Genomic DNA, 72,089 nt, shown 5'->3' on the forward strand with positions numbered 1-72,089 from the left:
TTTTCACCTAACCAAGAGAAAATCCCCTCAAAATCAATTATAAACTATTGTTTGTGCCACTATACCGACTTTATCCGCTCTAGCGGGGTTGCTATAGCACCCTGACCTGCTATGACATCCTTAATTTTTTCTGCTCAGATAGTCTTCACTAAACTGGTCATTATACTTTATTTAGAAATTTGATTAATGAAAAATTGGTAGAATTCAAATTAAGACTCAGAGATATTTAATTTGGTGGGTACTAGGCTCGTAACTCGTTATATTCTAGAAGTAATACTATCTTAAAATTGACCCTATTTTAAACTTATCCCAAAACTAAATAGGTAAGGATACTTTCAACTTAAATTTGTGCTAGGAGTATTGTATGGCCTTAGTATATATCAAATGCACTCCTATACTAAAGAATTGATCCTAACATATGATATATGAGATTTATATGCCTTTACCATAGATATTTGTGATAACATCAAAATCGATCGTTACAACACTATTTTGTATTAAAACTGCAAAATATTCTACTTGAGAAGCAAATGTTTAATATGTTATTTGTCAATCTTGATCCTGATTAATAGCAGCTGAATTGTATGGAGTAGAGAATGATACTCTCCCTTTTTTCCTAAACTTATTTGATGGATACCCAATGAGCTTATAATAGTTTTCCATGGTATGATTTTTAATGACCCGAATTTTGATTAAATATGTAAAATATGTGTTTCAACATTATTTGACCATTTTACCCCTCTTCATTATGTATTATGGTATTTTTGAAGTGTGGTGATGATATGTATGGTTCCTGGTGCATTCAATGTGATTTATGTGATTTATGGTTTTCAGTGGCTTTGAGATCCTTATAGTTGACTTTAGTCAACATCTTTTTATCTGTATGATAGATGATAGAATATACTGTGCTAGTAGATCTAGAACGTCTATTTTAGGTTAGTAAGATGGTTGGTGCCATTTTTTGGCTTTTAAATCTCATTGTTACCCTCAATTTGGAAAGTTATGATTTTGGGTGTTGGGGTCAACTCTATGAACATAATGTTTTTTCTAAAACCTAATATATCTACTGAGTCTAGAGCATCAAAATTGATAGGTTAGAATAGTTCGTTTGCATTCACAGGATTCTTGATGAATTTTGAAGGGCCCATAAAGACTTGGATGGATCAAGTCCCAGCTGGTGCACCATTTAGTTGGTGTTCCCACGATTGTGATGCTCCTAGCGTGATCATGATTTGGTCTTGTCTACATATGTATCAATCACAACACTTGTCCACAATCGTGATACCCTTGTTATGCCAGGTACCATTATTGCGGCAACTAGTCCAAGATCACGATTCCTGGGTATATACATACCCGATTTTTGCTATTTTCACCATTTTTGAGTCTCAGAGCCTAGGGTTTCATATTTTTGAGTATTTCTTCCACTTTTAATCTTGGGTAAGCTCTATAACACCTATTCTAATTATTTTCTTTAATTTTTTCATTTATTTCTTGTTTTAAACTTGGATTAAATAATGGAATTTGGAAATTTTGGCCTATAAGGCCTAAAATTGTATTTCTCCAATTTAAACCCCAATTTCAAACCTTGTTAACTTGGATGAGTTTCTAACCTTATAATTATCAGTTTTTCTTCAAAATAACTTTGATTCTTGGTATTAAAATGTATTTTGAGGATTTTACTTGAAAATCTTTAAAAATAGTTTTTCTTCAAGTTCAACCTCATTTTTAACTTATTTTTGCTTGGGTTTTCTTCAAAATATGTGGAACATATTTTTAAAACAAAGTTACAATTTTGTCTTTTTTTTCAAAATCTCATTTTGAGGGTCCGTTCTGACCCCAACTCAAAATTAGGTAATATGGGTATCGTTGGCTTTATTTTGACATGTAAATTCTATATTTTCATATTTTAGTTGATTTTGAGTCCATTCGTGAGTAGTAAGGCATTGGGATTAAAGTATTGCAGACCAGTTTTTGACCTTCGAAGTAAGTTATGGCTTAACTTCTTTCAGACTGGGCTGGGTAGTTAATGTTGATACAAAATCATGTTATGGGTGTGGGAACTAATTTATATCCATGTGGGGGCCTATATGTAATGTTATGTGGTGGTTTTGGAACATTATGTGCTATGTGCTACTGTGTGGGGTCTTATATGATATTGATAGCCTTGTATATATGATGATAATTGTATCTTTTTTTTTGAAAAAGTATGTTATGGCACCAATTATGTGTTGTGATATATTCATACTCTATTGGCATATGAATCATGTTGGATTTCATGGATGGATGAAAATAATAAGTGGACATTTAGATCACGTGATGGTATATTAGTTGGTTGTGGAAATACTTATTATAGTTGGTTGTAAAAATACTAATTTTGGTTGGTTGTGAGGATTATATTCTCATATTTATTTGTGAAATAACAGTACCATCATGGAAATACTTTGAAACACTAGAGACACTTTTTTCTAACAAAAACATAGCATCTTATAAAACCCTCCCCAAGGGATGTGATTGGAAAGAGAGATGGTTACATGTGGATTTTATACAAGTTTATGAACCTCTCATGGGTCCTACATCTTGTAACTTTGCTCCATAGGTGAATATGAAGACTGTGCAATAGTCTAAAAGGCTGTGCGATGGTCTTGAAGGTTTTACGACAACCTCCTGTATCACATTATCGTCATCATCATCATTATTATTATTTTTATTGTAATTACTTTATTATTCTTTAAATGTGATTGTATATTCTGTTTGACTAGTTACCTATCCATTATTCTATTTTCCCTTACTCGTACTTGATATTCCCGTATATGTTATCTCTTTTCCTTGCTTATATATGGTATAAATATATACTTGTATTCTTTTTTGGTGTTTTGCTGTGTTATATATGGATATTATAGAACTGTTAGTGTAAGCGGTATGGGCTACCATTGTGGGACATTTTCTGACTGCAGGTGACGTGCCCTTAATATGTATTTTGTATGTTTTATTTTCTACTTTGCTTGATCGGCCTATGGTAATTACTATGTACAAGTGACCATACTCACTCCTACTATACCCTTTTGGTATAGATTCAGGTTTGGGTATGTCTTACGGTGTTTGGTTTCGAGTGTCATTTAGAGCTTTACATGTTAGTAGTTGATTTTAGGCGTCTGGAGTCTATTTCTATCTTTTCTTATTAGACTATATCTTTATTGTATTTTAGAGATAGAGTTATATCGTGCTTTAGATGTCTTTTTTTTTACTTCGAGTTGTACTAATTATGTTGTTACACTATAACACCAGTTCTTGGGCTTTGGTATTATTAAGTATGTCTCTTTGTACTAATTATGTTCTTACACTGTAACACCAGGTTTTGTGGTTTGGTATTAATGAGTATGTTTCTTTCCATATTTGTTATAACTGTATAGTTTGGCTTCATTTTAGAAGCCTTGACCGGGGATTATTTTTTGTCTTTTCCCCCTTGTTTATCGGCTTAGATGATAGAATTACTTGTTATGGTTTGCTGGGACAACTGACATCATGACACTTAGATTTTTGGTCATGACAAATTAGTATTAGAGCATCCAAGTTCATTGGTCTTAATGCTGTAAGAAGGGGATGTCTAATAGAGTCTCGCGGATCGTTACATAGACGTTTGTACCTACCTTTGAGAGGCTATAGGATCTCTATAGGAAATTTCCCTCATTTTATTTCTTATCATGTGAATTTCCTTCTTACCTTATGTTTTAAGTCAAATTTCACTCTTTTCTATACAAATGGTAATGACTAGATCTCATGAGGATAGAGATACATAGTCTTCATTTATGGAGAGAGCCCAGTCTAGAGGGTAAGTTACAAGTCGTGGATAGACTCGAGATAGTGAACAGGCACGTGGATCTACCCCGCGTAGAAATGGTGCTAGGGTTCTTTCCCCTAAGCGTCGTATTGAGCATGTTGGAGGTATGCGTTCTACTTTTGTTCCACTGAGTTCTTCCACCCCGGTGTTGAAGGGTTTTTTGTTCACCCATTTGGAGCATGCTCCATTGAGCACGCTTGGTGTTTCTCCAGTCTCGAGCGTGGATCCTCTAGTTGCACATGCTTCTACTATTGGTACTTCTCAAACCCTGAGTGTTACTCCTCCTTCAGCACCGATATTTAAGTATGGTATTTCGAGATCAGGAGTTCAACCTTCATCTATATTACCTTCTCAGGTGGAATCTCAGCCCGCTAGATTTACCGTGCCTCCTCTTGCTGTGAGTACAATTATGTCTTTTGAGGATCAGAATAGTTTTAAGAGATTTACTTATTTAGGTCCTCCTAGATTCAGTGGTGCAGTGGGAGAAGATGGCTATGAGTTCTTGATTGATAATTGAGAGGAGTTGCTTTTATATTATTTGCTTGAGTCGAATGGGGTGGCTTATACTACTTATTAGTTGAGAGATGCTTCTAGAGATTGGTGGATATCACTTGTTAGTTTCAGACCTCTTGATTCTCTGAGATGACTTGGTATCAAATTATGGAAGCTTTTTTTAAGAGATTAGTGCCTTACAATGAGGGATTGGATAAGGGATGAGTTTAATCTCCTGGAGCAGGGCTCTATGACTATTTTAGAGTATGAGGCACACTTTTATGACTTGTCCAGATATTCTTATGCAAGTATTTCCATCAATTCTAAGAAGATTTGAAAGTTCTTGAAGGGTTTGGATATTTCTCTTCAGTTGTCTACATCTTAGATGATTGTATATGAAGCGTTCTTTCGGAGTATAGTGGATCACATTAAGATGGCTGAGAGTATTCTGCGAGCATCTTAGATAGGTGCCAAGAAGGTGCGCTAATTTGGTGAGTTTAGAGGCCAGGCTTCATAAGGAAGATATTTCATAGGTTCTCGTAGGTATCATGGTAACCAATTCAAGCGGCCTTCTATAGTTGGGTAGTGGATCTTCTAATCCAATAGTTCAGGATGGCCGTTTAGGACCAGTGGTGCCGTTTCTTATTGAGTTGGGCCATAGAGGTTGCTTTATGTGTGATGAGATTGTCCATTTTGCCAAGGACTGTCCCAATCGTGTTATTAGAGCTACTTCCATTTCAGATTTGAGAGGTAGTGGTTCTACTAGAGGTGCAAGAGGAAGAGGTAGTAGAGCTCATGGTGGTGATGCTGGGGCTACTCAGCCAGTTAGTGTTCAGGGATAGTACTATACTATACCCGCCAAACCATAGGTAGAGGCTTCTGATGCTGTGATCATAGGTATCATCCCCATCTGTTTCAGATCTGCATCTGTGTTATTTGATCTAGGAACAACTTTCTTCTATGTATCTACATATTTTGCTTTTGGTATTGATATTATTAGTGAGCCTCTTGCTATGCCTATTCGTTTATCTACCCCAGTAAAAGATTCTATAATGGTGGATCGGGTTTACCGATCCTCTATTGTGACTTTTTTTAGGCGTGAGACTTTGTTAGACTTGTGTCACGACCCGAGACTACCCCCTAGTAATAACATGGTACTTGGAACCAGAAGTGACCCCAAGCTAACCCATGAACTAGCATGATACTTGAGCAACTAATTTAGAATATATTAAATATCTAGTTTTGTTGTGCGGAAGCATAATCATAATGAAATCTGAATAAATAGGTAACAGATAAAGTTTATAATCTGATAAAACTGAAGAGAGAACTGAAATTTACATTTCATGACCTTGACTGACTATCTATGAAGCCTCTATTATACTGAATATAGATAGCTGGGACACACCTCCAACTGCCACAAATCAATACATATGAATAATTAAAATAAAGTAAATGGACTACAACTGGAGTCTCCAAAATAGGAGAACTCATCACCTATCGACTGGAAGCTGTAACTGTCTGATTCTGATGTCTAGGCTACAACTGGCACCTATATTATGAGACAATGTAGCCCATAGACATATATGTGGATCAGTACTTTAGAATGTACTGAGTAAGTGGGGGTGGATGCATTAAGTAAAACTAAATAGATACATGATGTTCAAACATGCATACTAGTTGCAAGTAGACTCACCAAGAGACTGAAATGTTCTGAAAGCTGAAGTATCTTAAAACATGAGTAACAAACATAATTTGAGCTGGTGAATCATTACACTTAGTTTCTTAAAATATTTACTTTTCTAGAATGAGTAGAACTGAAGCTGGGAAATGGTAAAACATGAATACTATATGTACATCTCTTGTAAAGCTGAATATGTTGTAAAATTATACTGAGGATCATGTATGAATTCTGGGTTTGAAACTATAGGATGGAAATTGACATAACTCACGGATCTGAATATACCAATATACTAAGCATGAATGCATGAACGTATAAAACCAAACATAACATGTACTGTGCTGATCTATTAACTGAATAATTGGTACCTGGGTGACTGAATTACTGAAATCTAAGTAAAAAGGATAACTAATGTCTATATACTGAGTATCTGATACATGAATATGGACTAATTGATATCCAAACACTGAATAGCTTGTGACTGAATACTGAATAACTAAAATTTAAATACTGATTAATTGATATCTGTATACAAATTAACTGATATTTGTACACTGATTAACTAATAACTAGATACTGATTAACTAATATCTTAACACTGATCATATAATACTGAACTGTACTTAGTTTGAATAACTAGACTGAAACTATGGGAGGTTTCATATAACCAACATGCACCAATCTAAGCTAATCAGGTCCAATTTGTAACCCCAGTTGGAAGGGTGTCAGTATCGTGCCACGGGTACTAATATTGGCTATGTGGATCCACTAATCTGATGTCCTGGAGAACTAATAAGTCACCCTCAACTGGAAGGTGCTCTAATGAGATATGTGTCACCCTCAACTGGCAGGTAGACATCTGAAACATATGCTAGCTACGTAGTTCTGGAACTCAGGGACTGCTACTAAAGGTCACACCCTCTACTGGTAGGTGATCCCCTATTCCTAGGTTTGCTCGATGCTAAATCCTACTCCCTACTGAATTGACACTGTAATCATGAACTGGTGCATGCACTGATGGCTGATATACTTAAAACATAGTATTCTAAAAATTAACAGTGCATGCATAATCTAAAATAACCATGAACATGTAAACTGATGTATTTAACATGAATTAAAACTGGCGAGTTCGTTATAGAAATGATAATCTGAATATGGGAATAAAATCATGATTCTAAATGACTTGTTACTTGAAAACAAAAATATGTAAAAACATATAGGTATTGGGTGTTCATAACCCGACATCACTAAATGACCACAAAGCATGATCTTAACACTTAAAAATTGTAGTATAGGAATCATGGTTCAAAACCCAAACGCATAGACATTTCATCAAGCACATGGGTATCATGAACTTGAACATGGAAATATTTTAGACATGGGAAATCAATATGATACATGGATAATATCATAACTTGACATTATAACATGAAATTCACTTGAATGCGACATGGGGGATTGAAATTTGAAGCATGAGATAACCTAACTTTTCATGGAATCATACTTGGACATGAATTGAGTTGAAAATACTAAGGAAGATCATGAATTTAACTCATATCAAACATAATAAACTTCATAATAGAGGAAAACTCATGCTTTACTCAAAAAGGAGGGTTTTGGGATCAATGGGTGAAAGGACCCATTGACTAATACCCCACATACCTCACTAGATGAATTCTTGATTTCTTGAACTTGAAGCTTGAATTCCTTAGTTTCTAGAGAAAAGAACTTGAATCTGATTCTTGGGAAAGGAGAAGGGTTTTGAATCATGACTTGAGTGATTTGGGGCATAGGGAGTGGAAATAATATGTTAAAAAACCCCTTATAATGATTAGGAGTGATTAGGGATGGTTTAGGGGTGTGAAAAGACTTCAACGCCCTTAATTAAGTCATAACGGAGCACTTTTAGCACTGTGTAATCACCCATGTGACACACAGCCAATAACCCAAGCCAAGGTGGGTGATGCATGGCCAGTCGCACAGCCCTTAAGTGGGAGTCGCATGGTCAATTGCACAGCCTTTCCAGTGGCCCTTTGCAACTTGTCATGCGATGAACGACCTTTTGGATGGCCATAAATTTTTGCTCGGGTATTGGATTAAGGCAAAGTTGATATCATTGGAAAGATAATCCAATTATTTACAATTTGGTGGGTTTTGAGCTTAAAAATTCCACCCATGTAAAAAGTTAGTTATGTTCAAAGTTGACCCTAGTAGAATTGAATACCAAAATTTGGCAGAATCAAAACCTCTTAGTTCCACCTTGCTCTAAGTGATTCATATGAACATTTTTTACCTTATAATCGCCCCACACACTAGGATAATAATCATGAAGTATATATTTAAATTATAAATTAAGTGATTAGAGTTTACACTCGTAGGAATGACAGTTCGATTTTTAGCTAAAAAATATGGGGTATTACAACTTGCTTGTGTTCGATATGGTTAATTTTGATTTTATCTTGGGTATGGATTGGTTGGATTCATACCACGTGGTTCTATATTATTATACTAAGACTGTGACTTTAGATTCACTGGGTGTGCCAAAGATAGTAAAAACGCTCAACTTACACATCAATTTAAGTGCAAGACGGTCATTGTCAATATATTTACCCAACTTTGGAGTCAGGTTTGAATTCATAAGGAACAATGTAAGTGGCGACTAAATTAGTTTGAAATTATAGATACTGGCTAAATTCAAACCAATAGTACAAAAGGAAGAAATGGGGTGTTTGAAAGATATCCCACTTAATATTTCTTTTTGGGATTTTCAAGTATAAATTTGGGGCTACAAATAATTAGAGTCTAGGCAATTAGGCACGATTATTGGGATAATGCTTTCCTAGGGGCAACATATATATGGGTGTGTGATAATTTGAGGACGAATCTAAGTGTTGGTGGTGTGGTAGGCAAGGTTAGAAATCCTTGAGGCTAGTTCTTCAACAAAACCCCAAGGATGTCATTCATTGACCCTTTCAACTACCTAATGAGTTCTTCAATCAAACCCACCTAATACCTCATTTTGACACCCCTATTTCTAGGATGGTGCCCTAAGTATAGTCAACTTCACAATCACCCTTACGTCTAAGTTAGTGAAAATTAGTCAACCTTGCTCATAAATTATCTATTCTTTCCTTGGTTCCCACATCCCTCTTTCAAGGGTGATGTGGGTTCCTAAAGTTCACCCAAACCCCTCTTTAAAGGATGGTTTGAGCTTTCAAGAGCTTGGGATTTTCATCCATCAAACCCACTTGGATATTTGGGGATTTCACCCACAAATATCAATCGATTTACTCAAGCAATAGTAGAATCCAACAACACAAACTAGTAAATGCACAAGCAAATCATATCCCACACATATTTACACCCTATTCTAGCATAATCCCAAGAGGAAAAACTAGCTACTCATAAGATAAATAAGTAAAGATTTTACCCAAAATCTCCATTGATTTGATTTGAGAAAATCTTAAGTGAATGTTACTTCAAACTATGAGATCCAACAAATCTTCAATGGGAGTTCACTAATTCTTCACTTGGAAGCGACTCCAAAATATTCCTCACCCAAAATTTATACAATATTTTCTTCTCCAAGAATGGAGGCTACAAACCCTAGAACAATCTCTATAAATTAGGGAAGATGGAATATATTAAACAATAGAGTTTGGGTCTTGTTTTTGTCCAATTTGTGATCAGCCATGTGCATTTCCATTTCTGCCCCTGCACTGCAATTTTTCGTAAGGCCACGATCGCATAGGATCTGCTGCGATCGTATTACCGCGACCACGATCGAATCTCGCAATCACTACTTGTTGACCTTCTTGACTAACCACGATCACGATCCTCAGACCATGACTGCGGTAACTGAGGCCATTTCTTCTCCTGGTCTTCAACTTCACTTTCTTGCTTTCTTTTGATTATTTTCAACCCCAATCCACATATTTCTATCTCATCAACTCTGTGCCTGCAAAACATGAATATTATTGCATTTAATCATAATTATATCTCATTTATTCATTCAAAACAAGGTAATGTGCACGAAATTTGAGTGCAAATGAGTGGTAATATCACCACTCACCAATACCCCCAACTTAAAGCGTTTGCTTGTCCTTAAGAAACACTAGTTTTTACCATAAGACAACAATTATATATGCCCAATTTTTATGCCTCAAAGATTACAGTGACTTCAAGCTTAGTCACTACCAAAAGTATCTCATTGCACATGGGATAAGCTATTTTTACTATACCCCTCATCATAAAATGCAATATCTAAGGATGTACAAGACTTTCAGGAGCAACCAAGCAACAACAACCAATACTCTAAAAATGAGTCATTTTTTTTTTATCAAAACTAAGTTATACTCCAGTTTCCTCATTGAAAGGGAGATGAAAAAATCACCTACCTCAACTCGTCCACATGCTTCATCACAAGAAAGAAAATTCCACACACCAAGCTACTCAATAGGCAATAAGAAATTTAAGTAAAAAAAATTCTCTCCCTCATATTAGAACTCTCTATGTTAACAAGTGTCATACCATAGGCTTGCCCCTATTTTCAATCGCCACTACAAAGAAAGTAATTGTTTGAAAATCTCAATGGACTTGTTGAGCTCGTAACGTAGGTTTGGGTTAGGGTAGAATATCATTTGAGAACGACATGGCTACCCCCTTCCTTGAACAATTTCATCACACTATCTAATACGCCTTTTTGCTTCCTTTGTTCACCCATTTTCTTTGATTTTTTTTCTTGCAATTTTCATGCATTTATTTCCTTTGTTTGACCCTTTCTTTTTCTATTCACTTATTTACAATGCTTAGGCATTTTAGGCACTTCACTAACAACTTAGTGGCCCCAAACATACTTCCATAAATCTTTACCACCCTAAACTTAAGATTTTAGCCTTATGTTTCACTTTTAAGTTAAGGGAGGATACAGTTCAAAAGAGGTAATAAAAGAATGGTTAACAACTCGTAGTGTGTTTGCTAAAAAAAGATCCAAAGGCTCAAAGTGGGTAACTAGGGATTGCATTTATGCATGGGTAGGATTTTTAGAATAAAGTGGTTTCCAAAATATAAAAAATGGCCTAATATTATTTCTCCAACCAAATACAATCAAAACTAGCTTTGAAAGACTAATGGGCAAGTTCTAGATAACACAAGTACACAAGAGATGAAGACAATTTACTCACCTCACATGGCATGCAAAATTAGCCAAAGAGTCTCAATTTCCCCTCCCATTAGAGATAAAATTAGAGTATCTATCACTATTTACAAGTAAAAAATTTTGGAGCCACAAAAAAGAGAACAAGTTTTTCTACAAAATTGCTCACGTCCATGCCCCTTGAGTTTTTGAAAAATTTTAGATGGAGGGGGTTGTTTGTTTTGCATTAGAACCTTGCTCAATTTGCCAACTTATGGCTACAACCAAAGCCTTAGCCTCACATTTTTGGCTCAATATGGGAAAACCAACCATATGGCTACTCAGACTTTGCTAATGGTGCACAATAGGACCCCAAATTTACAATGCTACAGGTACTTAGACTTCCCTTACATTAATAACTTAGATTATACGGGTACTCATAATTCCCCTATATCTATGGCTCTAAACCCAAAACACAACGATTTTCCCTTAAGAATGACATCACTCAATCTATCATAGGGAAAGGCTCATCCAACATTATTACTAAAAGAAATAAAAATCTAAAAATGAAAATAATTGACTTCACAAAATTTTCATGCTTCACGGCAAATAAGTTTGAGTAATGCAAGCCAATGTGTATTCACTCAAGGGCAGGGCCGCACACCCCAACTTAAAAAGGCTAGTAGTGACCTCACTACATAATATGAAAGCATAAGAAGAGTCTAAAGGACTCCCTGAAACTGTATTGATAACCATGTTGAAGGCTTAACATAGGGGTATAATCGTAACCTGATTGGCGCGATTGTGGTACCGCAATCGCATTAACTGAGGCCATCTGCTCATCTATTTTGCCCTATTTTTTGGCATGGCTGCTACACTTCTAAGCTCGATTTTCCCTTGTTATTGGATTCCAATCTACCTCACACCCCTACAAAGCATTAAAATTTATGACTTATTCAAAAATAAATAATGTAAACATAAAAATGATAGGTTTCCTCCCATCAAGTGCTTGATTTAACATCGCAGCACGATGCATCTTTAATCCTCATTTATGTCTTCACTTAAAGGATTTAAACATTTTGCCCAACTTTTGATCATTCCATCTTCGATGCTCTTTGGGTAAAAGTAGGGGCATGATAACACATGTTCTATCACGCCACTTTGAAGACTTAAACCTTTTACCCAACTTTGTATCGAATTTTTGCGTTGGATTCTTAGGTAAAATTGAGAACATCATTTGGCCAGTTGTTGGACAATGAAAGTTGAGCTCCTTGGCCTTTGAGTTTGGGGCTTCGGTATGCCCTTTTGGGAAGTCAAACTCTAAGATATAGGAAAGTTGCTCCTTCTCTCAGAGATTTATCATTTTCTTAGGTTGAATGACTTTCATCAACTCCCCCAAGCACAATGCTGAAAAATAGTTCGAGTGAATAGATTTGCTTGACATCTTCTTTTGACTATAGTACGATTTCCTCAATTTTGGCATCTTCAATAATACGTGGTTCGATTAGCTGGGAAATCATTAAGGATTCTTCAATATTGATCTCATTTGGAAGAGTGGGTATATCCATGGTATTTAAAAAATTAGCCTCCATACCCACTTTTTCTATCATTCTGATTTCCTCTTTACATGCCCCCACGACTTGTTGCGTGCAATGTATGCTATACCCTATTGTCTCCACCCAATCCAAGATAAATTAAAGCATTGCTTCAACAACATTATATTCAGCATATTTTTCTTCCTTTGATGCATCATGAGACCTATTAAACTCATAAAAAAAACTAGCATTTGGGTTAGTATAACGAGGGGAGGAGGCATTTAGAAAATTACTCTAATTTCTATCTCGACCACCACACAAAGAACAATCATAATCCAAATAGGATCGAGATGGTGAACATATCTCTTTTCAGGTACATATCTACAATCTCATAGAAAGTAGGGTCCGTCACAATATGGATATAGATCATACAAATAGGATTTCCAACTACCAAAATCATATTTATCCCAAGATCCCATAGTGACCATTAAACAAAAATAAAAATCTACCTAACCAATGAAACAAAACAAAATCTCAAACCACTATTTACATGTTTGAACAAAATCAAGTAAGCTAAAATTTCAAACTAAATTAATACGCCAAATTGTTCCCCGATAATGGTGCTATTTTTGATAACACTCAACTTACATGTTAATTTAAGTGCAAGGCAGTCGTTGTCAATATATTTACCTAACTTTGTAGTTGGAGTTGAATCTACGAGGAACAATGTAAGTGGCGACTAAATTAGTTTGGAACTATAGATACTAGATAAATTCAAATCAATAGTACAAAAGGATAAAAATGAGGGGTTTGAAAGATATCAAACTTAATATTTCTTTTTGGAATTTTCTAGTATAAATTCAAGTCTACGAATAATTGGAGTCTAGGCAATTAGGCACGGATCTTGGGATTATGCTTTTCTAGGGGAAACTTATGTATGAGTGTGTGATAATTTGATGCAAATTTTAAGTTTTGGTGGTATGGTAGGCTATGTTAGAAATCCTTGAGGCTAGTTCATCAACAAAATCCTAAGGGTTTCACTCATTGACCCTTTCGAGTACCTAATGAGTGCTTCAATCAAAACCACCTAGTACCTCAATTAGACACCCCTATTTCTAGGATGGTACCCTAAGTATAGTCAACTTCACAATCACCCTTATGTCTAAGATAGTGAAAACTAGTCAACCATGCTCATACATTATCTATTATTCCCTTGGTTCCTACATTCCTCTTTTAAGGATGATGTAGGTTCCTAAAGTTTACCCAAATCCCTCTTTCAAGGATGGTTTGAGCTTTCAAGAGCTTGGGATTTTCGTCCATCAAATACATTTGGGTATTTGAGGCTTTCACCCATAAAATCCAATTAATTTACTCAAGCAATAGTAGAATCCAACACCATAAACTAGTAAATGCACAAACAAATCACATCCTACACATATTCACACCATATTCTAGCATAATCCCAAGAGGAAAACCTAGCTACTCATAAGATAAATAAGTAAAAATTTTATCCAAAATCTCCATTGATTTTATGAGAAAATATTAAGTAAGCATTACTTTAAACTAAGAGATCCAACAAGTCTTCAATGGAAGTTCACTAATTCTTTACTTGGAAGTACTCCAAAATATTCCTCACCCCAAATTTATACAATATTTTCTTTTGTAAAAATGAAGGCTACAAACCCTAAAACAGTCTCTAATATTTATGGAAGATGTAATATATTCAATAATAGGGTTTGAGTTTGCCTTTTGTCCAATTTTGGATCAACCATATGCATTTCCATTTCTGCCTCTTGGCTGTGATTTTTTGCTAGTCCACGATCGGATAGGCTCTTCTACGATCGTGTTACCACGATACACTATTCTTATTTCTTAGATACACTATTCTTATTTCTTAGATCACTGGATAAATTTCAAACTAATATCGCAAAAATAAACAAAAGGAAATAAAAAGAAGAAGAACGAATTCCAGATTCAATAAGAGAGCTACGATTTTGTGCCCTTGTGCTATGATACTATATTGGGTTCTGGAGAAGATTTAGAGAGAGGAGAGAATGATGATTGAAGAAGAGAATTCTCAATAACCAAATGATCAAATGAGTTGATCAGTGCTTATATAGAGACCCAATAGGCCTAACTAAATCACTATTAACCCTAACTAAGTTGACTTAAATAATTAATTAATTGCTTGTACAATTACACTTTTATTCTTCTAACTAGTTATTCCTTCCTCGATAAACAACACGAACTACAATCAATAGAGTTCATAGACTATGGAATCATCAAAGTAGATAATAAAAGGAAAAACATAAAACAAAAGTAAGATCCACTAATATAATGACAAAATTTGGATGAAAAACAGGAAGAAAATATAAAAAGTAGTGATATAATACTTTTTACTAAAAATGTCAATCTTGAAGAGCTAGAACATATATGAAAGGAGACGAGTGAGGAAAAAATAAGGTATAAATGATGTTGGTGATGATGCAGAGAAGTAAGTATATAATGATAACCTCACTAAACCATCCTTGAAGGAATATTATTCAATAGATATCCCCATAGACCAAGTTGAGGTTAATGATAAAAGATGTGAAGAGGACAATGCAACTAATGTAGAGTATGATTAAGGGAAGAGCAAAGACAAGATTGAAATAGGGTCTCATAAAGATAGGGAGGATACGTTAGATTCCATAGAAACATATTATCCTTTGAAGGAAGGAAATCATATGCAAAGACAAGTGACTAAGCTATCATTGTGAAAAAATCTAGCCAACAAATCTCTATGTACAAAGCCAACTCAAAGAATCAAATACATTTATGATATACTATCTAATAATTATATGCCATGAACTTGAAGAAAAACCCTACAGCTCTAATAGAGAAGTTAATAGAAAACAAGAAGGAGAAGACAATGCCCACAACTTTGATTAGATAGCTATAGACACTGGACGATCTCCTAAGTCTAGCAAAAATTTCCAAGATGAATAAGAAAATGGTTAATCTGACCAAATCATACCAACCAGAATTTTCGCAAAGAGAGGTCTTAATAGATCAGCTCTGAAATGATTATCAAAACCCCTTTTAGAACATCAAATAAGTTAACACCCATTAGGTTTACAAAAGTTTCAAATGCTTATAGGCATTTGTGAAGATAATCAGAAATAAGTAGGAGTAGATAATTTTAGTAGTTTTAAATTATTAGAATTCTATGTGGCTTAGACTTAGGAATTAGTTATCCCTTTGTTATTTGAATTTGAAATTAGTTATCCTTATTTAAATTGAAGTGTAGGTAAAAATTTATCTATAAATATATGTTTTGAGTTATTAATGAAACAATTCCCTTTGACAATACAATTATGGTATTTTCTTCTCTCCAACTCTTTATCTGTTATTTCTCTAATTTTAAAGCTAAAAATAACAATTGGTATTAGAGCCAGGTTTCTTGAGGGATCTGTGAGAGATGAATTCTGAAAACAACTTTTCCCAAATAGCTTCTTCTGTCTTTGATGGTGAGAATTACTATCTTTGGGTAGTAAGAATGGAGACTTATCTTGAGGCTTTAGATCTTTGAGAGGTTGAGGAGGAGGCTAACGATGTTCTTCCGCTACCTGATAGTCCTACGGTAGACCAGATCAAAAGTCATAAGAAAAAGAAAATCAAAAAATCAAAGGCAAAACAACTTTGTTTTCTAGTGTTTTTCCAACTATATTTACGAGAATTATGTCCTTTAAATCAACAAAAGAAATTTGGAATTATCTGAAGGAAGAATATATAGGAGATGAAAGAATACGAGGCATAAAGGTGTTGAATCTAATAAGAAAATTTGAATTGCAAAAGATCAAGGAATCTGAAACTGTCAAAAAGTATTCAGACCGACTTCTTAGCATTGTTAACAACGTAAGATTGCTTGGCACAAAATTTAAAGATTCAAGAATAGTTGAAAAAATTCTTGTCACTGTGCCTGAAAGATACGAATTATTAATTACTACCTTGGAAAACACAAAAGATCTATCCATGATTATCTTGGCAGAATTGTTAAATACAATGCAGGCACAAGCGCAAAGGAAGCTTATGAGACAGGATGGTATGGTTGAAGGAGCTTTGGGAGCCAACCTTAGGACTCAAAGAAAGGATAATAATTCAAGAAAAAACTACCCACCTTTGCTGTGGAAAAGTAGGTCATCCTTCATTTAAATATTGGAAAAGACCAAGTGCACTATATAAGATCTGCAATCAACTTGGCCATGAAGCTGTGATTTGCAAAAACAAATCTCAAAAATATGAAGCAGATGTCCAAGTCATCAAAGAAGAAGAAGAAGATCACTTATTTCTGGCAACATATTCTTCAACCAAGAAATCTAATTTTTGGATGATTGACAGTGGTTGTACAAACCACATGAAATATGACAAAACTACAAACCACATGAAATATGATAAAACTCTTTTTAAAGATTTTATGCCTTTGAAAAATAAGAAAGTTAGAATTGGAAATGGTGACTATATTCCTGCAAAAGGAAAAGGGAATGTTGCAATCAAAATAATTTCAGGTACAAAAATAATTTCAAATGTCTTTTATGTGCCCGATATTGATAAAGGTTTGTTAAGTGTTGGCCAGCTAATGGAAGAAAGATTTAAATTATTATTTAGAGATAAATATTGTTGAATCTTTGATTCCACTAATCATGACATCTTACAAGTTGATATGATAGACAAAAGTTTCTACTTAATCCAACAAAAGATGCATACAAGCCTTGCAAAAATAAAGATGAATTGGCAGATTTATTCAAGAGGTTAAATTCAGCTGAAGCTGAGACTACAATCTATAATTTTTGATCCGAAGCTGAGACTGCAATCTACAATTTCTCGTCTAAGGAGGAGTGTTGAAGATATGTCTCGAAAATAAAGTAGGAGTAGATAATTTTAGTAGTTTTAAACTATTAGAATCCTATGTGGCTTAGACTTAGGAATTAGTTATCCTTATTTAAATTGAAGTGTAGTTAGAAATTTTGCTATAAATATATATTTTGAGTTATTAATAAAATAATTCCCTTTGACAATACAATTGCAGTATTTTATTCTCTCCAACTCTTTCTCTATTATTTCTCTAATTTCAAAGCTAAAAACCAACCACATCGTAAGTTCATAATCATTGGTCTAAGGGAACCGTTTTAAGATTCTAAGTATATTCAGAATTATAAAATAACCAGGAATGAATTTTTTTATTTTAGTTAGAATGGAAGATATGGTTCCTTATTGACGATTATTTGTAGGTATAACTTCTACTAGACACTAACCAACAGATCACTATTTAGTTGACCATTCTAAAGAGTGGCAAATCTTTAATAGCCACCATGTTATACACCAAGTGTGATGCACTAGAGTGAAACTCTCGGACAATATATATTAGTTAGCTTGCAACATGAACCAACCCCGGCTGGTAGGAAGGGCCTTCAATGTGATTCTGAATGTGAAAGAGAAAGATTGGCGAGTTACCAACTTATCCACCAAAATTTGAAGACTCTGTATCTTGCATAAACTCTCGTGACTTGAATAAAATTAACTTCAAAAGATGCCCATGCACCTAGTTAAATGACAAACCTGATGATGAGTGTCTCTTCAAGAGATTACAGAGAATTCTAATGTATAAAAAATTTCAAGAATGATCTGGACATTTGGAAATAAAACTATACTACCTTACACTTTTGGGTTAATATTTGAACCATTCTAGGAATGTACTTAGAATCGAACCGGATGAGTTTTTATAGGTACCTAGATGTAAGGATTAATTCTTACACGTGGGAAGTATATTTGATGTTAATGAATATCATAAGAAACCTCTACCACAAAATTAAGTTGAAAGCCTCCCTACCAATTAAGTTTTTGTATAAGTTTTTATTAGGGTCAACTTCAAACAAGAATTAATCCTAGATTATAAAGAGTTACATGGCCCATTACCTTACAAATTGAACCTTTTTGAGTCTAGTTTCCAACACCATTGACCGTTCATCATTCTGAGTCTCGAGCAAGAAGCTATGGTCATGTTAGTGAAGTACTATCGAATAGTCACGATTGAATTGGACTGTAAGTGAACTTACGGTCCAGTTGATGGTTTGTAAGAGAATTTGAAGGACCATAGGATGGACCATACTTCTTAGGCAGTGACTGGAATGTTTACATGGTGTAGTAAGACTCAGATTATGGATCATACTTCAATTTTATGGTTCATATACTAGTCTACTATTGATATATCATGTATATGATATGTATATCAATTTTCCTAATTTTATTAAAACGTGATTTTGAGTATCTTTTCTCATTTTTCTCACTTTAGCTGACCCCAAAGACCCCCAAGAGCTATTTTTTATCCTTCTAAATCTAGGTAAGTATTCTCCATGATCTTACGACATAAATTGATGAATTTTTACAAGATACTAACACCAAATCGTCCTTTTATCTACAGTTAAACTAAGAACTTACTTCTAAGGTTTAAGACTTAATTTTGAGCAAGACCTATCATCAATCAAAGAGATTATATTCCCTTACACATCAAGGTAATCATACTCTCATGATTTCTATGTAATCTTAAACCATTATGCATCCTAAGCAAGAATCTACAATCAAAATCTAATGTTTTCAAGAAAACTCATCTCCAAGGTTCAAGAAGGGTTCTTGTGATGCTTCTCCTTCCAAGATCATATTTTTCTTTTATATTTGAAGCAATTAAAGTTATGTAGGGATAATCTTCATTGTGAAAATGTTGTTCTTCCCCATAAGAACATTTTTAATATTTAGTTTTGTTCATGAATCAAGTTAGGATTTTGAATCAAATCCTACAAGCTTAGTTTCTTATCTGTTGATGAGAATCCTTGAATCCTCCATGAGAATCAAAGAAAACAATCTTAGAAGTTCAATTCATATCTTGATTTTTGTATCCTAATTCTTGTATGGAGTGTATTACGAATTATATGAATTTGTTTCAAGTTTCTGAGGTTTATCACATGTTTTACATAAGTTAGCTCATATTTTCTGTGAAAATCAGTTTAAGATTTTGAAAATCTACTTTATGAAACTTTTAAAACCTCTCATCTTATGTTGTTATATTTTGAAATAAAATGTTGTTTTATCTTAATATCTCAAACTAGCATGTTATCAGATGATCTTGAGCGAAGGCTCACAAATAGTATATTTTTATGATATGATTATGAGAAATGGTGACACAATCCAAACTAGGGCCTTGTCGTAATGGGAATCTCAAGTCCAACCAGGACCAGAGACCACCCCCAATATCCAATCCAACCAACCAACATATACCCTGAGCCAAATAAATTCCAAACATACAACAAAATAGAGTATTTTAAAATGTAATGACTTTGGAATAAGTCTACATTAGAGGCCAACCCAACCAAGTCAATCCTAATAGACAACCAACCAAAATAATAACCTAAATCCATATCACAATAATCCCATACCCAAGTCCACAGTTGTCCACACAAAGACTTTAAACAATGTCCACAAATATCTAGTTGGGGCATACCCCCGACCATAGCCAAAAACAAATGTCAAGGGAATAGTAAAAGTATAAGATAAACCATAGCATGAATTGGGCATTCCAAATAATGGAAGCTCACCACTTCAGTCTGACTCAAGCTTACCTCGAATCACCAAGTCACTGAGTAGGAGGTATGATAGTATAGCCGGTTCCTGCATCACGTGGGGATACAATGCTTGAAGACGGGTTGGTGGGTGAACACTAGCATGAACTTAGGAATAAGGATAACTAATTCCATTATTCAAAACCAAAGTAAATAACCATATGCAATCACATGTATATATACATATATACTATGCCGGGAGAACCAAGTTTAGTATGCATTATGAATCTTTAACTTGGGTTGCATAGATTTACCGTCATGATCCATCCATAGGCTATATAGGTCTAGTGTTACCACCTTAATGGGCCCCAGTACGTGTAGCCACATGAATTAGAGATACCATAGGTGGCCGGGGATTCCCTTGTACCCTTCGCCTTCTATGATACATATGCACACATATATACTTGGGGGATTCCCTTGTACCCCACAAGTACGTTGTCGTCAAGACCAATCCTCATGTCCGTAAACATGAGTTTCTAGTGTCAACCTTTTGGACTCATACCTTCACGTCTAGTTATCATAACCTACCATTATTGCCCAACTAAAAATGTTTAATGCATAACCAAACCACTAATTCCAGAAGTCAATTGTTAAGGCATTAGTTAGTGGTATCGTCATACCGACTATATATTGTAAGAAATGTCATTATCCAACACTTAGGAGATTCTCATTTACCCCACATGATTACAAATTTACCAAAACCATAGCCACCAAGTCCTTACCAAATCATTTAAAACCATTTAAACCAATTTAGGTTTCATAACCATATTATGCAATGCAATAGTTTTGATAAAAGTCAAATGACAGCGCCCAAGCACACACGCAAGTGTACGTGGTCTTATCAAGTAGTAAAATGTCTTAATGAAAGCCAAGTATCAATCCCACAGAGATAAGATCTAACAACCATTCTATGCTAGTTCACAATTTAGATTCAATTGATGCAAGCGTAACCAAAAAGAGAGTTTTGAAATTGTAACTTAGAATTAAAGTAAAAAATGCGTAAATATAAGTATTGGAACAATAAATAGGAGAAAACCAAGGATTAAAGCACTTTGACCAATCATATTATGCTATTGAATTTCATTTGTTATCTTGCTTATCTTGGTTATTGATTCATAGGGTTAATTGCATGATCATGGTCTCCTGACCTCTAATCGTTTACCTAATTTAGACATTACAACTACATCATTGAGAAGGGATGTAATAATCCAATTAAGTGTTTGAAAGCTATCATCCTATATTTGAATCAAGTAAGGTATCTAAGTACATCCCTATCCTAGAGGCTAATTCAAATTCATTATTTCATAAAAGAATAAAAATCATACTTTGTTTATTCCCATGTTTTATCTCCCTATTCCGTCTTCTTAGATCAAAAGATTCACAATTGATGTATTCTAAGGGTCGCGAATCCTTAAAATAGTTATAACAAGAATAAACAAACAACCAATAATGATAAGCAAATCAAACGAACTTAATTCAAAATAATAGTACTCATGTTCTTGGCTTTTACACCGGAAAGAGGGTTTTTAGCCATTCATAGTATCAACATCTAAATAATTATATGAATGATTAAAACCATAATTAAAGATAAATAAAGAAATAAAAACCTATAAAGAAGTTATGGTAGCCTCCAATGTTGTTCCAAGCGATCTAGGGGTTCTAAGATGTTTAAAATGGAGTTTGGGACATTATTATAGTATACAAGTTATAACCCCACTTGGATTAAGTTTCCAAATCATTTTACTTCATCTGGATAGAATTATCCCGATTTTGGGCATACCGCATCGCAGTGACACGCCAGTTCATAATTGTCAAAACTCTATCAAAATCCAGTATCTCGTCGCGATTTCACCGTATTACCAAGACTCCTTAAACCCTATTAGGACCTACACGCTCCAATGGGCCACTAATTTGGGAATCCTAAGAATCCAATGGAGTTATGAACACGTCCATTTCCACTTTTATAGACCACGCACGCCCAATACATTTCAGGGATCCAAATTGCGTCAATTTTTGTATTGTGCTTTCGTTGAGCCATTCCAAGCCTTATTAAGTTGTTTACACTTGATTTGAAGCTTGTATGTCCTTCATATATCATCATAATATATTCACCAAGAATACTATAACATTAAACACAATAATTTAGAGCTCGAAACAACACAACATCCTTAATGATGGACTAGAAACTCGAGCTAAGCATAGGCTAATTTCACTTTGATCTTTAACTCATTGTTTCGACTCTTGTCTAGATCCAATTGACCCTTGAACATTATAAAAAAGTTTTTTCATATATAAATACACAATAAAAATCTTAGTAACTCATTAAACACATTAGAACCTAACACTCTAGAATAGACAAACACCTGGCTCAAGCTAGTAACACTAGTTTTTCGGTTGAACTCTAAATGCTCAAATTGAATCAAAACTCTTGTGAAAACACCATTAAACATTGTAAACATATACTTGGACACATAAATTCTCATTTATTTCATTATAATATAAGAAGCATCCTCAAAACAAGGCTAAAAAGGATAGAATAGTAATGCTAGAGTGCATAAATACACCCAACATCACCACCCCATACTTAAAGCCCTGTTCATCCTAGAACAACTCTTAAATATAAACACCATGAGATAAAGAGGCTCCAAACTTCTACTACATGCAAGACCTTCAAGATAGCACTACAAAGATTAGACGGAATGTAAGTTTATAATACTAAGCATGTTATACGCAATTGAAAGCTCATGAATCCTACTTTAAAAAAATATCCTAGCCTCAAGAATGGACTCCAAAAGTGGAAAACTCATGCATATTTCTCAATAAAAGACATCACAAGAATCACCCATATTCATCAAATATGTGCCCCTCACCACAAGAGAGTTACCTATAATCACTCACAATAATGCAAATTATCACAATGGGTATACAAATCAAGTTACTCTCACAAAGAATTCATAAGTTACACATAATACCTTAGTGTAGTGCTCTACTAATATTAGAATGTCAAGTATAAGATCAATTAGGTCTTTTTCGGGTTGTAATGTAGGCTAAGGGATGGGTAGGAACTATTTGGGAATAGTGACTCACCTCTCTAAGGGCTTTAATACATTACATTATACATTTAAAACCAATCTCCGACAACTAAATTACACCATTTTGACTACCCCATTCTTTTGTTTTACCCTATCTCTTTTAGGTATTTTCACAAACACATGGTGAGCGTATTGTTTATTCCTTCAAGATTCAGTTTTTCTCATTTTCTATAATCATGGGAATATTTCTAACATCATTTATATCACTCCCAACCACCACACATCAAATGTAAATACCAACAACTATTACCTTGGGCATCAATTTCACCTTTCTTATATAATTTCTCAAACTCCTTGCTAAATCAAAATTTTTATTAAAGTGGCTAGGAGTTTTTGGATCTAATTAAGGCCTATAAAAAAGGCATTAGGCTACTTATTTGTCTACCAAAGAAAAGGCTAACGTCTCAATGAGGGTTAACTAGGATAATGCACAAAGGATAGAACAAATAGAAGGTATAAAACAAGGCTATCAAAGAAATGCCTAAATTATCTCCTTAACTCCCATTCTTTATTTCGCTTTACACACACACTGGGCAAGTTCTAGACATCATATGCAACAAGTAATATACAAAAACTCACATCACACATTACACATACTCAATTCACATAGGATCATCATAGACTCCCAACCAACAATATCATGAATTCAAATTTAATCCAACAAGTCCAAGAGTCATAACATGAGCCTAAGAGTCTCAAAAGTAGTAATTCCACAAATCAACATTCTTATATAATTAAAATCACTTGCATCATGCAATCAAAACTAGCACCAACAAGAATATCTTACACAAAAAATTTTAAATTGAGCCTAAAATTGAGAATCCCCCCCCTACACTTAAAAATCTACTTTGTCCCCAAAGTGAACTTAAAAGTAAGAGATAGAAATACTCACTGAGGCCTCTAGGCCTAGCTAGTAGAATCTTTTTACATAAAGAGGGTCTAGGGGACCCCACACTTAGTCTTCGTCATGCTCCTTAGCTCAAGTTTCTGGTACTCAGACTTCCCATCAACCTGCAACTCAACATAAACAAAAATTACGTGAAATAAAAAACTAAAAACTAAAAAGAAAACATACCTTAGCTTGGGTTGCCTTCTAAGAAACACCTAATTTAGTGTCGCGGCACAACCCATATCAACTTTTTCCTCCACTTTGAGAATATAAATTTCATCCTCAATTTTGCATCCATCTTTTTGCCTCACTCATAGCGTGGTGGTACAAAAAATAAAGAGCCGAGTAATGGATGATGCATGGTAAACCATGCATCGTAAGAATATAGGATTCTTGTTCCTCATATTCACACTCTTTCACTATTTTAAAAGATTTCATAGATAAGACATCATCTAAACATAATGTAGAAAAGTGCTTTGAGTGAGGCCCAACTAATCCTATTTCAAAATTTACACTATCCTCAACACCCTCATTTATATTCACCTTTTCAATTTCAGTCTCAAATGAAAAATGACAATCGAGTGGCTGCGATTCTTGTGTTTTTTTTATAAATTGGCTAGTATCCTCCTCATATTTTTCTTTGCTTAGAATCTATAGATATGGTGGCGGTGGTATCTCCTCAACCTGTTCAACAAATTTTGTTTTTGAGTACTCAGACTTTCTCAAATTATTAAAAACTTTGTCTACAACCGGTTAGGGAGTCAACTCTGCATCTACCTTGAAATGATTATACAATTGCTTTGCAGCCTCCCTACGTTTCTTCAGGTCTACCAACAACTATACTTGAGACACGAAAAGTTGTTTCATCATCTCTTCCTAATTGCTAGTTTGAGTTGTGGTATGCATGTTTGGTTATTGCTGCTGAAACTGCTGTTGGTTGTTCCATGATTGAATTTGTGTATGATTCTGCACCGTTTGATGGTATTTGTTTATATAATTTTGCCTTTTAGCATAGCCCACAAACAATTCTTAATCGGGATTGACAGCACACATAGATGCAGTATGACCACTTTGACCATAAACCAAACACCAAGTTACAGTATGCTCCACAGATAGAACAATATCCGCACCATACTGTGAAGGTCCCATCCATGTACTTTCATCAAAATCTAGACAATAAGCCTCATGATGTGGTCTCTCCCAAAAATAACAAGAATCATCATCACTCGAAAACCAGCCATCCCAAGCTGACATCTCAAAAATAGTGTGAGAAAAATAAAAATAAAGGAAAATAAAAAGAAACTAAAAAAAATAAAAATTATTTACAACTCAATATAGAAAAACTAAAAATAAGATAGTTGCCTAGTTACAAGTCTCCAGCAACGAAGCCAAAAACAGGACAGTGTCCAAGCGCACAGTCAAGTGTAAGTGGTCTTATCAAGTAGTAAAATGACCTAATGAAAGCCAAGTATCGATCCCATAGAGACCTGATCTAACAACTATTGTTCTAGTTCACAATTTAGATTCAATTGATGCAAGCATAACCAAAAAGAGAGTTTTGAAATTGTAACTTAGAATTAAAGTAAATAATGCATAAATAAAAGTCTTGGAACAATCAATAGGAGAAAACCCAGGGTTAAAGTGCTTTGAATAATTATACTAGGCTATTGAATTTCATTCGTTAACTTGCTTATCTTGGTTGTTGATTCATAGGGTTAATTGCATGATCATGGTCTCCCAACCTCTAGTCATTTACCTAATTTGGACATTACAGCTACATCATTGAGTGGGGATGTAAAAAACCAATTAAGTGTTTGAAAGCTATCATCATACGTTTGAATCAAGTAAGGCATCTAAGTACATCCCTATCCTAGACGCTAATTCAAATTCTTTATTTCATAAAAAAATAAAAATAATACTTTGTTTATTCCCATGTTCTATCTCCCTATTCTGTCTTTAGAGATCAAAAGGTAGACAATTTATGTATTCTAAGGGTCACGAATCCTTAAAATCGTTATAACATAAATAAACAAATAATCAATAATGGTAAGCAAATCAAATGAACTTAATTCAAAACAATAGTACTCATGTTCTTGTCTTTAAACCTTGAAAGAGGGTTTTAGCCACTCATAATCATAATCAATATCCAAATAATTGTATGAATGATTAAAACCATAAATAAAGTTAAATTAAAGAAATAAGAAACTAAAAAGAAGTTGTGGTAGCCTCCAATGTTTTTCCAAGAGATCTAGGGGTTCCAAGATGTTTAAAACGGAGTTTGGGACATTATATTTATAGTATACAAGTCCTAATCCCACTTGGATTAGGTTTCCACATTATTTTTCTTCATCTAGGCACAATTATCCCAATTTTGGGCATCACCGTGTCATGGTGACATGCCAGTTCACAATTGTCAAAAATCTGTCAAAATCCAATATCTCATCGTGATTTCACCATGTCACGGAGCCTCCTTAATCTCCATTAGGACTTACACGCGTATGTGGATCACTAATTTGGGCCTAATATTAATCCAGTGGTGTTTTTCACGCATCCATTGGCCACTCCTACTGTCCACACGCAACCAAGACATTTTAGGGGTCCAAATTGCATCAATTTTGTATTGTGCTTTCATTGAGCCATTCCGGGCCTTATTGAGTTGTTTCAACTTGATTTGAAGCTTTTGTATCCTTCATATCTAATTATAATATATTCACCAAGTATCATATAACATTAAACACAACAATTTATAGCTCAAAACAACGCAACATCCTCAACGGTGGACTAGAAACACGAGCTAAGCATAGGTTAATTTCACTTTGATCTTTAACTCATTGCTTCGACTCTTGTATTGATCCAATTGACCCTTGAAAATTATCAACAAGTTTTTTCACATATAAATATAAAATAAAAACCTTAGGAACTCATTAAACATATTAGAACCCAACACGATAGACTAGACAAACGGCTAGCTCAAATTAGTAACACTAGTTTTCTAGGTTGAACTCTAAATGATCAAAATGAATCGAAACTCATGTGAAAACATCATTAAACATTGTATGCACATACTTGAACACATAAATTCTCATTTATTTCATTATAAACACATATAGCATAAGAATCATCCTCAAAACAAGGCCAAAAAGGCTAGAATAGTAACGCTAAAGTTCATAAATACACCCAACATCATCAAACTATGTGACAAAACCATTCTTATAGGCATTTTAAAAAACATGTTAAGGGAATATAGTTTCCAAAACCAAAACCAAGAATAAATTGACCATTCCCATGAAACCACATGTTCAAACCACAATTATAATATGAAAAACCATAAGTAAAGCATGGGAAAATAATATCCAACAATCTACAACTAAATCCCCAACATATAATTAAAAACCAGATAATACCCATAATTAAATCATGGAAACTATTCATTAAAACATGAATTTAGTTGAACAAATAATGAGGGAGGAGTAACATTCCTTATTCATGAAGATTCACAGAAAGAACTTGACTCTTGAGCCTCTAGACGAACACTTGAAGAAAACCCTAGCCCAATCTTCTTGAGAGAGTTTAGAGAGAGATTTAGGAGTGTTTTTATCTTTCCAAGTGAGTTACGAGAGGCCACAAAGTATTATAAGATCTGGGGTCTTAAGAGTTTTAGGGAGGGAAATATCTGGAATACCCTCAGCTGAAAAGTTGAAAAATGAATGCAGGTGGGTACGGTTTGGGCACCTCACTCGTACCTAATCATATGAGTGGTACCCGTAACTCGTACCCTAGACAATACCTCAAGGGATTGACACTATTAATCATACTATTGCCCTACTCTTCTCGTACAATCCCCATACGACTTGTATGGAGTCTAGTCATACCTTGGATAGTAAGTGACATAGGACACACTGCTTACCATATGACTTGGTCTCTTAAGTCGTACCCATATTATGTGACTAATAAGCACAAGTCGTATAATGGCCAGAGAGTTTGAAACCCAGGAAATTTTCAAGGGTCAAACTTAGGATATTTCAAAGGGTTCACCGATAGCATATCTTCATATTATGATTATGAGATAAGGTTCGGCAATAATATATTTTCATGATATGATTTTACGTAAAGTATCACCAACAATGCACTTTCATGATATGAAATTGAGCCAAAGCTCCACAATATGATTATTGGTTTCTTAAATATGTTAAAATATAAGAATATATCTATTTTGGTAGGATTATTACATGAAGAATGGTATTGGTTTAGATAACATATACCACAAAACTGTGTATTCTAGTATTATGTAGGATCATGTCATTGGTTTGAGTGGCTCATCTTTAAGCCGCTGGTAAGGTCTCAATTTGATTCATAGTTCAATTATGTCCGATTTCCTGATAAGGTATAGGACAACTTTTCCAAATAGGTTAGAGGTTGGACATCATGAGTTCATGTGATATTTGTTGATTGTAAGAAACTCTCCAATCAAAAATCTCAATAGTTTTATAGAAGTATTATTTATAACACCAAACCACCAATTTCAAAATATGTTTTATAATAATGTGCATACAACCTACTTATTTAATTTCAGTTGTATTCGTACTTTAGACCTTAATATTCTTTATGATTTTGAAAAGCCTAGTCCATAATTCAGTCGCTCATTTTAGTCCAAGATTTAGTAATATAGTTTAACCTCTTGACTTATATAGTGAGGTATCTATTTTGCATTATAAGTTAGTCATACAGTTTATGCTATGCTTTAGATATTCATTTTGTATTATGGGAGAGATATTCAATTTCCTTATAATTCAGCTAATGAGTATGTTTATTCTTTTATTTTTTTATTTATTCAGGAGCTTGATGTATATGTTATACTCATGTCATATTATTCAGTTAAGATATCGTGTTGCTCACTTTAGCATTATTACAAACCTTGCATTTTAAGTACTTATGCTATTTGGTGATACATCATGTTATGATGTAGATTCATATACTCAGATTTGTAATAGACACTTCAGTAGGCTCTATCTCCTTAGCTATGGATGGACCCTATTTACTCTCAAAAGGTTTAGTCAATAGATAAGTTCATCAATTTAATTTTACTAAATAAAGGAAGACTAGGTCCTTTTCCTATTAGACAATACTCATATATGACTAGAGACTTCATAAATAGTTAGTTGATCTGTAAGTTTAGTTGTATTCAATTTTCAATTGACTTTAGGTCTCAATTATAAAAGTGTATTTTTGATTTGATATTTACAGATTAATTATTATTAAATATGTGCAGAGATTCTACTTATTCTTTAGGGAAAGTTCTAGTAGTATGCCAGATCAAGGGTACAGTTAGATCAGAAATGGCATCGGTTGTAGGCCACGCCCAAGGTGTAGGCTCAAAGCATTGTAAACTTGGTATAAAAGCATAAGGTTAAAATATCCAGTAGAGTCTATGAAGCTATATCAGTAGAATATCATTTATTATTATGAGGTCCCCACTTCTATAAATGAGGGACTACTAATATTTAAGAAAAAAAATTCCTATCATTCACACTCTACATATATCATTCAATAGAGTTATGCCATAAAAAACTTATCCAGATCTATTTGTTGCTCTAATTCACTCAAATATGACACATCTTTAATGTGATAGAAGCTATAAATCTTAGATTCTTATTGATGGCGTACTCCTTAAAATAGCTACTAAAAAATTAAGAGACAACACATGGGATTGAGAGGAACTTATTTGTATATTTGAGTTTATTCATTCAAAAAAATGCACTGTTATTGGTCTGAATTGTGTGTTTGAGACTATAGTATGATGTTCTTTTAGACTCTTCCAAAACCTTGATACGAATGCCACCTTTAAGTGAGAAAGTTTATATCTCTATGATTGGGTAGTGTTTTCAACCAAGAGATAGTGTGATTGGTGATTAAAACATGTTCATCAAGTGGTTGAGCAAAGTATAGCTCTATGAAGTAGCCTAGCATTACTTTAGATAGGAGTATAATGGATGAATAAAAATAATCTAAGTCTTTTGGATCAGAAAAGACATCAAAATGACCTCAAACTACATATGAAAAGTCGAAGGCACCTAAACTATTGAAGTAACCTAATACACACCTGTACTATTTAAAAGTGAATTTATTTTCACCCTAAAAGTTGACATGGAACAAAAAATAAAAATAAATAAATAAGGCATGTTTTTGAAATTTATTTACGTTTTCCACTTTTTTTCTTGATTTTCTCACTTTTTTATATTTTTCTTTCTATCTTTGTTGCAAATTCATCATCATTTTTCTTTCTCTTTTCCAACACCCACATTAAACCACCATTTGACATTATATTCAAAGAAAATTTATCTCTTCCACGCTCTTTCTCTTCAATATCATTTAAACCATCATTTGTATTTTATCATTAATAGTTACATCTTCATTCTTTCTTTTCTCAAAGAAAATCATACACCTATTCCATTAAAATAATAAGGAAAAGCTAATATAATCAATGAAAGCTAAAATAATTAGCGAGCCACAAGTTTAGAAAATGTAACTTTTTAGAGGAAATTGCAATATTTTCAATACTTTTTAATTGAAAATTTTTATTTTTCAGAAAATCCAATTCGACAAAGTAACTAATTCAATGGTCTAAAATCTAAAAAAATTTCATTGATCTTTTCCCGATTTGATAATTATTTGATAATTACTTTTTGGGTATATGTTGTTATTTTCCTATGGATTCATACACACACACACACACACACACACACACACACACACATATATATATATATATATATATATATATATCTTTTTATGGGACTGCCAACAGGTGTTTTAGAACTTTGAATATAAATAATACTAAAAATGAAATTTTTGAGTTCTCTGATTAATGTTGAATTTTCTTTTTTGGGTTGTAAGAATTAATATTTATTTTGATTTAATGTTTTTGTATATTGTAAGAATTTTAGCTTTGATTGATGTGGTGAGTTTTTTAGGTGATGGATAGAGAAGAAGAAAGAATTTAAAGTGGTGGGGAAGAAGAAATTGATAGCGATAACGGTGGTATATGGCTAACAAGAAGATGAAGAAGAAGAACACGAAGAAGAAGAAGAAGAAGAAGAAGAAGAAGAAGAAGAATTGAATGTGATACTGTGATGGTGAAAAGAAAATAAATGATGGTTATAATGGCTGGACATATATTTTTTGGTGAGATGAGATTGGAGTGGATGGGTTGGCGATGAAGATTAATGTAGTTTTTAATGATTAATTAGGAATTAAGTAGTGTAAAATATAAAAAAGGGCAGTCTGGTGCACTAAAGCTACCGTTGTGTGTGGTGTTCGGGGAAGGGTACCACCACAAGGTTGTATTATACGCAGCCTTACCTTGCATTTCTGTCAGAGGCTGTTTCCAAGGCTTGAACCCGTGACTTCCTAATCATATGAAAGAAACTTTATCGGTCACTCCAAGGCTCTCCTTTACAAAAAAGTTAATAAAAAAATAAAATAAAAGAAAAAAGATATAATAGTTATAATTTTTTATATGGCACTGACGTGGTGCTGATGTGGCGGGTGAATGTAAAATATCACATATTGTGAGAGTGGTTTATACATTTTAGGGTGGTATTAAATTTACCTTTAATATGTATAAGGGTTTAATAGGTCACTTCAATAGTTTAGGTGTGTCTTCGACTTTTCAAATATAATTTAAGGTGGTTTTGATATCTTTTCCTTTTCCACATCGATATATCAGACATAATAGAGATCTTGATCTAGACTTGTTGCTTAAAAAAATTGGGGATTGACAGTGTGTGTACTATCACAGAAGTTGAAAAACAATAGTTTATTCCCCCTCTCCCTGTAGGGAGAGATTTCTTCTAGAAATATCAAGTAAGAAGTGTAGTAGTCTAAAAGTGGAGATAGTAATTGATTGAAGTAAGTAGCTAGAGTGATGTATCCATTAGGTGAATAATAATGTGACCATGTACTTAGGTTTTGACTAAGGCATAATGCTTGAGTAGACTTTATGGTAGTACATTCATAAAGGGTTGTGTGGTTAAGATTGATGCTTAAAAAATGTTTATCAAGCGGGCAAGCAATGTGAACCTCTATGACATAGCTTGACATCAATTTAAATAGGAGTAGAATGGTTGACTTAAAGTAAGTTTTCTGGATCAATATATGTAATATGTAATGGAGATCTTTATATAGATTTGATGCATATCAGAATTTGGGGCCTAACAATGTTTGGATTGTAACATAAAGTGAATGGTAATAGTTTATTATTTCTCTCTATAGCGCGAGATTTTTTCTAAAAATATGAAGTAAGAAGTATAGTACCCTAAAAGTTGATATAATAATTGATTGAAGTAAGTAGCTAGAGTTATGTAACATGTCCTTAGGTGTTGGCAAAGGCATAGTGAGATTGTGTGACTTCATTGTAGTACATTAAGAAGGGGTTGTGTGGTTAAGATGACTTAGAAGTCTGGACTTGAACTAAGGAAGAATTCATGATAGCCAATTATTGTATTAGTAATTATCAAGTATAGAATGTAAAAGGGAAGATAACATAGTTAGAGCTGACAGATTTAGGGTATATTTTGTAATTTTGAAGAGAGGAACCATGATAACTACAAGTTATAGATCTAGTTTTAGAATAAGAGGTATAACGAATACATAGGAATTGTAACATATGAAAAGAGAATGTCATTATAGTTTGCAATCATGTAGATTGTGTGATTAAGATTTATTGTTCTTCAATGACTCTCAATGGTGTTTTTCATTAGCTCTTCATCCACCAGCTTTCCCAAAATAAAGGGAGATCTATTACTTACTATGTGCAACCCTCATTTTTTGTTGGCATTGTTGAGTTTAGAACCCTAAATAGACAATTGAGAAAAATCCTTAGTTAGAATGGGATTCCAACTCAACATCTTTGGGTGAGATTTTGAGAAGATGACCACAATAGTAAGAGAAATGATAGTATGAGGGTGATAATGCTATCTTAGTGAAATTGTTCTGGTAGGATAATATCATATGCTGGAACATAAGTTGATGACTTATGACAAGAGTGAAGGTGTAATCTTGAACAATATAATTATGTGAGATCCTATTGAATACGTGAATGAAAGCTAAGTCCTTAGATAAAGGAAAAGATCCTTGAGTGTTAGAAAGAAAGTTGTATACCTAGATAGTATATTGTTACATGATATTCTTAGCTCCTAAAATTATGTGTGTGTGTGTGCGCGCGCGTGTGTTAATCTAGTTTAATATTCTTGAGTTGCAAAGTGTGGAGAATGTTGAGTATGTATCATATGGTGTCCCTAATATCTAAATTTACAACTAAGCAACTAACGATGCAGCCCATGTACCATCACAGCAAAGAAGTCCCCTACTCTCATATCATAAGGAATGCCTCCCAGTTTTTCATCAACTTCAATAATCACATTGAAGCCACCAATTGTGCACCAAGGTAGAGTTGTTGCAGACTGTTGCACCAGTTTTTCCCACAGTGGTCTCCTTAGAGTCTCTTTGCACTTGCCATAAACAAAGGTCATTAGATATGTTTGGGCAAGAGCACTATGAGTAATTGAGCAGGTAATTTGTTGATCATCATTAGCAATGATGTCACATAAGATATCCAGAGACCTAGGAAACACTAACCGGGCAAATTCTAGATCACACACACAAAGTGAACTCAGTAAACACCTCACACTCATATAGTGCATAGTTACATTATCAACTACTACCTATTTGGTTCATGCAATAATAGGCTATAGTTATTCTATACCTAATACTAATGCCATAACAAGATCCAACAATTGTCACAATCTCATATCTTCATAACACACACTTCATAACAAAAATAGGAGAGGTATCATTTTATTCATCATAAGAAAACAAAAAAATCTACTGCATCAAGGTTTCTTATTTTTCTCCTAATCAAACATAACACAAACAACTGACAACAAAATATTCTATATATGTCGGCTTTACTATGATAACACAGTCTAGGGAAAAGAGACACAATAATAGAAACCTCGAGTGAAGTACACCCCCACACCAACTAAAATATGATGCACTGTCCCTGATGTATAAATAAGAAAAGAAGTAAACTATAGGAGTGGATACATACGTAAGATGCTCTAGGCGCTGGATGTGGACTCTCCCCCAACTGAGGCGTTAGGAGGCATATTGGATGCAGTGCCAGGAGGTGGTGGTGGCTAACTAGAGTTATTTTAACTATTTATTACCGTAACCACCCATATATTTATTGTCTTATTCATAGTTCTATGAACATGACATGCTCATTATTCAGCCTGAACTTTAGCTTACCCCTCTTCATATCCACCAATGCTCTATCGGTGGATAAAAAGGGTCACCCCAAAATTATGGGCATCTTAAAATTGACTCTAAAATCTAAGATAACAAAGTAGACAAGAAAGATGAAGTTTTATACCTTTAACAAAGGAGTGGACTCTCTCTGCTATGGATACATTATCCCTTTCAGCTATGTTACGGGGAAGGAGAGGTGATATTGGTATAGCATGAAAAAAGAAATCCATTTGCACCAAGTGCACTGCGCTGGTCCACCGGGTGAGACCTATTGTACCCCTTATTTTGATGATTAAATACAAATGAGAATACTCTTAAATCCTTAAATGAGAACTTCCCATAAAGAAGGAATGAATCAAGTGAAGAAGTCGAAGGATAGTTACATTTCTTCGCTAGCTGAGGACATAACTTCCAGTTGAGAAACCTGCTCTTCTTCCATTTGCTTAATTTGGAGATTTATACTTAAGAAACTATATTCTTACTATTCTTTATATTTTTGGGGGGCTTTTGTAAATTAAAGCAAATAAAGAGTCTTGGCATCAACATTTGTAGTAGGCCTAGTCGGTGAATAAACCTTAAGCTGCTGGAACTCTGTAATGCCTTTTTACATGAAACTCTTAAAGGGACCCTAAAAATGGGATAGATAGTGTAGACCGGGTTTTCCTAGCATAAAACAATCCCTAACTATATATTCCGAGACAATATACAGAAGACAGTTTTCTCATTGTTCTTAACCCCAAGCACATTTTCATTCCAAATAATCTCCATGAATTCACTACTATGATTTCCTGATAGGTAAAGCTAGAGAATTAAAGATTCTAAAGTCTTTCCAAATACAAGCCTAGATCATTTGTACAAGCCGACTTTTTGGGCTTTATGATTCAAAGTTGAGAGGGAAATAACCCACATCTTTGCATTATAGAGCGTTGAACAAAGTGACCATCAAGAACAAGTACCTTATACCTCTAATTAAACACCTTTTTGATCCCACATGAATGGCATAATGATCTGGGCTCTATCAGCAGAATACAATAAGTTAGTACAAAAAAGGCACACAGAATAGACAACTACTTACTAGGCCAAGGTAATAGTTTTTTATCTCGGCCGATAAAGCCCTCTTTCTAGGATATGGCACTCCATTTCTAAGAGAGTCGTGAATTCTTCTCACAATCATCTCTTCCTTTACTGTTCTTAAGTAAGAAGTCAATTATATTTGAGATTTTAGTCAACTTTTTCCACTCATACAATAGAAAGAAAGTCTATCTCCTCTAATCTCTAACTATATTGGGTTCAATATCAAATAATATTCCCACAGGGTTCTTGGCCGTTTGTTCTTCCATCAATAACTGCATCTTTATTAGTTTGGGGGTGCTCAAACACAATTGTCTAAGCACTACCAGTGGTATCAAGTTAATGCTTGCACTCAGGTCACACAAAGCTTTGGAAAAATTAGATGGCCCAATTGTGGAAGGAATTATGAAGGCACTGGGGTCATATTTCTTTTGCACAAGGGACTGATATGTAATTACAGTAAAATGGTGTAAATCACCAACAGACTCATAACTGATAATTCTCTTCTTTGTGACCAACTTTGTCATGAAATTCACATATCTAGGCATCTGCTCCAGAGCTTCCACAAGAGGGGTGTTTACATACAACTCTTTTAGCATAGAAATAAACTTCACATACTTCCTTTCTTTAGTTTTCTTCATTAATATTTTGGGAAAGAGTGGAGGAGGTTGGGGAATGAGCTTTAATATTGGTGTGACCTCCTTCCCTTTCCTTGGTCTATGTCAACTTTTTTTCTACAACTATAGGCTTCTAAGATACCTCATTATTTATCACCAACTTTCCTATTTCATCTTCATCTACATCATTAATGTCCACAGGGTTATTCCTCATGTCATCAACCACAGGAATATATGGGCTAATAGTGGACATACTACTCCGAGTAGTAATATCAAGGCAATGACTTCCATTTATTTAATTCTAATAGTGTTGCTAGGAAGAGTGCATGGCTGACTCTGATTCAAACTGGTAGACCTTTGCCTAAATTGTTTCTCAAACTGTTTAATAGCTATTGCATGCGACTCTATATCTAGATTAACCTTAAAATATCTATTGTACTTTCCTTAAGGCAACTCTCTTGGATTTTTGAACCCTTCACAACTTTACAAGCAATTTTTTTCATGACTAGGACTAGGGCCTAGTCATGATGGATATCTCAAGCCCACCATGATCCATAGACCACCCTTTAGACTAACATCCAGATCATACTAAATATAAACAACAGAAGCCAACCGAATAGTAATAAGAAGGATAGGTAGTTAAAAGTAAACTAAGAGTGAAAAACAAATATCCAAACCACATTTGTCCTCAAAAGCCTCTAAAAAATAGAATATCAATCTAGGTCAAGACATGGCCAGGACCATGACATAAGAGAGTTCAAAATTCACAAAATCTGAAAAGAAACCAAATGAAATGACAAGGCTTTCCAAAAGATAGAAGCTCACCACTTCACAGCAACTCAACAGACAACCACACTATCTAACACTGGATAAGGGTAATAGAAAAGTCTTTGGATCCTACATCATAAAATGATGTATCGTCCTTAGACGATCAGTGGGATAAGCACTAGAATGTAACTCAGGAAAAATGATAAAATAATACCATGACCAAAATTAGTCAAAATCACATGCACACATTCATATATACATATATAGGATGTCGATATAAGCTAGAGGATCATGAACATGACATTTTAAAACCATTAACCTGGACTGTGTATCACTATTTGTCCTACGGGCACCCACGGGCTATATTGGTTTAGCTTTCCCTACTGAAAGGGCCCTAGTGCGTGTTAGCAGCATGAACCAAGGAAATATAAAAGAGATACGGAGAAACAAAGGCCTCAACTTTCCCAAAAATATAATGTGTGAACCAAGCACATGGTCATATAGACCCCCACACCAACAAATGTAGTTTCCAATATTGGTCCCCTCGGGACCTCCACCTTTGCGATGAGCTACACAACCCCTTGTAAGCCCAAATAAAAACAATTTTGCACATAATCCCAACCATAAACCAAGGATTCTTATATTTAGGCATTTACCACTTGGTATCGTCATACCAATTGTGCTTACAAGCTAATCTAATTATGCCATTCCAGTCCAGTTAAGCCATTCCAGTCCAGTTAATCAATTTGACTCTCAAATTCTATTTTTAAATCCAAACCATGGCCACCAAGGCCTTTCAAATCCATTTTTATTCATTTATCCATTAATGTAATGCAATAGTTTCAAAAGTGGGTTAAACCATGCAAGTTCCATATTTAAAACCAAAGTTATGAAAGGTGGGTTGAGCTTCATACTATTTTCAAAGACAAAATCCATAAATTTGGGAAAACCCATGTTTCTCCATTCTAAATTTCCATAAAAGTGCACCCATTTCATCCCATAAACCATTTTATGAATGCGATAACCAAAGCATGGGAAAACAATTCCAACAGTAAATAACCAAAAGCCATCAATTTGATTCAAACCCACAATTAAATCATATGAACAATGATTAAAACATATGTCAGTACAAAATTCATGTTTGGGATAGGAGACATACCTGAAATATGAAAAAATTGAAAGAAAATTCGGAGTTTGAAGCTTGAAGATTGAATTCCCTTATGAACCCAAGTTTTCTCTTTACTTGGGAGTTTAAGATGAAGAAAGAAAAGTTTTAGTTGAGTAATTTAGGATAATAGGTCCCTTTGGTGCTTTTAGGTTATGCGAAATAAGTGTGAAAAAAGAAAATGACCAAAAAATCGTTAATGAAAATGTGCAATAAAACTGGCCCCAGTCGTTATTACTCAAGTAATGACTCGTGATGACTGACCACAAGTCATTACCTTGACTCATTACCTAAGGAACAAAAAGTTGTCACCTCATTTTTATGACCACAAGTTCCTCATCTTATTACCAGATGTCATGGCTCATGATGTCTACTCAGGGTCAAGGTAGAACCTCGAGCAACTTTACTATTGAGACAAGTCCCACCCTATGACTCGTGATGAGTGATAACGACTTATCACCTGAGTCATACTCATGGCAGTGCTGACAATACTCCAGAAATTTTAGAGTCCAAAACTTGGGGTATTACATTATCCACTCTAGGACCATTAATCCCCGAATGAGAAGCTAGGGCACCCATTAGCACGATAAAAGAGAGAACATAGCTGGGAACTAAGATCAAATTCAAAAATCAATAAGGAAGAAAGAAACTCATACCTTAAACATCTTCGTCTAACCCAGAAAACAAGAATGAGTATTTGGCCTTTATGTCTTCTTCATCTTCCCATGTGGCTTCTTCCATCTTTTGGTTTCTCCAAAGAACTTTTACCAAAGCTACATCCTTCACCTTCAATCTACAAACTTGCCTATCCAATATCTCCACCAGGACTTCCTCATAAGATAAAAAATCTGAAATACAATATTCTCCACAGGAACAATCAAAGAAGGATCACCCACATACTTTTTCAGCATGACACATGGAAAACAAGCTAAATAGAAGCCAAACTCACGGGCAACTCCAACATATAAGCAATATTCCCAACTTTTCTCATAATCTGATATGGACCAATATAATAGGGACTGAGCCTCCCTTCTTCCTAAAACCTCATAACTCTTTTCATAGGAGAAACCTTCAAAAACACCCAATCACCTACTTCAAACTCCATCTCCCTTCACCTCACATCACCATGAGACTTTTGGTGACTCTACACAGTCTTAAGTCTTTCTATAATCATATTCACCTTCTGCATGGCTTGGTGAACCAAGTCAGGACCAAACAACCTAATCTTACCAACCTTAAACTATTTAATAGGAAACCTATACCTACTATCATTTAGAGCCTCAAAAAGAGCCATCTAAATACTTAAATGGTAACTATTATTGTACACAAACTCAATAAGAGGAAAATGATCAACCCAAGTACCTCCAAAATCAATCATACATGCCCTTAGCATATCGTCCAAAGTTTGAATAGTCTATTTTGCTTATCCATCCAATTAAGGGTGGAAAATGGTGCTAAGGTTCACCTTAGTACCCAAACCTTTTTGACACAAATGCCAAAAGTAATAAGAAAATTATATACCTCAGTCTAGAATGATGAACAGAGGAGCTCCATGCAACTTGACAATCTTCTAAATAAACAACTTAACACAATCCTCTTCAGAGTAGTTAGTCCTCACAGACAAGAAGTGAGCAAACTTAGTCATCCTATCCTTAGTAACCTAAATCGAATCATACTAGTTTTGAGACCATGACAGACCCATAATGAAATCCATACTGGCCATCTCCCACTTTCGCATAAGAAACTCTATCTCTTAAGATATGCCACCAGGCCTTAAATGTTCAACTCTATCTCTTAACCTTGATGAACTTTATATCTGAACTCATGAGCCTTAGTAAAAATCCTTCCCTCAACCCATTAACATTAGGAGCACAAAACCTACCTTGATATCTTAAGATGTCATCTCCCTTAATCTTGTATGCCATAACCTTTTGTTGACCCTCATCATCCTTAATTTCAATAAGTATGGGTTCCAGAGCCTATTTTTCCTTCACCTCAATACCAAGAGATGATTTAACCAATTCCTAAACAATAACTCCTCCATACTCAGAGTGCGAATCAGTTAATATCCTTCACTCGTCCTCTTTTCTCCTCATAAACTTAATAATCTCCTCATAAAAAACCTGTTAAGATCATTATCAACCACATTATCTTTACCTGGGTAATAGTGAAGACTCAGGTCCTAATCCTTAAGCAATTTGAGCCACCTCCTCTGCCTAAGGTTCAACTCTTTCTGAGTAAACATATACTGTAAACTCTATGGTCTGAATAGATATCTACATGCACCCCATACAGATAATGACGCCATATTTTTGAAGGAAAAACCATAGTCACCAACTCTAGATTATTTGGATAATTCCTCTTATGAACCTTAAGTTTCCTAGAAGCATAGGCCACACAACCTTACCATGTTTTATTAAGACATAACCCAGTCCCATAAGGGATGCATCATAAAACATAACAAAACCATCAGTACCTTTGGGTAGGGTCAATACTGGTGGAAAAGTCAATTTATCTTTCAACTTCTCAAAACTTCCCTTACAAGTATCTGACCATAAGAACTTAACCTTTTTCTAAGTTAACTTCATCAGTGGAGCAATAATAGAAGAGAAACTCTCCACAAACCTCCTATAATACCCGACCAAGATCAAGAAGCTCCTAATGTCAATTGGAGTCATGGGTTTAGTCCACTTCATAAATGCCTCAACTTTCTATGGATCCACCTTGATCCCCTCACTAGAATTAACATGCTTGAGAAAAGTCACAACATTCAGCCAAAACACATACTTAGGAAACTCACATATAACTTCTGATCCTTAAGAGTCTACAATATAATTCAGAGGTGATTGGGTTGATCCTTCTCACTCTTAAAGTACACCAAGAAGTCATCAATGAAGAAAATAACAAACAAACTCAAAAACTGCTTGAATACCCAATTCATAAGATCCATAAAAGCAACCAGAGCATTAGTCAACCCAAATAACATAACAAAAAAATCATAATGACTATACCGAGCTTGGAATACTTTCCTAGAAATATCAACCTCCCAAATTTTCAACTGATGATAACCCGAACAAAGATCAATATTAGAGAAACACCTAGCACTATGAAGTTGGTTGAATAGGTCATTAATCTTAGGAGGAGGGTATTTATTCTTTATTGTAACCTTATTCAGCTTTAAACAGTCTATGCACATCTAAAGAGACCCATCTTTCTTTTACACAAAAAGTATAAGAGCACCCTATGGAGAAATACTAGGATGAATGAACCCTTTATCACAAAGATCTTTCAATGCTCATATAGATCCTTTAATTCAACTAGAGCTATTCTATGCGGAGGAATGGAAATGGGTCAGGTATTCGATAAAAGATCAATCCCAAAATCTCTCTCCCTATCAGGAGAAATTCTAGAAAGATCATTGGGAAAGACTTTAAGAAATTCATTCACTATAGGGACATACTACAAAAAGGGACCCTCAAAATTAGGATCCTCAACCCAAACTACGTCAGACACACTTTGGATATCAACCTTCGAGCTCTAAGATAGGAAATAAATCTCTCTTTGGGCATTAAGGATCTCCTCTCCTATTCAATCACTGGTTGTAGACTAAAAGCAAAGTAGATAATGCGTAAAAATAAATTTCTTGGACAATCAATAAGGAGAAACCCAGGGTTAAGGTCTACGAACAATCATACAAATCTATTGAACTCCGTTGGTTAAGTTACTTATCTTGGTTGTTGACTCATGAGGTTGATATTATGATCATGGTCCATCCAGCCTCTAATCACCTATCTAACTTAGGTCTACAACTACATCATTGAGCAGAGATGTTAGAACTAAGCTAAATGGATTTTTTTAATCCCATAGTGAACCAAATAGGTCACGTAGGTATATCTCTATCCTACATGAAAATTACAACTTCATTCTGTAGAAGCTTATAATCCTACTTTATTTAACCATACATTCTATCCTCTTATTCCCGCTCTCAAGCTCACAAAAGAGAAAATGGATGTATTCTAATGGTTGCAAATCCTTTAAATAGTTATAACATGGATAAATAAACAATCAAATATGATAAGTAACCAAAACCCAATCAATTTAAAGAAATAGTAATCATGTTCTTGGCCTTAACCCCGGAAAGGGGGCTTTTAGCCGCTGATGGACATAGTCATAATCACCATAGATGAATACATGATAAAATAAAAAACCCCATTTGAAGTGTTTTCCAACCCCTCTCAATGTTTCAAAGCCGTCCAAGGTGTTTTACATCAAGTTCAAGTGTCCTGTTTATAGGAGGACAAAATATGCTAAAATTGACATGAGTCCGCGTCGCCCCTCTTATTGCATGGAATAGGGTGCACGACGCACCCTCATAATGGAGACACACTGTTTTGGGTCCCATAGTAATCTCCCTATGTGTGGAACACTCCCCATAGCCATGTCTTTAGTACTCAACGCACCATGGATATCCAAAGTGTCCATTTTACGTCGCGTCTTGTCTTGTGCTTTTGTTGATCCATTCCAAGCCTTTGTGTTGTTTACACTTGATTTACAACTTTTATATCATTCATCTATCATCATTATCAACTCACCAAGCATCCTATATCATTACAAACCACAAATTAGAGCTCAAAATAATACACAATCCACGACGGTAAATAGAAATTTCAGTTAAGAATTAGTTTCACCCTTTTAATCTTTAGTTTAGTGTTTTGCCTCTTGGCTTGATTCAATTGAACCTTAAAAACTATAAAAATTTCTTACAAAAAAAATTAAACAATAATACCATTAGGAACTCATCACACACACTAGAATTCATCGAGATCAACGAAAGTAGCACCTAGCTTAAGCTAGAAATACTATTTTCTCGTTTTCACTTTAAGTGACCACTCTAAATCCAAACTTATTTGGAATACACCTTAAACATTTTAATCAATTAATTTAAAATTTAGTTGCTCATTCATACCATTATTTACTCATTAAGCACGCAATTAGTCCTTAAAACAAGGCTAAATAAGATCGAATAGCAACACTAAGGTGCATAAATCCACCTCAGATCAACAATCTCACTGCATATGACCAAGTTGACCATAATTAAAGCACTGATTTTTCCCCTCCTCACTATAACGATGGTGAAGCTACCCAGAAAAATTACAAAGAGGATAAGGTAGGGCTGACTGAGCTCCACTGGCTTGAGACTGGGTACCTAGTGCCTTAGAACCACTGCTAGCCTGAAAACAACGACCACCAGATAGCTTAGGATAAGGAGGACTCACCGACGAATATGAACTAGAATTTCCACAAGTCTTCTTCTTGGTCCACTGCCTACCACCTCTCTCATAATTCAACTACCCTACACCCTACTTTAAATACCTGAACTTCTTATTCCACCTCTCTCCTATCTCTACTTACTTTTTCTTTTCATCCACCACCTGCTACATATAAACCACTATCTTGGTGATGTCCAAATCATTGTTCAACATCACAGCCTTACACTCTAGTACTAAGTCACGAGACAAACCAGAAGCAAATTTCCTCATCATAGATCTCATGTTAGACACCAACTCAGTGGCATAATAAGACAACTACTGAAATTTTAGGGCGTACTCCTTCACATACATCTTGTCCTACTTCAGGTTTACAAACTTCTTCTCTTTTGCTTTCCTTAAATATTAAGGAAAGAAATAATTAAGAAAAGCACTTAAAAAGTTATCCCGCCCTACTAGATCAGCATTATTACCTTTCAATTGCTCCCACTCCTCATACCACTAATAAGCTACGTTTTTCAATTTATATGCAGCAAACTATACACCTTCAAAATCAGTAACATACATGATGATATCCAAACAACTCCTTATTTTAGATGATGGTATGATTGTTGCTAAGATATAGTAATGCAACTAAGGTTGTGTTAAATTCCAATGGAATATGTGATTTGACAGATCTCAGTGGTTACAGCCTATGGACAAGACACGAAAGTAAATGAGGGGATTTGTATGTAGTAGTCTTGAACATAGAATAGTATTAACTTGGTTGAAAATAAGTCGTAAGTGAACACTTGAATTGTGCTCCCCCTGGCATCTCAACTATGTAGGTTTATGTGCGTTATTAAACCAACTCTATAACTTGCATTTAGAATGAAAAAGTTATGTACCTCCTACAGTCTTTTAGATGAGCAGAAGGTTTACACCCTTTACCTGTTGAGTCTCAGAGTGTCATGTTACTAACCCTTGCCCTGGTCCCAATTAAATATCACCTTTTGAGTCTTAAGCTATTAGATAAAGGTAAATAATCATTCGTATATACTATTGTGCTATAATGGGTCGACTATTAACTCCCTAAATTAATGTTATCTTTATCATTTCCTAGTTAATACCCCTTTGTAAGTGCAAGTAGTAATATGTAGGTGGGATCTTAATGTGTTCATCCATTATGAAATCAATCATATCGAAGATAAAGCAATGCATGCCATAGGTATTGGTTCCTATTAACAATCGCACTTCCCCTAATTCGTCAATTAGCTAGGGTTTCCTCAAACCTAGCTATAGGTTTTAGCCATTCATGATTGTGAAGAAATCAATGACATTCATGTTAGAAAGCAAAGGTGAAATCACAATGATAAGATAAAATATAACCCATAACCATAAACTGAATAATCAATCAAAGTCAATACAATAGAATCCCAAGATCAAAGATAGATCTTGAAATCAAAATATGTTTCTAAGTGTTAAAAGTGTTGAATCTCTACTAAAAAGTACATAAGGGGGTATTTATAGTACAAGAGAAAAACTTAAAAACTAAGCCTAATCAAAATAGGTAAAAACAGGGTTGGTGGTTACCCGCTTCATGTGCTTACGGTTTGGTCCTAGTCGTGGGTTGTAACTGTGGTCTTCTCCATGCACAGGTACCAGATAGAAAAATTCCTATAAGTCACCTCTCAAGATTTTGGACTTTCTGGTACCCGCTTTGTCTACCCGCAGTCCATAGGTTAACATATGGTTAGTAGGTTGACTTAGTAGGTGCCGAGAGTCAGTTTTTCTGGTCTACTTTGAATATTGAACCATCATTAATCATGATCAAGCTAGAAAACATCTCAATCATCCATAATTACTCCAAAAGTGGACAAAAACACCTTTTTCACTATTTTCACTCACTTATTATTCAAATCACGGTTTTCTGCAAAATATACCCAAACGAACCCTAACTAACAAAAAGGCCTCAGAAACTTACATATTTTCCTTATTTTAAGTGTCTAAAGTGCTATATTTCTATAGCATATCAATACTCTCAACTTAGAATGTTTGCATGTCTGCGGACAACAAAAAGATAGAAAAATAAAAACAACACTTAATTAAGAGAACCTAAGATATACAAGGCAGTTAGTCATCATATTTAGTTCAAATCACAACATCCCCTCCTATATCTCTTTTCGAAACCAACTGTGTATGCATGTGAAGCACAACAATATGACAAAGAAATCTAGGTATGGCAACTACATTAGCAATAGACAACCACTCATATGAACAAATTACGCTCCCCAAAATAAGCAGATAGCTAGCAACAGAACTCAAGTGCCCTCACAACAAGAATGTCCCACTCACTCATATGAAATCATGTGTGTCAATGTTGGGACGGTCAAGAGAAACTCACACTCAACAAAAAAATTCCAATAAATGCATGTAAAATACCATCGGCTTGCCTTTATTTTCCTTACCTTAGCATTCAGATAGTCAAGTTAGGATCACTATAGGACTTTTCTCGTCTTGTAATGTAGGCTTGGGGGATGGTACGATAGGTATGGACATGTAAAATGACTAAGCCTTCTTGGCACAACACTAATTTTGGGGTCTCACTTACTAGCCAATTTTCTTTTATTCCACCCTTATTTCTCCCTTTTATTCTTTTATGCACATTCAGGCTGGGTGTGGTCTTTTATTCTTTCTTTTCTTTTTCACTTTTTCATAATTTTTCTTTTTCTTTTTCTTTTTCTACCACACCTAGCCCTACAAACTTTTTCTCTTATTTTACCCTTCTTTATACCCATTTTACACTAAGCACCCCTATGATAGCCACCCTCAACTTAAACTTTTTGCCTATGTTGAGGTGCATAATACCCAAGGAGGACCAAGGCCAAAACAGGTTCATTATCACATAAAAAATAGGCTATAAGGCTCAAAATAGGGATCAAGGGATACAATTTGCACATGAAAGATCATTTAGGCTAAAAGTAGATTAAAATAAAAAATGGCCTATGATTCTTTCCTAACTAACTATCCTTCAACCTAGTTAAGACTAACCAGGCAAGTTCTGAATTTAACATACAAAAGGAACTAGGTAGCATCTCATACTTACATACCACAGAGCCAATATTACCAACTACTACCTATTAAGTTTATGAAATTATTTGCAAATGGCTATCATGTCCATAATACTAATACCATAACAAGATCCAAAAAGTTTATACAAATGTGCATCAACACAGTTCTAAATCATAATAATTTTTGGAGGGTTATCAAAAATTAGTCAAAATCTGCCTATTGCCCTAAATACTCAAAATCTCCTGATTATACAAAACATTACAATACGAAAAAAATAGAATACGACATAATTATCCTAAACATGTCGATTCTACAATCATACCACGACCAACAAAAAAGAAGCACGATAATAGAAAACTTCGACGGTAAGACATGCCGATCCCAACAAAAAACTACACACTGTTTCAATGCCCTAAAATAAAATAAAATAAAGGAAAGTGAGTAAATACTTGGGATGCACTAAGTGCCTGAGCCAGAAGCCTCCACAGATGGGAGCATAAAAGCTACCGGAGGCGGTGGTGGTGGCGGTGCACTACTAGATGATGCACCCACTATAAATCATGTAAGTGATCTCTCTTGGTCCCAACTATTAGGACCTCCTCATCATCCTCAGAGAAGAAGTCAAACTATCTCAATACACACAAAGGTGATATCTAGGCTACAGAGGGTATCATAGAGGGAGTAGCTGCAACAAGGATCTCTACAAGAGAGTGTACCTATGCTCATAGGATATTAAAATCCTCTCTCATATGAATCAAATCTGAAGGACATGTCTCTATATATTGAGATGTAACCCATCTCTCCATCTTATCAATCCATGTCTAAATATTGAAACATAACTCTAATAGTGTGGCTTTCTGAGAAGCTTTCTAGCTAGCCTCGGCCTACTCAAATCTAATCCTGATCCTTGATCTCATCTGCCCAAAAAGGGTAGCCATCTCGGTTTTGACAACCTTCAACCAAGTAGTTGTAGACCTCTAGCTATCTAATAAGCTCAGCAAAAACTAACTAGATTCAGTAATCATACCTATCGTAGAAGTTGTAATGGATGGGTGAGCAGGCTCTGTAAATACACCAACCGGTTTTGAGGTCAAAAACGAGGCTGAAAAAGAAGTAGTCCGTGTCCCCTTGACCTGAGTACTCAAATTTGGAGCCCCTCTCTGTTACCCTATCTTTATGCCTATACCAACACCTATATCATCTATATCTGCCTTATCAGGAATTGTAAAACTATTGGGCCCTTGGCCTGGGCCTATGGTGTAGCTTCCTGTTGTCTAGATCTCATAGAAAAGTCTAAATGTGCTAGAACCTTCAGGTTCCTCATCTGCACAATCACACTGGCAGCCACCCTCGCATTAATACCTGGTAACTTTGGCACACCTGCCTCATCTCATAGCCTCTAGATCATACAAGGAAATAAAAGGTTAGTCAGCTCACCAAAGGCTCTATCGTGTAGCTCATACCTGAGGATAGAAGCAAAATCAATAGCATAACCATCCATCAATCAAGAAACCAATGCAACTCATTCCCACGTCAATGCATTATATAAAGCAGTGGGAAATAGGTGATATCAAATTAGCAACCACTAAAATCTTGCCTCTAGTGTTAATAGGCCCTTCTTGATCATAACTGGCCCATAAATCTATAGGGGCCCATCACCCTATGGTGAAATGTAACCAGCTATCCACCTAGACATCTCAAGCCCCTTAGCTCTATTCTCAGTATCCTACATAATATGATGATCCTATGCGATCCTTAATTTGTGGTCGCACTCAGTTTTAGACGTGGGTGTAATGTAGTTTGGTCCAAATATGAATCTGTGAATAGTCTCCTCTATGACATCAACTTTGACCCCTCTGACTAGTGTATGATTAAGCTATGGCTGTCATACAAATCTGATAAAGCCTGGATGATGGCATATGGGAAAGACTACGGTGGCTTTGTAAGATGCATATAACTCACACACCATATCCAGGCTATAAGAGCTGAGTGGCCTAGTTATCCACTCGAGCTAATACCTGTCAAACACTGCCCTCAGTTGTGGTAACCTTTACAGCCCCAATAAGTCGATCCTGCACTCCTCATAAATATATCGTGTAGGCCTACTTAGCTCCCAGACAGTGTGACCAAGCTCATATATATTTCGTATCCCTTTCACCCACCACTTAGATGTCCCTTCTCAGGAATTGAATTTGGGGCATGCATGGGTATGGGTACCTGCTGTGCAGTATGGGATACTTGTGTTGTAACTTCTTCAGACTATGGTAACTTTTTATACTGTGTATAGGTGGCGGTACCCTCCTCAGATTGGGGTACCACTGATGACTGCTCCTACTCAACCCACTCAGAAGAATCCTGGGACCCCTCTTCAGACTGGGAGTCCTGTGCATCAGCCTGTGGAGTTGACTCAGCCTTTTTCTCCTCATCCTCTTCCTCATCATCAAGTAGAGGAGTATGTGGTGGTGATATCTTTGCAGACTTCATCCTCGTCTAGGCTATGACTGTCTGAGCAACCTGGTGAGTTTGCCCTTATGTGACTCTATGTCACTACAACTACAACATCAATATGATGTTGTTTCGGATACTCTTTCACCAAACCGCTAAGCTCAAGAGAATCTTCCTATCTTCTCAAAGTACTAACTATTTTCTTCTTGGCTTCTTTAGGAACCATGTATACCTAAAAAATAATTTGTTATCTTCCAACAAAGTGAGGGATAGTAAAAGTGTAAGAAAAACTCAAAATTTGAAAAGTTTGAATTTATCCTCACTTTTCATACCCCTATAACCTATTTTAAATCCCAACAAGTCCAATGTATACACACTACTAAAGAATCAAGAATTTCAAAGTATAAAAACACGTTCAACTCGTGGCATTACTTTCATTCATTTAGGTTCAACTTCTGGTTATGGCCTAAACTTAGAATATTTCCTCAAAACAAGGCCCTACATTATGATTTTAGGCTATTTCAAGGTTCCCTCATACAAGCATGATAGTTTCAATATATTTAGCAATGCACTACATATATAAACTTGTTTCTACAATATATAAAACATTATATCACCATTTGGAGGCAAGAAAGTTACCTTTTATATGAAAATTTAGAAGAGAATAACAAAGAACTTGAGCAAAACCAAGGTTGAAACTTGTTTCTAGCATGTTTGAACAAATTGGTAACTCAAAAAATATCAAATTTGCCTTTTCTTAAGTGTGGGGTTGGTTTACGTTGAAGTGGAAAGTTTGAATTCAAAGAGAAAATTGAAGTTTTGAGGATTAGAATGAGTTAGAATGAGGGTTAGAATGTTTTTATATAGGTGGGGGCTATATGAGGTCATATTTAAATGTTGGTAGGCCTAAAATTTTAATTTAAAAGTGGGCCCAAATTTTACCTAACCGCGGAACCTACCTGTGCCTTGTACCTGTGATCGGGTCCTGGGCACAGGTAGCACCTGTGGCCTGAGGAGCTGGGCTAAAATTTTTGGCTTACTTTTCTGTATCTTGGACTTGGCGTATTGACATTTTTCTAGATATTTATGGTCCTGTAACCTAAGTGTTTGGTTCCAAAAGCAAAATTAGGTGTCAAAGTCTATAACTTACCATTTTTCATCCTCAAACAATTTTAACTTTTTATTTTTCTACTCAATATACCATGTGGGACTTGTGACCATGATGAGCTGATCACATAGTCCCCTTACCTAGAAATTGATGAATGTAGCAATGTTTACCATATTCCATGTAGGTCCAAAAACTAACAACCTACAAAAACAAAAATAACAAAAATGTAAACACTAAAATATAATGGGTTGCCTCCCACTTAACGCTTGATTTAATGTCGCGACACGACATGGATATGTTAGTTACTCATACTTCACCAATAATCCCATAGGTTTCCTCCCATGCAGCTCTTGATTTAATGTCACGATATGACACGGTTATCTTGACTAGTCAGAATTCATCAAGATACCCATAGGAATATCCTCTAGAGTCATCAATACAATCAATCACCGATACTACCCTTATGTTGTTGGCTATTTTATAGACTTTTGGATATTGAATATCATCTCCTCACCACTGACTCAGAATTTTAGCTCACCCTTCTCCATGTCAACCATAACTCTACCTATAGTTATGAATGATCTTCCTAAAATAATAGGCATCTTGGTTCAACCTCAAAGTCCAAGATGACGAAGTCAACTGGGAAAATAAATTTATCCACCCTAATGATGACATCATAAAAGATTCCCATAGGCTTCTTCACTGTGCGGTCAGCCATTAATAACTGCATCAAAGTCAGTTTCGTAGGGTTCAAGCCTAGTTTCTTGAAGATGGCTAGTGGCAACAAATTAATGTTGTCCCCTAAATTACTTAAGGCTCGGGAAAATTTGGATAACCCAATAGTGCATGGTATAGTGAACGCTCCAGGATCACTCTTTTTCTGCGCTAAGGACCTAGTCGTGACTGCACTGCGATGGTGAATTCCCTCAACATCCTCAAAAGTAACTCCTTTTTTCCTTGTGACTAACTTTTCAATGAACCTAGAGTATGTAGGTATATTCTCTACTGCCTCAAGAAGAGGTATGTTCAGGATCAACTCTTTTAGCATCTCAATAAATTGCTTGATCTTACCTTTCTCTTTTTTTTACATCAGTCACTGAGGAAAAGGTGGGGGTGGTCTTGAAATTTGTCTTACCTCTAGATTAACGACTGGACCCTTATCTTTGTCTGTAGCAACTGTATCTCTATCATATTTTACCTTCTTAGACTCAACAGTATATGTCTTAACATCAACAACTTCTGTAGCAGGTAGTGGGGGATCCATAGTAGTGATACCACTCCTCATGGTAATAGCAAGTACGTGGCAATCATTTTTCAAATTTTTCACTGTGTTGCTTGGAAGGGTACCTATATGCCTCTGGTTTAGTGTTGAAGACATCTGCCCAAACTAGTGCTCCAACTACTTGATAATAGTGGAATGCAACTCGACCTCCTGGGTCAATACTGAAATATTAGCCTTAATCTCCTTAAGGTTGGTCTCCTGATTTTCCTAACCCTTTACTAATTTAGCCTACATCTCCTCATTCTATATTCTACATCACGTTTACTAAGTGGAATGTATCTATCTACCCTCTCTCTGTAGTCATCCTTCATCCTCCAATCACCATCTCACTCTCTGCTATAGTCTCTGTACTGATCATAATAGTTCTGACCTTGGTTCCCTTGCCCTTGGGATTGGAAATCCACCATCTAACGAAATAAATAATTAGCTTCCTCTTCTAATTTAGACTCATATGCTTTAGAAGCTAACCCCTATGCTACTATTGCATTCAGTTTTATCAGAATTTATTACTGCAAACTTGTTTACTAGCACCTCTAAATCAGTTTTTAGTAATGGAATTTCTTATGCTACTACATCATCAGTTGGTCTTTGGTCACAGGAGGCACCAATAGCATAAATACCAGATCCTCTCCCAGCTTCCCGAGTTTGGCACCCTCAGTTAGTGAGTGAGATATGATCTAACATCTCCGAAGATGCCTCCCAACGTAGTCTCATGAAAGCTCCTCTAGGGATGTTGTCTGTTATGGCTCTAGAGCTGATGTTCAAGGCTCTAAAGAATATCTTTGATAAGTTTTCCCATAATATTGATTATTAGGTACCAAGTTCTGGCTATCGCTACCCAAAATTATAGATCTTGCCCTTCAGCTACAACATCCTTGATGGAGGAAAGAACCTGTTTAAGAATTACCTATGCAACTCATTCCAAGTCATGATAGTGCCTTTTCGTAATTCTCCTAACAATAAAGATGTTTCTCCTGTAAGTAAGAAGGGGAAAAGCCTCAATCTAAGTGCTTCCTGATTCACCCCAGGATTGGTATATAAGTTATAGATCCTAAGGAAATTTTCATGGTACAAGTTTCCATCATCGGTAGGCAATCCTGGAAACACACCCTTAAAATTTAAAAGTTGGATCATGGCACTCGTAATGTCAAATTTGATGACTGGGGACAAAATAGGAGGTGTTATGTCTCCATTCTCTGTCGTCTCAACATATCCCATATCTTCCTCATCATCTATAAATGGTTGTATATACTTATATGCTGGGATAACTTGAACACGACAACCTTAAGCCCTATTTTGAATCCCATTGAGTGTTGCTCGATGGTCTGCTACTTGTCTCTATTTAACTAGATCTGTATCCCTAGCTATCCTCTGAACTACTTTTGCTGCTCTTCTTTTAGCTTCAGTTTGAGCTAAAAGCTCACTAGTCTAATGATCCACAATATCTTGTACCCCTTTGGTAGGAGGCATAATATCATAAACCCCTTCAGGATTATCACCTCTCTTTGGCTCAAACATCCTACCAAGTGTTTATAGGAGCCTCTCTAAAGGATTGCCTCCACTCCGTGTGTTAGTTATATACCGACGTATGCCCAACTAATAACAAAAGAAAAACTATAAACCAAAAAACTGCAATAATCTCAATCCATAAATTAACACTGTGTTCCCTGGCAATGGCGTAAATTTCTTGATGATTTCCAAGCAACACCTCTTTTTAAATAATGGTACGGCCTCTGTCAATATATAGTAAACCAACTAAGGTTGGGGTTGAATTCCAAGGGAACACCTGATTTGACATATCTCAGTAGTTATAGTCTATGGGCAAAACAGGAAAGTAAATAGGGGGATTTATTTGTAGTAGTTTCGAACACAGAACAAAATTAACTTGGTTGAAAATCATTCATAAGTGAACACTAGGATTGTATTCCCCCTGGTATCTCAACTCTGTAGGTGTATGTGAATTGTTGAACCAACTCAATACGTTGCATGCAGAACAGATAAGTTAGGTACCTCCTACAGTCTTTTGGACGAGCAGAGGATTTCACCTTTTACTTATTGAGTCTTGGAGTGTCGTATTACTAACCCTTACCTTGGTCTCATGTAAATATCACCTTTTGAGTCTCAAGTTATTAGATGAAGGATAATAATCATTCACATACACCATTATGCTACAATGGATCAACTATTCACTCCCCAAATTATTATTGCCTTTATATTTTCCTACTTACTAAACCTTTGTTATAGCAAGTAGTAATATCTAGCTGGGATCCTAATATTTGCATCCATTAAGAAATCATTATTATTCAAGATAAAACAATGCATGCCATGGGTATTGGTTCCTGTCAACAAGCGCACTTCCCCTACTTCATCAATTTGCTAAGGTTTCCACAACCCTAGGTATGGGTTTTAGCCACTAATTATTGTGAAGAAATCAATAACATTCATGTTGGAAAGCAAAGATAAAATCACAATAATAATATGAAAAAAAACTCATAACCATAAACTGAATAATCAATCAAAGTCAATACAATGGAATCCCACGATCAAAGATGGATCTTGAAATTAAAATATATTCTCAGTGTTAAAAGTGTCGAACCTCTACCAAAAAGTACATAAGGGATATTTATAGTACTAGAGAAAACCCTAAAAACTAAGAACAATCAAAATAGGAAAAATAGGGTCGGAGGATACCCTCTTCCTATCCCTATGGTTTGGTCTTAGCAGCAGGTTGTACCTACAGTCTGCTCCGAGCACAGGTACCAACCGCAGGTACTGGATGGGGAGATTCCTGTAAGTTAGCTCTCAGGATTTTGGACTTTCTAGTACCCACTTTTTCTACTTGCGGTCCGTAGGTCAATATGTGGCCCATAAGTTGACTGAGAAGGTGTTGGGAGTCAGTTTTTCAGCTCTACTTCAAATCTCAAACATGCATTGATCACGATCAAGTCAAAAAACATCCAAATCATCCATAATCACTCCAAAAGTGGCCAAAACACCTTTTTTTTTTACCATTTTCAGGAACTTATTATTTAATTCATAGTTTCCTACAAACCATACCCAAAACAAATCATAACTAATAAAAAGGCCTCAGATGCTTGCTTATTTTCCTTATTTTAAGCATTGAAAGTGTTATATTTCTATAGCACATCAATGCATTACCCTGAAAATAATCTTCATATCATCAATAAACCCTTGTGGATCCTCCTTAACTTTAGAGCCTGTAAAGGCTGGGGGATTTAACATCATAAACTGGCCAACGCGAGTGACCTCAGATGAAGGAGAAATAGAACTAACATGATCAGACTGGTGAGACTGAGATGCCACCAGTTGGGTAAGCAGATGAATAGACTGGCAGAGCTCCACATTAGATATATCTCATTAAGGCATCTGGGCATGAGTACCATCATCTTGGGAAGCCCTACGAGGACTTGTAGGGACCGATGGAACCCCACGTAGAGTAGTACAATTAGGATCAGAAACCCTAAACCAGGTCTGTACACTGTAAGGAGGAAAGTTCCCTCTATATTTTCCTTAGGTGGGACAGAGGTTCCAACAGAGTCTCTACGAACATCAGATATTTGGGGAGAAATGATCTGAAATGCAAGTAATCCAAGAGTTAGATAAGTTTTTAGACAACTAAACTCTATATCCTAAAATAAAACACAAGAAAGGGAAATATTCCTAAATTCCTTTTAGCATCTCCCTTATAAGTGTGGCATACTACATACCTATAAAAAGGACTCTACTCAACACGATTTTGTGGACACCCAATGACCCTAAATTATGCTCTGATACTAAGATTTTCACGACCCAGACTAGGGCCTAGTCGTGACGGATATCTCAAGCCCACCATGATTGGAGACCATCCCCTTAGCCTAACATCCATAACACTATAAAGATACATATCAAAAGCCAACTAAATAGTAATAAGAAGGATAGATAGCCCAAAGTAATCTAAGAGTCAAAAACAAATATCCAATCCATATTTGTCCATAAAAGCCTTTAAACACCATAATATCAATCTAGGTAGGGACATGCCCCCGACCATGGCATAAGAGTGTTCACAATTCTTAAAATCTGAAAATAAACCTAATGAAATGACAAAGCTTTCCAAAATATGAAGCTTTCCAAAATATGAAAGCTCACCACTTCACAGTAACTCAACAGACAACCGCACCATCTAACGTTGCACAAGGGTAACAGAAAAGTCATCGTACCCTATATCATAAAATTATGTGGCATCCTAGGATGGTTAGTGGGATAGCAATGATATGTAACTCAGGGAAAATGATAAAAGAATATCATATCCAAAATTAGTCAAAACATATGAACACATTCATATATACATATATAGGATGTTAGTATAGGGTAAAGGGTCATGAAAATGAGTGTTTAAAACCATTAACCTATATTTTGTAGCTCTATCCATTCTAAGGGCACCCACGAGCTATACGGATTTAGTTCCCTCTACTGAAGGGGCCCCAGTGCATGTTAGCCGCACAAACCAAGGAAATTCAAAAGAGAGATAGAATCACCAAAGCTCTTACCTTCCCAAAAATATAATATGTGAACCAAGCATAATATAATATGTGAACTAAGTACATATTCATATAGACCCCCACACTTGCAAACTTGGTTTCTAGTATTGGTCCCCCCAGGACCTCCACCTTCACAGTGAGCAAAGCAACCTGCTTTAAGCTCAAATTAAAACCATTTTACATATAATCCCAATCATAAACTAAGGAGTCTTATATTAAGGCATTTACCAATTGGTATCATTATACCAATTATGCTTGCAAGCTAATTATTATGTTATTCCAGTTCAATTAACCAATTTGACTCCTACCATTTTTAAATCTAAACCATGGCCACCAAGGCCTTTCAAATCTATTTTTATCCATTTATCCATTAAAGTAATACAATAGTTTAAAAAGTTGGTTAAACCATGCAAGTTTCATATTTAAAACCAAAGTTATGAAAGGTGGGTTGATATTAATACTATTTTCCAAGCCAAAATCTATCAATTTAGGGAAACCCACATTCCCCATTCCAAATTACTATAAAAGTGCACCTATTCCATCCTAAAAGCCATTTATTAAGCATGAATGACATAATCAAAGCATGGGAAAACAATTCCAATAGTAAATAACCAAAAACCCTCAATCTGATTTCAAACCTATAATTAAATTACATGAACAATTACTAAAACATATGTCGTAGTACAAAATTCATGTTAGGAATGAGAGACATGCCTCAAATACCAAAGAAATTGAAAGAAAGTCTGAAGTTTGAAGCTTAAAGCTTGAATCTCTTATGAATTATAATTTTATCTTGACTTGGGAGTTTAAGATGAAGAGAGCAAAGTTTTGAGTTGAGTAATTTAGAATAGTAGGGTCCCTTTGGTATTTTTTAGGTCGTTGTAAGTAAGTATGAAAGAATAAAATAACCAAAAATTCCTTAGTGAAAATATGCAGGAAAACTGGCCCTAGTTACGACTCAGGTAACTACTCATGATGATTGACTATGAGTCATTGCTTGGACTCGTTAATTGAGGGACAAAAACTTGGAACCTCATTATTAAGACTATGAGTTCCTCATCATAACTCATTACCAGACGTTACGACTAATGACGTTAACTCATGGTCAAGGCATAAACCCCAGGCAACCTTACTGTTAAGACAATAAGTCCTACCCTATGACTCATGATGAGTGATACATACTCACTACCTGAGTCGTAGTCATGGAAGTATTGATAAAACTCCAAAAATTTTAGAGTCCAAAACTTGGGATATTACATGTTTCCATTCTTAAGCTCCCAAACTCAGCATCCCTATTCCCTTGTGGAACATAAAGGCCGCCATTTTTCTTGTAGTCATCTTTTGTTCTCCAGTCACTATCATTCTCTTTACTCCTGTACTTATACCTAACACCATAATAGTTTTGACCTTGATTTCCTTGCCTCGAGTTTTAATTATCTTGATTATACCTTTGGCCCTTGGCTCAGAAGTCAGCCTAGATCGATGTTCCTGCATATATTGATATTGCTTACCTTTCGCTTAAAAGATCACATGTATGCTAGGATGTGTTATATGTCATTCATTGCAATGACCCTCATATTAAAATTTATAAACTTCTATAATTTTACCATTTTTCCCTTTTTTCGTTGTTTCCTCATCTCATTTATTAGTCATGGGGATGGTTGGCACATTTCCTTATACATTCGAAATTGTTTAAATAATATTGTGGTTTTGAACACCCTTGAAAGGGGCTAGTTTGATTTTGGTCAATGCTTTGGGATCCAGTCCTTGGATGATAATTCTAACAGTTCCCTTAGCTCCAAAATGTTGATTCTAAGTTAGTATCATGGTTAGTTTGGGTTTCAAGCCTTTATTTTTGCCAACCCTTTATTTGAAAAACTAGTAAAATTTGGCCTAAAGGGGTATCAAGGATTAATTTGTTAAAAATAATATTTTTTTTTAAAATCCAATATCTTCAGAGTCTGAAATATCAAAATTAGCTTGGTATCATATATTGTTTGATTTTGTGGGGTCCCAATAAAATATTAATGGTACGTTCAAAGCTTGGTAGGCTTGCCCTAAAATCAACAATTGTTGATATATGGTGCAGCCACTTAAGTGGCCCAAAACATCTCAAGAGGTAGTTTCTTTAGCATCTAGGCCTCACTTAAGAGGTAGCCTCTAGCTGTAGCCACTTAGGCGACCATTTAGCGGCTTAAGCGGCAACTGATATATATAAGCCTCTTTTCATATTTTTTACTATTTTTGGACTCTGTGCTTTGGGTTTAGGCAATTTGTAGTGTTTCTTCACCAGTTGAGCTTAGGTAAGCTCCAAAACCTTAATTCCTTTACTTTTCATTGAGTTATATCATCAAAAACACTCTTTAATCTTGGTTTCAGAATGAGTTTTAGAATTTTTTCAAATAAGATTAAAATAATTTTTCTTCGATTTGGACCTTATTTTTTCATGAGTTTTCAGCTATAGACTCCTATATCCTTAGGGAATGCATTTCTAAAACAATTTTACCCCTTTTATTTTGAACTAATTTTTCAAAATTATATTGGACCTATCTTAAATAGGGTCAACATGGGTATCATTAGCTTTATTTTGAGTTGTAGATGCCATTTTTGAGTAGATTAGATGTGTTTAGTTTGGATTCTAGGGATTTGAGCTTTTGGTTAAGGCTTTGGATGGTGTTTGGACTTGCAGAGCTTCATTTAAGGAAAGTTAAGATGGACTTTAACTTTTTTCAAAGTGCTTATGTATTGTTTGTTTTTTTTTGTATTTTGTGTTTTGTTAATTATTGAGGGTCCCACTTAGGTTATATGGTGAGCATCTCTGTGCGGGTAATAAGCGATGGATTGTATTTGGATAAATGCCTATTTTAGTTAGTTTTGCTACTTGTAAGTATCTCTAGAAATGTTTGCAAATGAATAGCTTGGTATAGTTTAATGTTATTGGCAATGGTTGTGCATCTAATTGTCATATTTGTTATTGTGTCACTAAGTAAGGTCTTGATTTGTTATCATAGACCATGTTAGTGAATTACATTTCCTTTACCATATTGATAAACTCAAAAGAGGGACTTTAAATAATATTATTGATGTCATGCATGATTATTTATACCAGTGGTGCCCACAATGGCTTACATCATGAAACATTGTCATATTGAGTTGATTACAAACTCACTTTTACATGTATTGAATGGACTATCACCTTTATACTGATTGGTTGTAAGAATTACATCCTTATTTCTTACATGTATGAGATATTGGTACCATAGAGAGATAAAAAAATAAAACACTTTTAAAAATGCCTAGACCGAGGGATGTGTGGTCAGGTTGATGAGATATTCTTTAGAGATATTATGACAACCATTATATGTGAACACTATATGAAGAGGTGTATTAGATATTATGCGAAGTATATAGGTTGCCAAACCCCCATCATCACTTTATAGCATTGCATCATTTACATTGCATTTTCTTCTTTAGTTTGGTTTGATATTGTATTAGTATTTTGCTTTTGTTTTGTATTACTGTCATAGAACCTTGTTTTGTGATAATGTAATGGATCATTCATTTTAATTTATTACATTATCTTACATCATCTTATATTGACTAAAAGGTTAAGGTATTATGAGATGTGCTGTATGTTTGTGGCTTGGTCAAGAATGATTATTGTGTCTTACCCCCTTGGTAGGATGAGATACACTCTTATATATGCATACTCTTCTTGTTTCCATTTCATATTATTGGTTGATTATAATTGATAAAACTTGATATGTAGTATTAGGGAGTCTTCTTCATAATTGACTTCCCCTATTTATTTGTATTAAAATTAATAGTGTTCACTAACCTAGATCAATGTGCCTACTCTATATTTGATACATATATTGACCATTGTGTTGGGTTACCTTGATTAGGATAAAGTGATGTATATACTAGATTTTAGAGTTTTGGAAATCCTTGGGTAGTTCAAGTAATGGTTCTCATCATCGCTTTGGATTAGGTCATTTATCAATGATGCTTGTTGAGTACACATGGTTTCATACTCATCCTTGATTTTTCTTTCCTTTTTATTATTTTTTACACCCTGTGTAGGTATTGGGTCGAGTAGCAGCTTATAGATTATGTTGCTTTTTAGTACTGGCATCACAGAGATCAAGGGACTGATTGATGGTCTTTGATACTTCTCATATCTCTCTATTTATGTCTTATATTTTATTCATATTTAAGAAATTATAGGCAATTATCATTAGTTGAATATGTAGTAGAGGCTTGAAGTTGTGATAACCAGACCTCGGATATATCTTTTAGACTTGTATCTCGTTTATGTATATATTTGAGATTCTTCTATTTTTCTATTTCTATTCTTGAATCCCTTTAACTCTTGTTCTTTGGGTTGGGTTTGGATTATTTGTCCCATATTTATGATAAGTTCCATTAGGTGTCTATTTTTTGGGTCACGGCAAATTCGTATCAGAGCCCCAAGTTTATTATTCTCATTAGTACAAGCCAAATCTAGTAGAATCTTGCAGATCGATGCAGAGATATCTATTATCTATCTTTAAGAGGCTACATGCTGTTAGGAGATTTATATTTTTCATTCTATTTTAGGTGTCCAAAGCTGTTTACAACTTAAAAAACTTCTTATTCACTCTCTTACAAAAGGTGAGCTTATGTTCTTCCACAGCTAAAGATTCAGAGACCATGCCTTTGGTATGCGCTAAGAGTAGGGTTTGAGGAAGAAGCGAAATTGGGATTTTTAGATTAGCTAGGGGTCAGGGTAAAGTTATCTCTTTAGGTCCTAGGGTTGCTAGTGGTGGTAGGTCTAGTGAGTTAAAGGGGTTAAGGCTAGTACAGATACTGCTTGTGATCATGCCTATGATTGAGAATTGTTTGATTTGAGTATTAGTTTTCCTTCAGAGGGTGGCTCCTATTTTATTTTCAGTAAGCTACTTTGAGGCTTCAGACTTTGATGCACATATGATTACTACTATTTTTCCTAGTGTAGATAAGGTAATGTCGGGGATTTCTCCATATCCAGTGGTTTTACCCTTTATGTCTATTGAAGGATAGAGTAGGTATGTAGAGTTCATGAGGATAGGTCCCCCTCATTTCAATATAGATCCTAGGTTTGATGCTTATATGTTCTTGCATGGTTGATGTGAGAGGTTGCATAGGTTGGGTTTGGTTTATACTAATGGATTAGCCATCACTTTTTTTAGTTTTCTAGTCTAGATAAAAAGTGGTAGAGGACTTTTATAGAGATTAGACCATCTCGATCACCTCTTCTTTTATAAGATCAATTTACTCGAGATTTTCTAGAAGAGTCTATATAGAGAAATAAGAGGCTTACAGGATAGAGGTCCCAGGGATTTAATGATTACAGAGATATGTATGATTTAGGTCAGCATCTTTATGGTTTATGCTTAGAGAGAGTTAGATCATGGTGTTCTTTCAGGTTTTTTAGGCCTAGTTAACCAAACTCTATCTCTCTTGGGTTTCTTATTATGTAAGATCTTAGGCACTATAAGAGGGACTCCCTATAATATCAATTGGAGATGCTTCATCAGGTGTCCAAAAAGATAATAGGTATTAGTATCAGGTTCCACAGGATGGACACGAGTCAAGAGTTTCTAGTATAGTAGTAAGATTATAAAAGGTAATTTAGAGGTTCTCTAGGAATTCATGGGTTAGTTAGGATTAAGAGAGTATTTCAATTATTTGAATAGAGAGTTATGAGTGAAGAAAGTTACAACTGGAAGGCTAGTGTATAATTACCTGTAAGTTTTTAACGATAGTGTGTGTACATGAGATAGTTATTTTAGAATGGTAACTTCAATGTATTTGTGGTTTGGGTTAATATCTTGTTGATGATATCAACTTTGTTTTATGACTAGTGGTACTTAGTAGATTGATCAAGGAGACCTTGTGATGGTTAGGACTTGATACAACCAACTTGGAAGGAGTGCCATCACGATATTATAGTCGAATAAGGGAAGATTTTCAAGCATTCACATCTTGCATATTGTTACTCCCTAGTAATTGGAATTTGTTACATAATAAGATTTTGTGGTGTTGATACACTCCTTGGTTAGGTTTGAAGGATTCCAACTTATAAGGCATTCTTTCTTTGATTTTAAAAGAGTTTTGAATGGAAAGAGAAACTTACTTATAACAAATATTACTTTTAAAGCTAAGTGGCCTAATGATTTATTTTTGCTCATGAGTTTGGGATTTAGAGTATGTGTTACTATTCCATGGTTGTTGAAGAAATACTAAATGGAAAATTAAGTAAGGAAAGTGTTAAATAAATTGTACATAAGCAGTTTTGATGTATTTAGAGTTAAGCTATGGGTTCAATTTCAAAATTTAAAGTCTGAATAGTGTGGTTCATTAGTAGTTCATGGTGAGTCTAGCATTGATTTTCTGAGTTTGATTTGTGATTTGGGCATCTGCTAGTGAGATATACTGATTATTGCACTTCTTCAATGGGTCTTTCATTCGTTGTTATGATAGTTGCATATGTGTGCAGGATCAGACAGACTTGTTAGTCTACCAGAGTATTAAGGACTATGGGTTGTTTATGGTTTTTGGATATTAAGAGTTGCACGTGTTATCATGATGTATAGCTTGAGAATTCAATGTGGTTTAGAGATTTCTTGCCTATTGTATATAGAGTGTTTGGGGATTATCAATTTCCTTAGAGAGTTAAGTTGTAGGTTTTGACTATTGGATTATGATTTAGAGTGTTGAGTATGAATTTTAAGGTTTCATGTAGTTTGATATCGGCTTCTAGACTAGTATCTTTAGCCTGAGGCTATAGTGTTGTTTGATTTGATATTGGTAGCATTGACCTTAGGTAGGTCAATTCCGTATTTTGATGGTTAGTTATGAGAATTATGGGTTCTTTGGCATTTAGTGGGTTTGAGGATGATTTTCGATTTATGGGTGTACCCAGTGTCTAGTAGTGCCTTTGTCAAGTTTAGTTTAGCCAGGTGTAATTATAATTTCTATTGTGTTTGACTCAGTTTTGTGTATATAGAAAGTTTAAAAATAAAGAAATTCTGCTTCATTGAGAATTCAGCCTTAGATGCTACAGTTGTGACCCAGGGAGTCAGTATGTGATATATTTCTTGTTCTATGGTAAGGCTGGTGGGTCTAAGGTAATGAATCCATATTGGAGTGATTCTTTTATGCTTATCAAGGGTATTTTCAATCCTACACCTATTTTTGGTATTTTTCTGGTTGAACATTCGATGATGAACGTCAATCTTAGTGGTGGATACCTTAATGGCCCTCATATTAAAATTTAGAAATTCTGTATTTTAACCATTTTCTCCTTCCCCCTAGTTACTTCATCTAATTTACAAGTCATTGGGATGATTGGAACATTTCCTGATGCATCCAAAAGTATTTTAAATGAGATTGTGGTTTTGAACACCCTTGAAAGGGGCTAATTTGACTTTGGTAAACTCTTTGTGATCTGAGTCTTAGATGATTATTCTAACAATTCCGCTAGCTTTGAAATATCTATTTGGCTTAGTAGTATTGATAGTTTGGGCCCCGAGCATTTATTTGCATTTAGACCCTCCATTTGAAAAACTATTAAAATTTGGCATAAAGGGGTCCTAAGGGTTACGTTGTTCAAAATGATATTTTTTGAAAATCCAACATTGCCATTGAGCCCAGAATATCAAAATTAGCCTAGTCGCATATATACTTTGTTTTTGTAGGATCCAATTAAATCTCAAGGGTCCATTCAGAGCTTGGTAGGTTTGCACCAAAATCAGCAATTGCTGATATCTGGTGCAACCACTTAGGCAGCCCAGTTTGCATAACTGGAAGCTTCTTTAGTGGCCAGGCCTCACTTAAGAGGTATCCATTTTAATGGCCTGTTACCTCTTTAGCGATTGTTTCTCAAGTGACCATTTAGCCGCTAAAGCGGCAACGCCGTATATAAGCCCCTTTTATAATTTTTACCAATTTTTGACTTTGAGCTTTGGGTTTGGGCAACTTTAGGGGTTTATTCACCATTTGAGCTTATTTAACTCTAAAATCTTAATTCTTTTACTTTTCACTGATTTCTATCATCAAAAACAACTCTTTAATCATGGTTTCAAAATTGGTTTTGAGGATTTTCTGGAAAATCTTAAAAATAATTTTTCTTCTATTTGAACCTTATTTTTAACTCATTTTTACATAAATCTTCAATTGTAGACTCCTATAACCTTGGAGAATGTATTTCTAAAAAAATCCATTTTTAACACTTTTGTTTTTGAACTTATTTTTTGAAAGCATATTGGATCTGTCTTTAATATGGTTAATATGGGTATCATTTGCTTTTTATTTTTACTTATAGATGTAATTTTTGAGTAAATTATATGTGTTTAGTGTTGATTCGAGTGAGTCAAACTTTTGATTAAGGCTTTAGATAATGTTTAGACTTGCGGGTCTTCAGTTAAGGCAAGTTGAGATGTACCTTGACTTTTTCCAAAGTGTTATGTGTTGTATGCTTGTTTGTTTGTATTTTGTGTTTCTTTAAAGATTTGAGGTCCCTTTTAGGTTATTTGGCAAGCATCTCTTTCGGTACAAGAGCTCTTTAATGGATTGTATTTAAATAAATGCTTATTCTAGTTAGTTTGCTACTTGTAAGTATCTCTAGAGAGGATTTCAAATGGATAACTTGGTGTTTTTTAATAATTGATAGGGATTACCTATATTATCAGATCGTATTAGACTTGGTAACTTTCTAAAGGATAGTTAGGTTATTCTTACCTAGTTACAGAATGGTTGAGGTTTAATAAACACTTACAGTAAAATATTCTTGTAAAAATGGATAAGATTTATGGTATGACAATCTAGGATCGATTAGTTTAGCAATATATTGTTATTGGGGATTTTTGTTATTTTCGTGTTGCCTGTGTGGGGGATTATGCAAACATTATTGTTGACTTGAGAAATTATTCATTATTGTTTGTCCGAGTAAAGGCTTATGTACATATTGTTTCTGATTTAGAGAGTATATGTTGTTGTGATTTTTGAGTAAGGGTTTGAGTTGATATTATTGGCTATGATTGTTCATCTAATTGCCATATTTGTTGTTGTATCAATGAGTAAGGGTTTGACTTTTTGGCCATGTTAGTGAATTAGATTGTTTTTACAAATATCGATGATACTCGAAAGAGGGACTTTAAATGATATTATTAATGTCATGCATGACTATTTGTACCAATGGTTCCCTACGATGACTTATAGCATGAACCATTGTCACGTTGAGTTGATTATAAGCCTACTTTTACATGTATTGAATGGATTATCATCTTCATACTAGTTGGTTGTGAGCATTGCATCCTTATTTATCTCATGCACATTCATAAGACATGAATAATCTACGAGCTTAAATGTATCGAGTTATGAGATAACTTTTAAAGATTAATCATCACTTCACTGCATTACGTCATTTGTATTTCATTACCTTCCTTGGTTTGGTTTGATACTTTATTAGTATTTACTTTTGTATTGTATTGCAATGAAAAAATCTTGTTTTGTGAGATTGTTATTGAGCATTCATTTAACTTCATTACATTATCTTACAACATGCTATATTAACTGAGAGGTTGAGGTATTATGAGATATGGGGTATGGTTGTGGCTTGGTTAGGAGAGATAGTTATGTATTACCCCCTTGGTAGCATATCATACACTCCTATATATGTACACTCTCCTTGTTTTTATCCCATACTGTTGATTGATTATAATTGATTAAGCCTAATATATCGTATTAGTGAGTCTTCTTCATAATTGACTTCCCCTATTTGTTGTAATTGAATGAATAGTGTTGACTCACCTAGATCAATGTGCCTACCTTGTATTTGATACACCTATTGACTATTGCATTGGATTACTCTGATTATGATAAAGTGATGTATATACTGGATTTTAGATTTTTAGGAATCCTTGGGTAGTTGGGATGGATTTTCTTTCCATTGCTTTGGATAAGGATGGGTTATTGATGGGGCTTGCTGAATACACGTGGTTTCATACTCACCCTTGCCTTTTCTCTCTTTTTTCTTATTTTTCCTCACCCTATGCAAGTATTGGGATGAGTAGCATCTTGTAGATTATGTTTCTTCAGTATTGGCATCCTAGAGATTGAGGTAGTGGTTGAAGGACTTCTGAACTTCTCAGATTCCTCTATTTATGTCTTTATGTTTTATTCACAATCAAGACATTTTTGAAGATTATTATTAGTAGAATCTATATTAGAGGCTTGTACTAGTAACAACCAGACTTGGGATGTATCTTTGAGACTTGTATCTCATTTATATATATATTTGGGATTTTTTCGTTTCTTCTATTTATTCTTTTGAATCCCTTTTAACCCTTGTTCTTTGGGTTGGGTTTGGACTACTCGTCTGGTAGTTGTGACAAGTGTGATCACGTGGCTATTTTTAGGTCTTGACACTTATATTCAAAAAAGGGCAGTCCAGTGCACTAAAGCTCCCATTATGTGTAGGGTTCGATGAAGGGACCCACTACAAGGGTGTATTGTATGCAGCTTTACTTTGTATTTCTTTTAGGTGTTGTCTCCAAGGTTTGAACTTGTGACATCCTTGTCACATGGCAGCAACTTTATCAATTACTCTAACATCTTGACACTCACACTCTATGTTGCATAATTTACTTCATCCATCCTTGTGTAATTGCATGTTTAACGCATATATTTTTATTAAATGTGACTTGTTTGAAATATTTAAAAATAAACTCAAAATGTGAGTCTTCCTATAGCATTTTTCAAAAGATTATCTTCAAATTTGTTCAAAATCAATTGATTTCTAATTCATGACTTTTCAAGAAGAGGGGTCATCACTCAATTGACGTTGACCACGTCAATGCTTTCAAATATCGTATCATGGTCTGTTGACTGATTGTTCGATCGATAAGTTTTAGTACTTTATCATTTTTGGAGGATTTTTCAATAAATACAAATTAGAAAGTCAGTTTGTGTTTAATCTTCGAGTCTATGCATTTTTTCAATTGTGTAGTTCTTTATTCTTCTTATAACAAAATTTACAAAACTCATCAAATAATGAAAGTTCTTTGCTTGTGAAAGCATTTGCTTCCCAAATAATAAAAATGTATCAATGACACACCATGTTCCACTTGGCATTCTTATGTTACTATACGAATTCAATGCCTGGGTTGTCTAGATACTGATCCTTATAGTAAGACTGAAAGAGATGCTAAGACTACTGATAATGAGGCGGTGGATAATAATCTCAAAGAATTAGAAGATGTAGTGAAATATCATTATGGGATCAGTAGAAACTAGATTGTGAAGTATGAAGAGCAATGTAATCTTCCCAAATTAGAGTTGCCGCTAGGGTACCAAATTCTAGAGTTTGAAAAGTTTGATGGCTACAAGATTCAAGAGTTTAAAAGTTTGATGGACAGAAACCCTTACTCTCATTTGGATGCTTAATATGGAAAACTAATTAGTAGGAGAGAGTGAAAGGATAGGAATCAAATTATTCAGTCAAAGCATGAGTGACAAAGCTTTAGAGTAGTATTCTAAGAAATATGTGACCAAGTGACGTTCCTAGGATACTTTGACAAAACTTTTATGTACCAATAAAGATTTTGTGCTGAGATCACACATAACAGAACCTCCATCAGAAATCTAAAGTAAAATGACTTTGAACTCTTTCGAGAATATACTATACGGTCGAGGAAAGAAGCATATAAGGTACACTTATTCATGGATGAACAAGAGATCAACACTCATTTTATTCAGGCACAAAACTCATACTACAACGAATGAATGTTTGTAATAGGTGCAGAATTTATCAAGGTTCGAAAAAAGACTCGAAGATGCCCTAAAGACCAAAAAAATAACAATTCTAGCAGTATTACAACCCCCTAAAAAAGCCTTTCAAGTTGTCTCTCTTAAGAATAAAAAGGGAAAAGGTGAAGAGATTATGGAATTGATGACATGAAGAGGTACATCATATCACCAACAATCGTCATAGTACAAGTCCAATGTTCAGTATGGTCAATATTCTCCATGCAATCATTGGCCTGCTTTTCCATTGTGTCAACCTCAATCTCCCTAAGTGATGTGCCTATCTATAGCCCATATCTAGCGTATCACTCTCTAGGATCACTACAAAATCATCAAAATAGTGTGCCTCGTCCTAGCTTTGATAGAAAGGCTCCAAAATCCTTCACACCATTAGTAGAACCATTGGATCAACTTTATGAAAAGTTAAAAGTAGTAGGGATCTTGCATCTCGTAAAAGCAAATTCTATGAATACTTCAGCCAAATGGTATGATCCAAGCAAATAATGTTCCATCACTTAAGAGTAATTGGGCATGATACGAACGGATGTCATCCTCAGGACCAAAGTGAAAGACCAAAATGATAATAACGTGACACCTCTTGTAGGTACTCCACCAAGTTTAAATAGAAGCCTACATAATGACCACAAAAGTAGGTCTTTGGTATAACTCGTTACAAAGAAGAACAAAGTTTTCTAGAAGTCACTCTTTTGACATCTTTTAATATTAAGAATATTGATTTCTTTCCTTGTAATTGCACTTTATTGCACTTCAATATAATTGCACTTCATTATTTCCATTACTTTGTTATCACACATTATGGTTTCATTTTCCTGAAATTGTATTTTTACTTTTATGAACTTCATTTGTCCTAAATTCCCAACAAAGGGATACATAGGGAATAATTTCTATTTTTACTTTCAAACATAAATCATATTTGACCTAAATTCTTAAGAATGAGATATGTAGGTGGCCTGTGTCGACTTCGGTCATAGTCCTCATAAGATTTCCATTTCCCTTTTTAAATAGTGACTGGGTAGAATTTTGAGAAGATTTCAAAAATTCTACAACAAATGACATTTTCTACATTGTTGAATAGAAAAGCTTATAAAATATTAGACAGAGGAAGAATTTATGAGAAGATATCAAAAGTTCCATAAAAAGCAACAGTTTCCAATTTGTCCTTAGAATTTTTTAGGAAGATACTCAAAAATTCCACCAAGATTATGCCTCAAGGTCAGATGAATTTGCAAGACAAGCACTGGAAAGAGCAACAGGAAAGTAAGACAAACTAGCACAATCAGCTTATGAAACTAAGAATTTTTACATGAGTGGGGGTTTAGTGAAAGTCAATCTTTTTCTTTATAGGGTACTTCATAGACAAAGAGAGTTTATAGCTCAATGTCTATTGAAGTCAAGAATCCTTCCCTATATTAAGAAATTTTCTTTGGATATAGGAGAAACAACATCATCCTTGGAACACATGAGAGAATCATAAGGATTTCCTATTTGATGAATCTTTCGGCCAAAAACTAACTCTATTCCCTTTTAATTTTATGATCCTAGAAGGATTCTGATATTTTTCTTTTTAATTTTATAGGATGTGATACATAAACTTTGGGAGAGGTGATATTTTCCAATCAAGAAGATAAATCAGGGCATTATTTGACTACACCCTTCCATTTCTATTATTTTTAAAAATTCCCTACTTTCACCTATTTCTTGTTTCTTTGTAGGAGGTCCATCCTCACCAAGGGTCAAGGATAGTCATGATAATATATGGCTCTGGAAGATATTCGAGAAACACTATAATCTCCAATCTCCTAAAATATTCTGGGAGAAAACACAAATAAATAGTGGTTTTATAAGTAGTCATGGAACCACGATTACACAAAACAACAAGTGTCCTCACAGATAATAGAAAGGCCACTTAATGTCATCGATCAAAATTTGTGATAATCACAAGAGCAAATGATCCCCCATAAGACAATTGAGAGACTATAATAATCTTTGTAGGTGAACGATAGACACCTTCTAACAGAAAAAACAAGCTTAGGAGGCACCACTCTGAGTTTATTATAATGACTCAACTTTTGGTGATTTGTGTGAAATATTTATTTCTATGTGATTTGACGATTTTACTCCTCCCCATAGTTGCATTGTAGTGTTTCAAGGGTGTGAGGATGATTGGCACAATTCCCAATATTTTTTGGTATGGTTTATGCGAGATTATGGTTTTTGATGGTCTTGAAGGTTTACTGGTTGACTTCGGTCAACATATTTTGATATATGCATCAGATGGCAAAACAGACTATCCCAACAAATCCAGAGCATCAATTTTAAATTGGTACATCATTGGTATAATTTTACGACTTTTATATCTATTTCAATTCTCTATTCAGAAAATTATGAAATTGAGTTTCTGGGATCAATTTTATGAAAATGAAATTTTTTAAAAAAAATCTAATAACTCCATCGAGTCTGAAGCATAAAATTTGGTGGGGTGGCATAGTTTACTTGTGTACTCAATATTTTGGATAAATCCCGAGGGATCCACAGAGAATTGGAATTCTCCAAGTCTACATCTGGTGCACTCACTTAAGTGATGCTTTGGTCGCTTAAGCTACTTGGCCTAATATCCAAAATATTACCTAAACAATACTAGGCTAGCATAAGCGATGGTCAGGACATTTAACCGATACTGGCATTCTAGACGCCTCTCGCTTAAGCGACATCCATGTCGTATACGCGATGAGGAAAGCTTTGCTTAAGAAATGCTTGGTCACTTAAGCGATAGCCTCCTAAATGATCAGTAGTCTCTTAGGAGATTCCTGATTAGTTTATTTTCCCTTTTTCAAGATTTTTATACCATTTTCGACACTTGGAGCTTAGGATTTGAGTTTTTGAGCATTTTCTTCCATTTTTAAGCTTGGGTAAGCTCCAAATCCCTATTGCAATTACTTTTATTTGACTTTATTATTTAAATCTTGTTTATACTCGTATTTAAAGGTGGAATTTAGGGATTTTAACCCGAAAAGCCTAAATTATCATTTTTTAATTCAAACCCTAATATCAATTCTTTTTCACTTGGATTTTCTCCTATGAGTTCCTTTAATATTGGGAAGAATTTTTTTAGACAAAAATTATAGTTTACCCCAATATTCAAGTAAGCAATATGAGTATTGTTAGCTTTTCTTTGATGTGTAGATTCGTTATTCATATGTTTTGGTTGATTCTAAGTCCGTTTGTAAGAGGAAAGCTTTGGATTAAAGGCTTTTTGGATTGGTTTTTTTGCATTTGAGGTAGGTAATGGCTTAACTTTCTTCAGACAGGGTTGGGTAGTTACTAATAATGTAAAATCATGCTATGGGTATGGGGTTGTATCATTAAAATATGTTTAGGTGATTTATGTGACCATATGGGGGCCTACGTGGATAATATTTGGGTATTTTAAGACATTATTTGCTATTTTTGACGATGTGGGGTCTTGTATGATGTTGTTAGCCTAGTGTTGATATATGAATGTTTGATTGTACTCTTTTTGGTGGAAAAAGGCCTAGATTTTAGGATTTATATGGTATCAATGACTTTTCTTGTATGTTTCACTTGATGGTTTCTGGATTATATTGGATCATGTATGGTTGGTTGACTTGAGTGAATTTTTGACTCATGTGGTTGCATTAGATATTGGATATCCTTATTTTTATTGGTTGTGAGCACTACATCCTCATATCATATCCATTCATGAGACATTAGTTCCACTATAGAAATACTGGAAACACTGGATTTTTTTGATCGAAAATGTGACACTTTTAAAAACTCTCTACGAATGTATGTACTAGAGAGGAGTTATGGATATTGGTATTAGATATTGGTTGTATATGGGTTAACGAACCCCTCGTGGATCCTACCTCAGGATCCATAGCTTGGTAGTTGTATGTGAAGGTTATGTAATGACCTCATGCATCACATTATCATCATCTTCATTGCATTTCATATATTATGCTTATTCCGTGATTGTATTTCTGTGCTTGACTTGATATTTGTCCGTTTTTTCTATCTTCTTATACTAGTATTTAGTGTATGTATATATTTGTTCTTTTTTCCTGTACCTGCATTTATTATATGAGTATATAGGAAAAGCGTTGGTCGAGATGGTGTCGGCTACCATTTGGGACACTATCTGATGTAGTTGACGTTCCCATAGTTTGTGTTTATATTCTTTACTTTCTACTTTACTAATTCGGCCTATAATATCTACTGAGTAAAATTCGACCATACTCATCCCTACTATGCCCTTTCGGTACATATCCAGGTATAAGTGCACCACACA

Source organism: Capsicum annuum, chromosome 9 (assembly GCF_002878395.1).
Source record: "Capsicum annuum cultivar UCD-10X-F1 chromosome 9, UCD10Xv1.1, whole genome shotgun sequence".
Taxonomy (NCBI): Eukaryota; Viridiplantae; Streptophyta; class Magnoliopsida; order Solanales; family Solanaceae; genus Capsicum; species Capsicum annuum.